The sequence below is a fragment of the Lynx rufus genome, unplaced genomic scaffold, assembly GCF_022079265.1.
Source record: "Lynx rufus isolate CCGP_SWC_20201006 ecotype Redwood Valley unplaced genomic scaffold, mLynRuf1.p SCAF_10, whole genome shotgun sequence".
Classification (NCBI taxonomy): Eukaryota; Metazoa; Chordata; class Mammalia; order Carnivora; family Felidae; genus Lynx; species Lynx rufus.
The window spans coordinates 59,111,048-59,182,560 of NW_025814824.1; the positions used below are offsets into that span (position 1 = coordinate 59,111,048).

General features: G+C 44.8%; 2 protein-coding genes across 3 annotated transcripts; both read right to left on the bottom strand.

Moving 5' to 3' along the window:
• Positions 1–888: 888 nt before the first annotated feature.
• FBXO10 (F-box protein 10) lies at positions 889–52,222 on the bottom strand. The gene is made up of 11 exons (XM_047098928.1): positions 52,148–52,222; positions 25,887–26,477; positions 22,025–22,858; positions 16,901–17,050; positions 14,200–14,336; positions 9,568–9,638; positions 7,648–7,800; positions 6,485–6,754; positions 4,524–4,837; positions 3,221–3,402; positions 889–1,063 (listed from the first exon to the last, which is right to left on the bottom strand). Exons 1-11 carry the CDS (start codon positions 52,220–52,222, stop codon positions 889–891), a joined length of 2,952 nt encoding a protein of 983 aa, XP_046954884.1.
• An 8,857-nt stretch (positions 52,223–61,079) lies between these two features.
• TOMM5 (translocase of outer mitochondrial membrane 5) lies at positions 61,080–71,242 on the bottom strand. 2 transcript variants are annotated; one of them, XR_006959821.1, is made up of 3 exons: positions 71,061–71,242; positions 66,994–67,289; positions 61,080–61,736 (listed from the first exon to the last, which is right to left on the bottom strand). XR_006959821.1 is itself a non-coding variant. In XM_047066405.1 (2 exons), the coding sequence occupies exons 1-2, from the start codon at positions 71,179–71,181 to the stop codon at positions 67,255–67,257; spliced, it is 156 nt and encodes a 51-aa protein (XP_046922361.1). In that variant the 5' UTR covers positions 71,182–71,242; the 3' UTR covers positions 66,757–67,254. The 2 variants fall into 2 exon arrangements, 1 of the variants encoding a protein (XP_046922361.1); XM_047066405.1 differs by lacking the exon at positions 61,080–61,736 and having other exon boundaries at positions 66,757–67,289.
• Positions 71,243–71,513: the final 271 nt, after the last annotated feature.

Here is a 71,513-nt window from a genome sequence, read left to right on the forward strand (position 1 = left end):
AGGCACAGAGTGGGGAACCGTGGTAGGGTCAGTAAAGGCAGGCAGTCATCCATGAGAGAACATGGACACAGACAAGGGGCCCTGGGCACCTCCATCTCCACCAGTCCGGTGCCCAGGAGGGCGGCTGGTGTGGGTACACGCAGGGCCTCGAGCCAGTATCCTCCTGAGTTTGGGAGCTCCCTGAGGGCAGAGTGGGGTCTCGTGCATCCCTGCCCCACCCAGCCGGGCACCTGGGCCGCTGAAAGGAGGACTTCTCCACACGGCCTTCCTCTTTTCAGCAAGTCCCTTGTCATCGTAGGGCAGCCTTTCCAGAGGGCTCCCTGTCCCCCTCACAGTTCATGTTCAAGTTGAAGGGAACCAAGCTCAACTCCTCCAGCCTCTGCAGATAGCCAGGAGCGTGTGGCCATGTGCTTGTAGGGATCGAGAGAGGTCCAGGAAAGGGGAAAATTCTGGGGCAGCTATCTCTTTCCACCTTACTAGAATCACCTCCTCCCTCAGGAGTAAATGCTCTTCCCTGACAAGAGTCTGGGTTTGGTGTGTGTAAAACAACACTTCCCTGTCATTCAGAGAGACCTGACCAAAGCTTTAGTATCGTTTTTCCCCAACTCTTCAAAACTTCTATAAGAGCTTGAGTGACAGGAAACCCACCACTCTGTTTCTTTTCTTAGTCCCCAGGAAGCCCGGAAGCCTGTTTTCTCCAGGGTGCAGTGAGTAGGGGGACTGAGAGAGGCCCGGAGCCCCTCAGCTGCTGCTTTCATCCCGATGCTGCCTTGACCTCCTAGCTCGGCTGAACACCCATCAGAGCCCGAGCCTGAGCTTGGGTATGGGGTTGTTGCTCCTGGAGTCTTTGCACCGCCTTCAGCCGCCCCACGCCGCGGCTCCCCTTCCTTACAGAATGGTGCAGAAGACGCTACGATTGCTGTGGTAACCACCTTCCACGCGGGCAGTGATCCTGGTCGCCATGGCCGTCACCTTCTGTCCACTGTGGGCTGTAGAGGGGCCTCGGAGAGAACTTTCAAGGTGAGGCCGTGCTGGTGGGTTCACCAGGCGCCACGTATCAGACCTAGAGGTGCAAAACGACAGTCCGTGAACTGTGAGAGTCTGGAGCATTTGCTGAATGCCCCACACCATCTCACCTTAGGCTCGAGATCCAGGTGTTCAAAATCTGGGTGTCGGTTCTGCCTCCAAATCAGTGATAGCTCAAGGAGGTGGGATGTGTGGGAAGCTAGGGGGCAAAAGTCCTGCATTCTAGTTCCAGCTCTGCATGTAACCTTGGACAAGTAAGCCTCAACTTCCCCATCTCTATAAGGCTCTGGAGAAGGTCGGTGACTTTTTCTATTTCCCTCCTAGGTGTATGACCTGCGTGTATACAGAAGCTTTAGTCATAATCACCTAAAATTAGGAACTACATACCCTTCAGCTGACAAATGGATAAACAGTGTGGTCCATCCATACAACGGAATGCCACTTGGCAACAAAAAGAATGAACAACATGTGACACCACGGACAAATCTCAGGTGCATTAGGCTAAGTGAGAGCAGCCAGGCTCCAAAGACTACATACTGTGCGATTTCCTTAAATGACATTTTGGAAACTGCTATAGGGGACAGGAATGGGTAGGTTTCCAGTTCCTCAGGCTCTTACAGAGATTTTGAAGGGTCAGGGAAAGCTTTGGTCGGGGCTTTCTGTCATTTGAGTTACAAGGGACCACCTCTTACCCCAAATCCTAAATTGCTTAAGCCAGTAACCATATGTTCTGTGCATTTTTATGGTGATTCTGTAACAATGAGTAGGACTGTAAAGGTGTGGATGGTGAGGAGCTAGCTACTGTGTTCAAAGATTTGCCAGCATTCGAGTCTGGCAGCAGATAGCAAGCTTGGACAGGAAAATCAGGACGCAACAGTGCATGGTGGATGATGCAGGCTGCCAGGTCTGTGCTATCTGTATCCTGGGGTCTCCAAAGGGACAGGAGGAAGCAGACCCCAGGGAATCTACGATATGATCTGCTGGGATCATATCTGCTTTTCTGTCCAGAAAAGATTAGAATTCCTACTTTTTTTTATAAGTTATGACTGTATAAAACATATATGAGGTTTCCTCAATATTTTTGCTGAGCGTGTGTAGAATTAAAAAAGGAATAGAGGGGCGCCTGGGTGGCGCAGTCAGTTAAGCATCCGACTTCAGCCAGGTCACGATCTCGCGGTCCATGAGTTTGAGCCCCGCGTCAGGCTCTGGGCTGATGGCTCAGAGCCTGGAGCCTGTTTCCGATTCTGTGTCTCCCTCTGTCCCAAAAATAAATAAAAACGTTGGGGAAAAAAAAAAAAAGGAATAGAGATCATTACTACAGGAAAAGGGGACCCATCAAAGGTTTCTGACCAGGGCTGTGACATGAGCAGAGCCGATTTAGACGGATGCATCTGGCAGCCAGGGCTGTCACCAGTGTGAGAGGAATGTGGCAGCGGTGGTATAACAGTTATTACCTGTATAACCAGTGTAGCAAAGCACCAACCAAGCAGAACAGAGTCCATCCATTCACCAGCAGAACAGCACCTTGGCAACAGGGGCCAGAGGTCAGGGTGAAGGGTGCTGAGATGTGAGCAGGGGTGATGGCAGTTGGGGAGAAAAGGTGCCAGATACAGGCACATTTCAGAAGTGGAATCAAGAGGACCTAGTAATGACTGACTGAACTCTGATGTTAGGGAGAAATCGGTCACAGAGGTTTTGCTGCCAGAATAGATCAGAGAGTGAGGTCACTGAAATGGGGAGCAGGGAGGTTCAGGGAAGATAAGTGTGAAGCAGTTGTACACAGAGGCAGAGGTATCATAAATAAGTGACAGCAGCAGCAATGAACGTCTTTGTAATACCTCAGATCTTGTGCTAGGTCACATGATTTGACTGTATCTTAAATTGGTGCTACAAAGCAGACGTTAACTGGATTTTACTAAGACTCAAGGTGTTGAGTGCCTTGCGCAAGAAACTGGCAGAGCTGAGATTTAAAATCACACCCCCCTGACTCTTAAAGCCTGTTCTCTCCCAAGGAGGCAGATGCAGGTCCTCAGCACCGGCCTGACTAAAGTCCAAGCACGGGCCTTTATCTGACCAGAGCCAGAAGCTGGCAGGACTGCAGGGAGCAAGGACAGCCAGCATCACTGGGCCTGGCTTCTCTAGTCACCTCCCTGTGGTTCTAGAAGATTGGTTTAGGCAGATCCCAGACACTTACTTTTTCTTGAACACCAAGAACTTGTTGTTTTGCATGATACATTCTCGGTTGTTTGAGATCTGCTGAAAGATCGTCTTGCTGGTCTTGCCCTGGAAGATGATGTTCTCCTGCACCAGGGCCTTGGCGCGGCCCCGCACTGCAATGCCGTAGGCCCGGAATGAATGGATCCGGTTCTTTATCACCTGGGAGAGACAGCCAGAGTTTGTCACACCCTGGGGACTCCCAGACTGGTTGGGTATTTCACTGGAAGTGAAATACCAGTTATAAACCTGAGGGGTAAGACACTGCTAAGGTAGGTCAGCATTGAGCCATGGGAGCTCAGGGAAGGGATATTGAGATCAGGTAGGAGAACCAGGGAAGGCTTCCCGAAGGAGGTGATGGGTAAGTGGTAGAAGTTTACCAGGTGCAGAGCAGGGAATGGCTGCTCTAGGAAGAAGGAACAACGTACAAAGGCCTGGCAGAGAGGAGAGACTGTACCAGTGGCAAGGACCACTGGCACCTCGACTGAGGCAGGAGCGTGTCCCTGCTCCCTTCCTCTGCTTCCACAGTGCCCAGATGCAGAGCCCAGGAAATTCTTTACTCCTTGCCGGAGTCACTACGCATGAAGCTGCAGAGCCAAAAAGAGGCCTCGGGATGGTAATTTCTCAAGTGTGGGGACTGGGTCAGTTTGGCACCCAGTGCAGTGCTTTGCATAAAAAGGGAGCTCAGAGCTCATCTCTGGGGGGGGGGGGCACAAAGAGGCAGAGGAGCATACAGGAAGTGCTGTGTGAGGTGGGGGTGGGGGGGAGGTGGGAAACAATAGCACCTCTGGTGTCCAGACAAGGGGTACCTCAGACAGGCTGGGGGGTCAGGGAAGGCTTCCTGAGAAAGTGACAGCCCAGCTGTGGGACTGAGGCAGACAAGGGGGAGGCTACCGCAGGGACGCAGGGAATAGTGTGCACGCAGGCCCCCTCATGAAGCACCCAGCGCATACTAGGTCCTGTGGGAGATTGTTCTGTTAGGGGGAGGGGCTGAAATAGCCCTGAGCTGGACCTGGAGACCACAAAGATACCCCTGGACACAACCCCATCCTAGTTCTCTGCTGGTTATCTCCTGTCCATCCTTCAGGGCTCAGTTCACGTTGTCCCCCTTCCTGTGTGAAGCCCCACCTGTGTCTACCAGGCTGGGTTTGCACAGGAGGAATGATGTCCCTTGCAGTGCCAGGTGCCTCGGGCTTCTCAGTAGAGAGGGTGCAAGGGCTGTCCTAGGGCTGGGCCCTGTGCTGGCACATGCAGTGCGCGCGCACACACACACACACACACACCTTCGTGTCGGACCTGGGCAACAGCTGCAGCCCACTGCCCCGGTTGCCAATGATGTCATTTTCGATGACCACGGTGCTGTCGCCCTTGGTGATGATGCCATGGCCTCTGTTGTCATAGATACCGTTGCCCCGGAGCTCCACCTTGCACTGGGCCTCGACCTTGACCCCACTCTGCCGGTTGCAGGAGATGCTGTTGCTGGCCACGCGGGTGAGCTGGCTGCTCTGGGCTATAGTGATGCCTCTGTCTCCGTTAGCATGGATCACGTTGGTGAGGACGTGCAGCGGCTCGCTGCTCTGGACGTACAGTCCTGAGGCTGCGGGTGGAGGGGTTAGGGAGCAGGGTCAGTCCTGACAACGGCAGTCAGGAAAAACCCTGGTGGAATTGTGCATCCCGGGAGAGAGGTGGGGCAGAAGAGGCAGCAACACTTGGAACCAGCCCTTGGGAGTCACATCTTTCAGGATGGATGACAAACCCAGCAGGAAGAAACCCTGGAGCATCAGGGAAATTCTGTTCCTTCTGAACTAAGTCCTCAGTAAACAGGAAAAGGTGATGAAGGCTGCTTTGGCTCAGCTGCCCATGCGGCTCTCCTGTGCTCGCCTGCTCCTACGATATTGTCATCTGTGATGGGGCGCTCACTCCCTGCTTAAGGCTGCCTGTTCCCCCTCCAGACAGGTCCACCTGCTGGACAGCTGTTCTGCATGTTTCTCTTCTTGTACTGAGATGGCATCTGCCTCCCTATTGTTTTGGGAAATTTTCTTTACAAGGGAAATTCTGTAATTTTATTAAGCTAAGTATCTAAAATGTTCAAAATTTGGGAAAGAAAATGATGTTTGGGGTTGTATATGCTTAGAGACACTACATGGTTATAGAAAAAAAAAAACCCACAAAATCAGCAGGCTTAGAGCCGCGTGGCTTGGTCAAAAAGAGACAGCATGGCAGGGGGACCTGGAGGTGAAGAGGAGGAGGACTCCCCAGTGGTGATATCCACCCACAAGAGCAAGAGGCATCGGGAGGAGGTTGTGGGGAGGACGACACCAGGGCTCACATGGGAGTCTGCAAATTCCAACCTCTCATGCCACCTGCCTGTTGCTTCTGCCTGGTGGAGAAGAGCAAATATAAATCAAATATCCGTGAATTTATGTGGCTTTGCCTGTCCTACTGGACAGCATAGCCATGTGGAGAAAGCCCTGAACTAGGAGTGGACAGAACTCATCTTCTGCTGGCTCCCACTCTCCCTGCCCTCTGCCTTCCCCAGGACAAGAGCTCGCTAGTGTCCAAGAGCCTTCTTTTAACAAGACTTCCTTCATCAGCCCTCTACAGTGGCTCTAATCATCCTTCAGGTTTGGGAGCCCTGGAGTTAGATCAACTCTGTAAGTTGTTTTTTTTTTTTTTTCTTTCCAAATTTAAGATAACCTGTGGATTTAAAACCCACTCTTACTCTCTGTACAAGAAAGAAAAATTGTCAATTAAACCACGATATGCCATCAATTGGAAATGCACATTATTAGATGCTAAGATGTGGGGAACGTGTCTCAGATTGGAAATATATATGCCAGGTGTGGGATGTGGGATCTGCTGGGGCAGGGGTGCCGACAGACTGGGATTCAGCTCCGTGCCTCAAGTTCATAGCCTGTCAGAGTTGACAAAACAGCCACAGAAACATATCCAGTCCCAGGCCCCCAGGAAGTGCCAGTGGGGTGAGAGGGTAAGGGTGCATTCATAGTGGGCCTTGAACTTCAAGTTGTTTGGGATGTGTGGATGGGGGAAAGGAGATTTCAGGGAAGAGAAACAGCATGAGCAAGGTGAGATAGGGGGGCAGGAAAGATGGATTTAAGTTCAGGGAAGGTGATGGCCAGAGGTCCGGGGTACTGGGTAAGCGGCCAAAAGCAGTAGCCAACAAAGCGGGAAGGGTCCTTAAGACAGTGTGAGGACGGAAGGCTCTGGAGCAGGGGATACTCACCTCCGTTGTGATTAATACTGTTGGACTCCACGAGAGCTATGGCAATGGGCCGGCGCAGTGGGTCATCGTCCTTCTCCAGCTCTGTCTCCCAAAGGATGGCGTCCCCATCCTCGCTGAAGTTCTCCTGGGCCCCGTGACCTCCAGGGAACTCACCAGAACCCTCCTTCTGACTAAACACTGCCACTCCATACAGGCCATTGTAGCTGACGTGGTTGCTGGTGACGTGGGGCAGGCTGGACGACATCATCCACACACCACAGCCCTTATTAGCTGGGATGGTGAAAGGGGCTGGTCATGGACACTGAGCAGCGGGTGAGGCAGCACCCAGTGTCTTCCCAAGAGGTGAAGCAAAGATGGCACTGGCCTGGGAGACAAGAGTCCCTGGCGTGCTAATGGCCTTGGACAAATCACTTTATGGCTGGAGGCTTCACCTTCATACAAGAGGGTAACAACCAGGTCAGTCTCACAACCAGGATACTTCCATGGGGTGTAAAAGTGCTCTGAGAACTGTCAAGGCCACAGTTCCAGAGCACAGAAGCCCAGAGTGACACTGCCAGAGGGTCCTCAGAGTTCACCCAGCCCAACCCCTTCCTGCATAGAGATGGCGGTGGCCTCAGTTTGAATGCCAGCCCTATCACTTCCTAGCTGTGTGACCTTCAGCAGGTTATTGAACCTCTCTGTGTCTCAGTTTCCTTATCTTTAAAATGGGGTAAATAACAATAATTAGAGATATGGTCCAGAGAGTAAGGCTCTGCTCAAAGTCACAGCATGAGTGAGAACAGTTTCTTTTTTAGGACTATCCTATTTCTCCCATTCTATTTCTAGTTCTCTAGATCAAAAGAAAGGGGTAAGAGGAGTCAGATGCCCACATCAGTGCCTAAATGGCTCCATCCTTACACAACTCCTGACTTTTGTGATTTTAGATGGGGATGAAGCTGTTTCACCGATCCCGTGGGTTACAAGGTGATTTATGAGAGGCTCTTGTACTCTGAGAGGGACTGTGTGGCTGTGGCCTGAGATCAACCTGTTCTTCAGGACGTCTTTGAGGCCCAGGGAAGACTGTAACTTTCTCAGGACCCACAAGCTAAGGATGGATTCTGGGCTTCCTGCCTCCCTGGCTGGGCTAGACCCAAGATCCGTTCCCCCAGGAACATGCGCCTCACCATAGATGGTGTTTCCTTCTATCAGTCCTTTGCCTTCATCTCCCACGACCACACCATCTGAGTAGCCGAAGCAGATGAGGTTGCTCCTGAGGACGGGGACTCCTCCTCGACGGATGTCTACACCTCCCCACTGATTCTCACGGATGACATTTTCTATGGAGAGGCAGAAGAGAGGGTCAAGACCCAAGGACCACCCACACTGGCCATGAGGACTTGGACAGCTGAGAGAAAGGACCTTCTGGACCAGGACACCAGGCCTTGCCTTGCCAACAATCAGCATCCTGAATCTTGCTTGGTATTTGGCTTTTCAGGGACTTGAGTGCTGTCTTCTTTCCTCAAGGGCAAGGTTTGTATCTTTCTTGTGCTCTCTTATATTCCTAATACCCGCTGTACTCAGTGGCCTTAAGGAACAACAACTAAGAATAAACTGGCTTTAGAGTCTCTGGACCAAGGCCAGGCAGGGCTGCCTGTTTTGGGGCTGTTTCTAGGAGGGCTGAGGCAGAATGCAGCCATTCCCCCACCAGCCTGGGGAGGCACAAGCTGGTCCTTCTCAGGCTTAGCTCTGGACTGACCACAGCCTTCCTCTCCTCATCCACTACCTCTCTGGGAGTGGGCCGAAGAGTCACAAGTCAGGGGGTTGGTGCTGGGATACTGATATTCCCAATACTACGGCTGGGCAGACTCTCAGTCTCCTGAGACTGGAGTGCAATGGCCCAGGAGACCCTGTGTGACTGGCCCCTTCCCGCCTCTGTGACCCTGTCTGACTTGTGACTCCCTGCTCCTCCTTCACCCACCCAGTCACACCAGTAACCTCCCTGCTCCCCAGGCATGCCAACTGTGTTTCACAGGTGGCCCTGCTTAGAATTCCAGTTCTTTTCTCAGGCTTTGTCCTGTCACCCAGGTCTGGCCTTCTCAGAAATGCCTGCCCTGACCACACAATCCTAAATACCCATATAGTCCCTCTATCACTATATTTTAATTAATTTCAATAAATTATTTCAATTATTGCATATAAACATAACATTTTACATATTATATATTTACATATAATATACATTTATGTAAATATATCAGTTAATAATATATAATTATCTCTAGAGCACTTATCACTCACAGATACGCCTCTTGTGTGTGTGTGTGTGTGTGTACATGTTTATTTTCCCCTAAAATGTCAGGAACCCAAGGGTTACTGTTCACAGAACTGTTCTGTTCACTGATGTATCCCCATCTCCTGCATACCTCGTGTGTTCAATAAACATCTGATGAATGAAGGCAGGATTCAGTCAGAGGGATTTACTGGATCAACCTCTTTTTATGTCCCAGGTATGGCTATGCTCCGTGCTGAGGCTATAGTGAGGCTATAATGATGTACCACACCGACTTGATCCTTGTCTTAGCGAACTTACCGCCTTATATTAAAGGAGACTGACCTTACACAGATCCCTAAGAAATTAAGTAAGACATCCCACAGAGCATGCCTGCTGGGTACAGCGAGTGTTTATGTGTACAGTGGGAGGTCCGGGCAGGCTTCCCTGAGGAAGTGACATTTAGGCTGAGACCCAAAGGATCTGCTCGGCAGGTGTTGGCCAGGTGGAGGGGAAATGGGGATGGGTTTCCTGAGCAGGCATAAGCCCATACAAAAGCCAAGAGGAAGGATTCAGTTTGTGTACCATAAATGTTTCTGACAGTGTTATGTGAGCCTTCCAGTGAGATTCTGTAAGCAGCGGGCCTGGCAAAGAGCAGACATTCCCTCCCTGTTAGCCCTCCTTGAGGCTGGCATGGCCAGTGTACAGAACAGCAACGAAGACAGAAGGTGGCCAGGCTGTCGAGGTAAAGAACTGGGCAGGGGCAAGGCTGGGGATGTTGGCTCAGCTGCTGGTTGCCTGGTTGGCCACGGCTCTAGGCATTTCCCACCCTTACCTGTGATGAGGCCTTTGCCATTCTCGTTCACTGCTATGCCAGCTGCACGGCCCTTAAAAATGTGGTTCCCACTAAAATGCAAGGAAAAAGAGTAAGATGAAACCACTATCATATGTCAAAGCCAATGCCTGCTCAAGGTGACTACCTTCTTTTGTGGCCTTCCCCAAACAACACAAGTCCACAGGGGCATAAAGCATTTCTGCAGTCCTAGAAGCCATTTATAAATCTTTAGTGAACTTGCAGACAACTTGATCCAGAACTAAATCAATAACTATGCCATACAATCACAATGCTACTCGAGTTTCTGTGACCTCTCTTGACTGTCGCTCACATGCAAGCTGTTTGAAACACATGCCATCGTGGTGCACAGGTGACAAGTCCACAACTGGTCATGTCAAGAATTCCTAGGAAGCTGTGTTAAGCTGCTTTGGGCATGATTTGTGCCCAAAGCTGAGTCAGAGTCTCTGCCTGTAATGAGCCTACAATCCCTGTTCATATCCAACAGCTACTCTTTATCTTATTTTCTGTTAATCACCTATCCCCTGAAAGACAACATAAAATAATGACATGCCTTAAAAAAAGAAAACCAGGGCGCCTGGGTGGCGCAGTCGGTTGAGCGTCCGACTTCAGCCAGGTCACGATCTCGCGGTCTGTGAGTTCGAGCCCCGCGTCGGGCTCTGGGCTGATGGCTCAGAGCCTGGAGCCTGTTTCCGATTCTGTGTCTCCCTCTCTCTCTGCCCCTCCCCCGTTCATGCTCTGTCTCTCTCTGTCTTAAAAATAAATAAACGTTGAAAAAAAAATTAAAAAAAAAATAAAAATAAAAAAAGAAAACCAGATTTTTTAAAAGGGGGTTTTGAGAGTATCAGAGGATGTGTATGTGAGACCTCATGGGCTGGCTGAGCCACATGTGGACGATACAGGAAAACATGCTCCTGCTCAGAGAAATACGCAGCCCTCACTGCCATGGAAAGGCCTTGCGAATTAAACACCAGACACCTGAACATGTTAAGGACATGCATTGTCTCTGCACCGCAGTTTCCTGCCTGTTAAAACAAAGCCAGTCACACCTGGACATTAGCACACTTGGGTTATCCCTGGAGGACACACATTTGCTGTTTGTTATTTTTACTAACAGGAATGCTGTGACCTCCTTTCTTCTTAGAAGGGCACCCGCCTCCTCTCTTAGGAGACAACCCTCCTACTTCCTTCCATGTGGCTGAGGGATTTAGGTCCAGTATTCAACCGGCTCTTTAGAGCCTAACTCAGGGCCTGACATCCAACAGAACATTACTGAGTAGGAGTTGGCTAAGTTTTCCCATCTCCTAGGGCAGGGTCCAAATGGTTTACATCTTTGGGGAAAAAACCCGGCAAAGTATGTTGATGCTGGGGAAGCCAAATGTCAACTGCACCTACCTATGCATTTGAGTGGAACAAGAGAAATCATTTGTTAAAGACATCCCCATTTTTGCCCTCAGATCTAAAGAGTCTGTTTTGATCTGGTTACAATTCAGTCAGCAGATGGTTACTGTGGGTTTCTAGAATTCACGGTCGGACATAGTCCCTGGGCTAGGGCATCCATATTTCTGAGAGCTGTGCCATAGCAGCAAATGCATGGCTGGTATAGTTTAATACAAATCTCACCTCCAGAAGAGACCCGTGGGCACTTGGAGAGTGTATGTACGCAGGGAGAGCAAAACAAAGATAAAAGAGGGATCAGAAAACATTTAGGAAAAGGGGACAGATCATTGTTCCAAGAACCAATGGTAGGATGTTTATGGCAGATGAGACAGTTTGAACCCTGTGCTTCCTTGAAGCCAAGGCAAAAAGAGAAACACAAAGGGTTATAAAACTCTCACTGGCAAAAAGACTGCCATGGCCTTATCCAGGCTACTTCGGGGATTTCAAAATTCATTCTGTACCCTCCCCCAGATACCTACCTTCCATCACAAAGAAACATAAAGGGAAAAAACACAACCTATTCTCTCAAAGAAGTTCTGGTTTTTCGTTTTTAAAGATTTTAAGTAATCTCTACACCCAGCATGGGGCTTCAACTCACAACCCCGAGATCAAGAGTCGCACATTCCACTGACTGAGCCAGCCAGGAGGAGCCCCTCAAAGAGATTCTGTTTTAAAAACCAAGACACTGATCTGACTGTAACAGTCCTTGCTCAGAGCTCTTCAACAGTTCCCTAGCACCCACAGGGTAAAGTCCAAACTTCGCAGATTTGGTGTGTGACTGCTATGCCAAATTACCATACACACAGTGCCTTAACACAATACAAATTTACTACCTTCTTGTTTAGGAGGTCTGAAGTCCAAAATGGGTCCTACAGGACTAAATCAAGGTGGCAGCAGATTTATGTTCCTTCTGGAAGGTCTATGGGGAATCTATTTCTTGTCCTTTCCAGCTTCTACAGGTCGCCCATACTTCTTGGCCTACAGTCTCATCACTCTGACCTCTGCTTACTACTGTCACATTTCTTCCTCCTGATTGATTCTCTTGCTTCCCTCTAAGGATCTTTATGATTTATAGAAGAGCCTACCTGGATAATCCATGATGGTCTCCCCATTTTAAGGTTATTAATTTAATCACATCTTCAACATCTCTTTTGCCATGAAAGATAACATATTTGCACGTGCCAAGGATTAGGAAGTGGATTGATCTGGAGAGTCATTATTTTGCAGATCATACTCGGTATCAGAGGTTCTGTGTTCCAGCATCAACCCGCCTTCATAGGCTGCTCTTCTACTCAATCTTCTGGGCCTCTTGTGGCAGACGCACCACATTTAATACCATTTTTCCAAGACACATCCTGGAATTTCACTGCCCCTGAGCCCAGAATGCCATCTCCCTGGCCACAAAATCCTACCTATCCTTTACACACAACTCGTGCCTTCTTCCCCTGACTCGCTCAGCTGAAACTATGGCTGGCTCCTCTGTCATTCTGTCACTTACACAAAGACCTATTAAAGCACTTGTTTTGATGAGTCTCCCTCATGGTTGTGTGTCCATCTCCAGCATGAGACCGTAAACACCATGGAGCAGAGACTGTTCTTACACACTTTTTATATCACTGTCCCCTTACATAGACAGTAAACACTTACATGTGTGTTAAATCTATAGCAAGCATATGTATAAACACATACTCTTAAGGTAATAATGCAAAAGATGGAGAAAGAACTCTGTGACCACTAACTGTTTTCAGTAAGATGTCTGTAACAGTAAAAAATAGATGCCTAACTAGGGCGCCTGGGTGGCTCAGTCAGTTGAGCCTCTGACTTCGGCTCAGGTCATGATCTTATGGTTCGTGAGAGCCGCGTTGGGCTCTGTGCTGACAGCTCAGAGCCTGGAGCCTGCTTCAGATTCTTGGAAGAATGTCTCCCTCTCCGAAGAGGGATGTCTCCCTCTCTCTGCCCTTTCCCCGCTCATGCTCTCTGTCTCTCAAAGATGAATAAACGTTAAAAAAAAAAAAAAATAGATGCCTAACAGTAATAGGACTGGTTCAAAAATTATGGAATACCAAAAAGATGGAATGTTCTGAAACTTTCCAAAACTGATAAACGCCATGCAACAATATGGAAAAGCACATCTGGAATAATCAAGGGGAAAAAACACTTCAGAATATATTTGCTGCACATTTGTTCCAGTTATTTTCCTAAAGCAAGACATAACTGTGTGAGTCTTCTGTTTAAAAATTTTTAAACGCCACCTTCCTCAGCTGGGTCCACATAAGGCTTCCTCCTCCGGCCCTGAGCTTTCTTCTCATCACCCCTTCCACTCTGCCACAGAGATATAGATCATGCTGCAGCAGCCACAGGACCCACAATTTTCTGGGATAGTCCCAATTTAAAACATTTTATACCAACATCACAACTTGTGTCAGACATGTTCTCAAGCCACAGTGGACTATTAGCCAACCCCTGAATCTGCCGTGTTCTGCTGCCTTTGTTCATGCTGTTTCTTTTACTAGGAATGCCCACTCCCATATCCATGACAGTCCATGTTCTACCCACAGTTCAAAGTCCAACTCTAACGCCCCTTTGTAAGGAGGCCTTCCCACATCCCCCCAGTAGAATGGTTGTCTCCCTTGGGAGCACTTCAGTAGCATTTATCAGCCTGCCCCATTCGAGAGCTGGGATGGCAGCCCCATGCTCCTGGCAATGCCACTGCCCCTTCTCGCCTAACAGCTCACATGGCTGATCCATCACAGCACGCTTTTGTGCTGAGGCCAGATGCAGCCCCTGGATCTTAACACAGCATCTTAGGTAGCTGCTTTCAACCGAACAGAGTTGTCAGGTAAGTGGAAATCTTTATGCCGTCTCTGTCTTAGAGTTATTTCTGGTCACGTATGTCTTCCATGCTAGAGTGAGCTCTGGGGGAGCAGAGTGCTCCTCTGTTATCATTAGAGGTGCTCAGTAACGTCTGCTGAGGAGAACTGGTAGGAAATGCAAACAAAAGCACTGTGTTACTACAGTGGGATCGGGGTGGAGTCTCCTTTGCTTGCTTTGCTATACTGTTGTTTCAGTAAACAAAAATGTTTTCAAATGGAGGACAATCACAGTGTAGGAAGCAGAGATCAGGGAGGAAAGAAGGGACCATGGCTGAGGATGGTCTGGGTACAGCACACATACCTCACGACTGGATTTCCGTGGTACAGGATATAAATACCAGCCTCCTTATTTGAAAAGATTTGATTGTTCCGGATGACGCCTTTCCCATTGCCAAGGACAACAATGCCAGAACGAAGGCCGTGGTGGATCTGGTTACACTACAAGGGAACAGGAGACACCACAGAAGACAGATCAGACCTGCCAGCAAGAAACCGAGTGCTCAACTGCCAGCCCACAGCAGGGCCGGGGTGAACACAGTGGAGAAGGCGCCCCTGAAGCCCCCTGCCTAGCACATGACGAAGTGAATGGGCCACGCTGCTGCCCTGGTGCACACATGCAAAGCTGTAAGTGAGAATCCAGAGAGAGGAGTCTTCAGTGCCCCGCCTCTTGCTCTCCATCCGCAAGGCATGCTACTGAACACTGCTGAGCCTCCAGAGTCCTCCAAACACAATACTCCAGCCAGGCCACACGGTCCAGGGTCCAGGGAGCTCAGCACCCCACTACATGACAACGTTGGCCACGTGCAGTCCCAAGCGGGCCACCTCCAGGGAAGAGTGAGAGCCATTTGGCTCCTACTCCCCACTTCCCATTCAGGGAAGGCCTGTGGAAAGGTGTGGCTCTGGGGAGCCTGATTGTTCCATGGGGCATGAGATCACAGAAGCTGTATGTGCTACAAACAAAGACCCTTAGATTTATTTCGAATATCTCTTTGTACGCATGGGGATGCTGGCCGAAGGCCATACAGTATGCAGCAGAGCCAGATCTGAAACCTAGTTCTCCTGCTTCCCAGTTAGCTGCTTTTGTGCAGCGACATTTTCAGGTCATAATAAATGATAATAAAATTGTTTCACTCTGTTAATTTAGAGCCTAAATACATTCCTATACTTAAACCAGGAAGTTAGCTGTTTCTCTTCCAAAACGATTTCACAGAAGCAAAGTTCTAGTTTGCTTTAAAACGTTCCACGCTGTAAGCAATCCTATTCTTACTCACTTTCCAGATTTTCTCCTGAAGGATTTGGCAGACTCACCAGGGCAACCACTGCCTAACACAAGTCCCTCACACGGTTGTGAAAAGCGAAGAGCTTGGAGAGAGAAGCGTAAGCAGTGGCATTTCCATCCCCACACCCTTTCACGAAGCCAGGACAGAAACATAACGCCCCCTTCCCCTCCACCTGCTAAACTGGCCTGTCCCCTCTGTCCCTGGGAAGGCAAACTCCTCTCATCTCTCTGGCAACAGTGGCATTCATTTCCTCAGGCAAGGCCCGTGCATCAGACGCCAGCTGCATGGCAGAAATACAGTGAGAGGAAGGGGCTGAAAGAGGACGCTGGCTAGGCGTGTCTTTTTAAATATAGTTAGGAACTTTCCTTCATCTGCATAGTTAGGAACTTTCCTTCATCTGCATTGGCGAGGGTGGATTTTTTTTTTTTTAATGTTTATTTAGTTTTGAGAGAGAGAGATAAGGAGCACATGGGGGGTGGTGGGGTAGAAAGAGAAGGCGACAGAGGATCCGAAGCAGGCTCTGTGCTGACAGTAGTGAGCCCAACGTGGGTTTATTTTTTTATTTTTATTTTTATTTTTATTTTTTTTTAATTTTTTTTAATGTTTTTATTTATTTTTGAGACAGAGAGAGGCAGGGCATGAGCAGGGGAGGGGCAGAGAGAGAGGGAGACACAGATCTGAAGCAGGCTCCAGGCTCTGCGCTGTCAGCACAGAGCCCGACGCGGGGCTTGAACTCACGGACTGTGAGATCATGACCTGAGCCGAAGCCGGACGCTTAACCGACTGAGCCACCCAGGCGCCCCCCAACGTGGGTTTAGAACTTACAAACTGTGAGATCGTGACCTGAGCCGAAGTTGGATGCTCAACCGACTGAGCCACCCAGGCACCCCAAGGGCAGTCTAATATAATGGGTTAAGAACATCGATCCTGAGTCAGGACGGCCTGGATTCAAATCCCAGCTCTGTCACTAGTTGTATGATTTGGGGAGGCATCTTTAGTGTCTCTTTATGCCTCAATGTCTTTATCCATAAAATGGAATATTAATTCTACCACACAGGGTGTGGTAAAGATTAAACCACAAATAAATACATACATACAAAGTGATAAGCACTAGGCATAAAGGCAGATATTACTTTTTCAAGGCCATAAGAAGTCTGGGCCATTCCTTAGTTCCTGGAATATGTGTGTCTAAGGGAAGGCCTGAGCAGAAAAAGGCCTCTCATGTCACTGGTCCTATCTTCTACCATTTCAAGTGGCTTTCACATTGGTGTAAAATCAAATCCACATGGCTTCACAACATTCATGAGACAAATAATCTTCAGAACTAAACATCATAAATGTCCTTTTTATAGTGAAGAATGATCTAACGTTTTAGTTAGATCCAGGTATCTTGCAGGGCAGATACAATATCTTTATTCTTCTCAAACTCAAAGCCAACCAGAACCTATCAGAGCTGAGGAAGTGCTCTGTGACATTTCCCTGTCTATCTGGTCCTCTTTTTTCCTGACAAGGAGACTGTAGGGAGGTGATTTATTCAAAGCCATTCCTATTACGTGAAGAAAGAAGACAGAGAGTCACAAGCACACACAGAGAAAAGGCCAGGGACCACTTGCAAACAGGAAGCAATATAAATTCAAGGTGGCAACACTTATTTAAATAATCTCAGAAAAGGCTTCTGAAAAGAAGCTACTCTGAAAAGAGCATGAAGACAGAGAAAAGTACCAGTATGAGTGGGTTGGACTTTTTCCGGATGTCTACTCCTGCCTCCGCATTGTGGTAAATGTTGTTGCCAGCGATCAAGCCTCCGCCCTCCAAGCGAAGAAAGATGCCTGACGCTCTGCAGCGGTGAATGTCATTCCTGAGCATGACGATCTAGGCAGAAAAGAGAAAGCCATTTGTTTTCTTGTCACAGGTTTTTTTAAAAAACCTTTTTTTAAAAGAACACCTGAGTCCTTTCTTTACCATCTGCTCCCTCCCTGCTATTCCACCACCAGACAAGGATGGCCTCTTCCCACCTGGTGTGCTCCCAGGAGCTGAGGAGCTCTGTGCCCTGCCTGCCTCTGCCCTGTAGGCTCCTTACCAGCCACAGTGGTTCGTTAATAAAACCTGGACCTAAGCTCAGCCCCGTGCCCCGTGTTCACAACTTGTGAACAGAACAAATGGCTCAGGGAATGGAAAGGACCCTCAGAGAAGATGGGATTTAGTGGTCTTCAAACTCTACATGCACTGGGGTTACATGGAGATCTCCCCAGGTTCCAAGGGCACAGCTAACAACGAATGGAACCAAGGTCCACATGTGCCTTTGCTAAAGTCACTTGTCTGAGGGGTGTCTAGGTGGCTCAGTTAAGTGTCCGACTCTTGATTTCTGCTCAGGTCATGATCTCACGGTTCATGAGATCGAGCCCTGTGTCTGGCTCTGCATTGACAGCCCGGGAGCCTGTTAGAATTCTCTCTCTCTGCCCATGCCCCACTCACACTTGCTCTCTCTCAAAATAAAGTTTAATAACATAAAAAAAAAATAACAATAAAATAAAATTCACCTGCTTGAGAAAGCACCTGAGGATAACCTCCCCACTTTCCCTTTCACTTTATGAGACAAAGGCCTATTCTTGTCCATTCTGAATCTTTCTTGGGTGTATTATCCTGGGGTGCTCCTTAGTTTGGAGTTCTAAGGGAAACAATTAGAAGCACTGGTACAAGGAAGCATTTAAACAAGGTACTACAACCCAGCACAGAGCTTATTTAAGGGAATGATTGCCATTTACATTTTCTTTTTATACTTAATAGGTATAAAGATTCAGAATATATTTGTATTGTTCTAAGCAATTGCGGATTAATAATAAAAACATATATCAGGATAAACTGTACACTACTAGTAAATAATAGACTACATTAAAATAAAAGTCTAGGGGTGCCTGGGTGGCTCAGTTGGTTAAGTGTCTGACTTCGGCTCAGGTCGTGATCTCATAGTTTGTGAGTTCAAGCCCCACGTCGGGCTCAGTGCTGGCGGCTCAGAGCCTGGAGCCTGCTTCAGATCTGTGTCTCCTTCTTTCTCTGCCCCTCCCCTGCTTGCACTCTGTCTCTGTCTCTCTCAAAAATAAATAAACATAAAATAAAATAAAATAAAATAAAATAAAATAAAATAAAATAAAATAAAATAAAATAAAATAAAATAAAATAAAATAAAAGTCTAGGAGGGTAAGGTACAATGGAAGTCCAGTTTCAAAGGGAAGCTGTTTAGGACAGAGAACGCTGACCAGAGCAGTCACTGCTCCCCCACTTACAAGAACAGAATCAGATAATGCACAAAAATACAGCCTTTCTTGAACGTGTCAGAAAACTGAGGTTGCAGGGCAGCCAACAAGCCTGAAATCCAAGGAAAACAGGCACCTCCCAGGAGACAAGATGGGAGCACTTGCCTGCACAGCTGCATATGGAGCCACATGAACCGGTAAGGATTCAGCTACAGGGTTCAGTGCATTGTTGAAGGCCAAGTGTGAACCAGTGTGAGAGTGCAGAAGCCCTGGGAGTAGGTGTATCCACTTCTCCAGAGACCTTGTGAAATGCTCACAAGGAAAGACCGGGGGACAGGACAAGAGACTGAGGACAGATAGCCTCCCACATGGTGGAGGCGTGGGGGAAAAGAAGAGCAGCTACTACTGTAGGAAAGTACTAAGCCCCTCTTTGAATTTTCTCTCCAACTTCCCTATAGAACAAGTCTTCAGCAGTGGGGGGAAGGGCAGCAAACCCTGTCATGGAAGGGAAAGAGAAAACCCCATCTTGGGCCCAGATATTTAGAACCTCCCTAATGCTGGGGGTGAGGCAGGACCATTGGAAAGTGCCTACTTCCAAGACCCATAGACACAGCACCTGCCTAAGACTAAGGACAAACTGGGACACAGGAGAAAACCTCCCACCAGCCCAGAGCCACAAGTGAACACAATCTGCTGGGAGGGGTGAGACCATGGAGACAGTCCCCCCAACCCCCTGAGAAACAAAGAGAAGACCCTAAAAGCAGAGGAAAAAACCAGCATACAGTAAAGAAGAACATGAAAAATGCTGAGGATAATCATAACAACAAAACCTGAACTAGCTTAATCCTGACTAGACTGACCCCAAACCTGGCCCTCTAAAGGCCTAGCATGAGAAGAGGTGTGCCCATTTCCACACATAAATGTGATTGACCTCAATTTCTACTTTCCCAGATACTTGACTTTCAACTAAAAATGGTAAGATACACAAAACAGCAAGAAAAACATCACAGTTTTCTTTGTGGAGTCCCAAGCAACTGGGCTTTCTGCCAGCCTTACTCTCTGGAGATGTTCTAGAAGGCAGGGAAGGGTGGCTGCCCTCTGGCCACTGGATCAAGGCTTTGCTTCTAGGCATGGGACTAGCTCAGCAGGTCCTGCACTCCCTGCACGCCCACAGCTCCTGCTTGTATGAACGCCACTTAGCATATAATTGTACCTGATGCTGGGTACTCATGAGAAACCATGGATTTTTTTTTTTTTAAGTCAAAAATCAGGAATATCAGTTTCTCAGGTTCCTTGCTAGAGACTCACAAGGAACTACAGGCTGCACAATTTCTTCCCAAAGCCTCTGGAAGCAACAGTTCAAAAGGGCTCCAAGTAAGGCTGTGTAACTTTTCATTTCTCCTTTTCGATGACTCTCAGCTACCATCTGCTCCCAAGTCTGCATGGCAGGGTGCATCTCTCCAAAGCTCCAGAACCCAGGAAACCAGACAGCACCTCTGCTAGATGTCAGAAATGCTCCAAACTCAGCATGCCCGGAACTGAACTCAGCATCTCTCTCCATGTCCTAATCTCCCATGTTCCTGCTATTGTCTCAGCCACTCAGGCCAGAAATCTAGGCCTCAGGGCTTTGACTACTCCCTCCTAAAGCCCTCCTTCCTACCTCTCCAGACTGCCCTGTCCCCTCCAGTTTCTGAATCACAATTCTCCACTGCCCCTCATTGATCTTGCCTCTTGCCTAGTTCCCCTCCATTCCATTCTCCAGAAAGCTGACAGCATGAACTCTTCACATACAGATCTGACCATAGTTTTCTGCTTAAAATCTGTCGGCGAGTTCCCATTGCCTCATGGCAAACTCCAATCTCTATGGCAAGACCTCTGTGCCTCAGCTAGCTGACTCCCTTATCGCACAGCCTCCCCTGAACCTCTGGCCGTCTGAGTTACTTGTAACTCCCTAAATGCGTGGTGTCCTTTCTCACATCTGGGCCTTCACACACACACCTCCACGGTCTCATAGCCTCCCCTTGCCAACTTCTACTCCTCCTGGGAAGCTCAGCCTGGGCACTGCTTCTCCAAGAGACCTTTCCCTGAGGCTGGGCTCCTATGCCACCCATGGTACCTCCATCATAGCATCTCTCACACCGGACTTTAAAAAAATAAACAAAAAACATTTGTTGAGCACTTGCTATGTGCCAGACATACTACTAAGCACTTTATATATATGACCTTAGTTCATCCTTACTGCACCTTGGAGACAGGTAGTATCTATTAGTCGAAAGGACACATTGCTAATAAGGGGCAGAGCCAGAATTTGACTCAGAAGCCATACCCCTGGTAAGTATACTAGGTGGGAGGGTGGGGGGAGACCCTCCTGGAGGGCTCGGACCAGATCCTATCATCGCGGTACCTGAGAGCAAAACTATCACCCACCCTTTTTATCTGACCATTATCTCTTATTTTCTATAGGCTGATATTGTGCTTTCCTGGTAACATCATCTAAAATCCTCTTTGGAAGTGGACTGGGCAAAATGCAATTCAATGCGATTGCTGCTAACTGTTCTAGAGGGCTGCAGAGATCTGCAAGACTCCCAGGTGACACATGTGCAGTGCCCCTCAGCTTACTAGGTGCTTTGGCAATATTAAGGTACTGGATCCTCACAAACCCCAGTGAGGGAGGCAAGTCAGGGAAGCTTGTTTCCATTTTACAGAAGAGGACAGTAATGCTCATGGTGGATCAGAGGAGAGGCAAGATTCAAACTCAGGAGCTAGGCCATGCTTTCTTCCAAAAGGCCATGTCTTTCCTCTGAGAGGCTGTTCCTGTGCTCAGTGGCTTGCAGGATCTGTAGACTGTCCTGCGGCACCCTGAAGAGCCTGCAGGGTGATGACTGTATCAGGGGCAGGATGGACTTAGCATAAAGTCCAAATATCTCATAGGGGCTTTTCAGGCCCTGGGCAAGGTGGCTTCTGCTCGTCTCCCCTGCCTCATTTCCAACCACTCCTCCCTCCCCAGAACACTGTTGAATTCAGCCCCACACCCAGGCCCCAGTGCAGAATGTTCTGGCTGCCTAGAATGCCCTCACTCTGTACCCCCTTTTCACCACATGCACACTATTTTGCTTGGCTGTCCACTACTCGTCCTACAGCTTAGACACCTCTTCTGGGGAGCCTTCTCTGGTTTGGATCAAAGCCAGTAATCATATGTCCCTCAATTTTCTCTCATCCAGCTAAAGAGCCCTTGTTCCTTCTTCTAGGACTAGGGGGACATGGTTGAAAGCAGCATGACATAGCAAAAGGAGTTGGAAGACCTGGGTTCTAGTCTCAGTTCTGCCACTAACTTGCTGTGTGACCCTGAGTAAGTCACATTCCCCTTCTGGGCCCTGTTTCCTCTTCTGTAAAATGGGAACAATAGTTTCTGCTCTATCCAAACCAGATGATGGAACATAAGATAAGGGTGTGTTAGAAGCTTGTATAAAGATGCTTTAAAAAAATAGCCTTCCTATGTATAGCCACAGGAGCCTATCTCATCAATCAAAATCATGTTCCCAGTGACCCAGGAAGGCCTCATGAATTTGCAGAGTGAGCCTTATGACAGCACCTTGCTGTTATGTATACACCGCACTGCATAAGTCAGGTTCCGGAAGATGTTTCCTTCCATCTTGGCTCGGCCATAGGAGCAAACGAAGACGCCTCCCTTTCCGTCCCGGAAGAGGCACTTGCGGATGAGGCAGCCCTGCACGGAGCTGGCCAGTGCCATGGCCTCCTTGTCCTTCTGCAGCTCCTGCTGCAGAGAGTTCAGCACTAGGCAACTGGGCAGCTGAATGGATGCTCCTGGAAGTGGTGGGCCTAGAAAGGAGCCCCCCAGTACAGGGCGTGGGCCTTGCACTTGGTAGGACAGTCTGTATGTGAGCTGGTCCTCGTCCTCATCCTCACCACTAGGACTCAGGCCTCCATCGCTGCTGTCTGGGGTCTGGGCCACCCTTTCCCCATCACTGCCCACCTCTGCCTCCTGTGAGCCAGCCTTGGAGCCTGGCTTTGGGGAGGTAGAAGCTGGGCTGGTAGGGCTTTGGCTGCCTTCAATGACAATGTCACAGGTCCTTGGGCTCCAAGCCTGGTCCCTGCTCTCCAGGTCCAGGGACATTAAAGAGTCAGAATCCTCCGTGGGTAGCACACTGGGGGAGGACTTGATAAGCCCTAGTAGATACTTGTAGGCCCAGTTTTTGTCTGCAGATGGGTGGCCCTCCACAGTCACAGAGTTGTTTTCACTGCCCACAAATTCACAGTTTTCCAGGACACACAGGGGCACATTGTGCAGGAAAACATGGGTGTTTTTGAAGGTGCAAAACTTCACTTGGCAGGTGCCTGGGCCATGGACCTGGATATGCCCATTCTCAAAGTTGCAGTTGTCAAATTGGACATGACCCGATGTTGTCTGAGGAATAAAAAAGAGAGAGTGGATAAAACAGGGATGAGAATTACTTTGTTAGGCAGTACTCTAACTGCTCTTTAAGGAGGGTGGAGCACGGAGAGGCCATTTGTCCTGCTGATCCTATCCTCCATCCCCCCAAACCCCCCCCCCCACCAGGGCATGTGTCAGGCCCCCGGACAGGAAGCTGCACTGTATCAGAGCGGTGAAAATTTGGAGTTGCCTGCCTTTCCCTCCTTCTAATCCCAAAGGGAGGGGGATGAAAGTAGAAACGGATAATGGCAGGAAAAAGTTCACACCGTGCAGCAGGGCCCTTCCTAAAGACCTCAAATATGAAGTAAATTCTCCCAATACTCAAGAAATGCTTAGTGAGAACATAAACTTTGAGGGGTAAGGATGGGGAAGAGGGAAGAAGCTGAATGCTCAGAAGGATGCTGTGTGAAATGGATCAATGGTAACCAGGAGAAGGAATGTCACTATAGAGATGATACGGAATAACAGGGACAGCTTTGAACTGTGAGAAACACAAGAACTGGTTGGGATTTGAGCATGACTTTACTGTGACCCCTGAAGGGGGAGGGAATCCTAAAGTGGTATCTCGGTTATGTGAAGGAAGTGTGAGGTCACGAGGTGCTGTGCTAGGTCTCAACCCTTCAGCCCACTTTCCATTCACCATCTTCTCTCAGCCCTGCAGCACCCCACAGAGCATCAGCTTGGTGTCTGAACTTAGGACAGAGCCAGGCAGAACCCTGAGGGCTAACAGAAGACAGGCCAGGAGGGGCTGAGCCCTGCCTGGGCTGGGGCAGGCAGTACGGGATGCCCAGCCACAGGTACTGGGAAAGAATCCAGCCTGTCTGGCAACTGGAACATAGCAGGGACTACAGCAAAGGACAGCAGGCTACGTCCCTAAAGAGGGGGATGAGGTATGCTGCCACAGCTGGGCAGCACTGAGCAGTGGTTAAGATGGGCTCTGGAGTCTGACTGCATGGGGCACTCCCATCTCTGCCTCTTTCAAGTATGTTACCTTGGATAGGACTTCACCTCTCTGAGGCTCAGTTTCTTTGTCTGCAATAGGGGGCTTACCAGCTAACGAAGCAAAAGGCGGAGAGCCAGATACAAAGTTGGCACCTAATAAAAATTAGCTATCGTTACCTGGGGTCAGGGACACAAAGGACAGAGACTCCTCTCGGGGAGGGAAGTGCTGAACCCCACAGCACCACTACCCTGAGCCCCTCAGCTCCCAGGCCTGACTGAGAAGCCCAGCCACTCTGTATTCCTGAAAAGTAACTGTTTCTGGATTTCATGCTAAATGCCACCAGATGGATTTGAACTGTAAAATGAGGGAATGTTCCATGATTCCACTGAGTGATCCAGACACATCCACCCCATGAACAGTTTCTACATTCTCTAGCAGTGACCACCCTTGAAAGCCTGGCCTGGACCTTACTTGCCTTAACCTCTGTAAATTCTTCCTTATGGCTAAGTTAATTTTTTCTAGCTAGAATTTAAGTCTATTTTCTTTTACTTGGTCCTCTCTGTAGATGAACACCAGCTCTCTGGAGATGCACAGCTGTTGTTAGGGTTCTCCTCAGAAGTCACTGAAAACTGCTGTGAAATCACTCTGGCCTTTGCATTTTTCAGGCAAGGTCATCCTAGCCCCTGTCCTGTTTTCAGTTAAAAGACAATCACGAGTGGAGCACTGATACATGCCAAGCATTAAGCCAGATGGTGGGCTGGGCTACAGAGAAGTGTTAAGGCCAGGCCCCCACCCTATGAGGGTCTGCAGCTGCACTTCTAAGGGGGAAGGAGAGGCTGAAACCAACATTTTACCCTCAGAGTAAATGGAAACATCGAAGGTCTGGAATCAAACTTTCTTCTGGGTCTACAGACCCACATAGGAATCATTCATCAGTCCTTCTGAAACAATCTAGGCCTAAAAAGTAGGCTTTTAGGTTTCCAAGGAATCCAACACAATGTAACTTCAAAGGGGCTTACAATTTGAGTTCTGGATTTCAGTTCTAACTTCACTAATTATGCATTTGAGAAAGTTACTTAGCAGCATCTCTGAGCTTTTTAGTGCCCCTCATCTGCAAAATGGGGATCCCACGTGTACTACCTACCACGAATGTTTGTTGTGGGGATCAAATGAAGTCACCGATGCAAAGTCACCTAGATTATCAATATAGGCTTTGGATCCTAGCTCTGTCTCTTACTATGTCACTTAATCTTGCTGAGCCTCAGTTTGCTCATCTATAAAACCGGAGGACACTACACATCTTACTAATGGCGGTAAAGCATACGCCAGGCACACAGTCAGTGCACCATAAACGACTGGTAGTATAGCGATCATTACAAACTTGAGGGACAATTTGTTGTTACTGGTAGAATAGTGGCAACATAATTATTATTGATTAGGTACAAAGTTTACATATTACAATGTTTCTATGCAAGGTAAAGCTGTAAACCGCTCTGCCAGGACCTACCAACGCGTCAATACATACGTTGCTTTGAATACAGCCTGTGTGCTCTGTGTTACCAGAGGATATGTGTTGGGCTGGTATTTCCTGAGCCTCTCTCAAGTCACTCTTGGTGAAAGCCTGACCTTCCTTGATCCTCCTTCACAGGGTGGGGCTGACATGCTAAAGGTCATTGGTCCTGCATAGCCTCCCCTGGCTTTGCCTATCTCTGAGCATGAAGTGTTGTTCTCTGCTTCCTGCAACCATGTGGCATACTCCCAGATTTGGCTTTCCCACCTAGCTACTCCCCTGTGGTTCAAGTGCGTCCAGTGGGGAAGAGGAATACAAAGCAGTTCGGGCTCTGAGTCCTTGGCTTATTTTTTAATACAGTTTTGCCAGGAATAAAGCAGAATGTTGATTGTTACTGTGTCCATTTCTTAACTGGTGCAGAGGAGCGTGTTACAGGAATAACGACAAAACTCTTAATTCCAACAAAAAGGGGTTGCAAACCCACTAAAAAGAGGCCAAAGCCCAGGGTCAGGACTGGAGAGGCCACCTATCTGGATATGGACACCCACCTTAAACATGAAAGGGGAGAACCAGGCCGGCATGAAGACAAGGTTGCACAGGCGTGTGGTGGAGCAGTGCTGATCAATGCTGGCTAGCAGGGCCACTTCACCCAACTTCCCGTGGCCTACAATCTCCACAGGTACCTTCAGGATGATTTCACCTTGCTCTTCATACACACCTGGGAATAGCACAATTCGGTCATACAGGCTAGCCATGGCCAAGGCACTGCCCAGGCTGTCAAACTCATGGCCTGGCCCAACACTCAGGGTACGGCGTTCCCTCCTCCGGCGAAATAGAGAAAAGCAGACAGAGGACTCCAAGTCCAGGGCATTCTTGGTCCATGTCTTAGAGGCAAGGTAATGTTGCTTGAAGGCCTCCCTCCAAGACTCAGGCTCCACATCGGGCTGGTTGGGCCAGTTTGGGTGGCGGCATTCGGTGCATCCCAGACACAGCTGCCGCCAGCGGGTGCTGTCGAGACTGAGGATCAGGTCATACCAGGCTCTGCACACCAGGCTGCAACGGCCCAGGTCGGGAAGGTGCAGATAGGCTAAGATCATGCGCCACAGCTCCAAGGGGAGACCACCGGCCTCCATGGTCACCTGGGAGCAAACACAAAACCAAAGAGGTTTTTGTTGACCCCTCTTACAGTTCCTCTTTTTTTTTTTTTTTAACGTTTATTTATTTTTGAGACAGAGAGAGACAGAGCATGAACGGGGGAGGGTCAGAGAGAGGGAGACACAGAATCTGAAACAGGCTCCAGGCTCTGAGCCGTCAGCACAGAGCCTGACGCGGGGCTCGAACTCACGGACTGCGAGATCATGACCTGAGCCGAAGTCGGCGGCTTAACCGACCGAGCCACCCAGGTGCCCCCAGTTCCTCTTCTTAAAATATTCCCTGCCTTCTCATGACCCCAAGGGTGTGCAAGAGAACAGGGCCCAGCCAATCATAGAGCTCCATCCCCTCAATCAGGATCCTCCTCTGGGATTGTTCCACCTGGAATCAGCAGGCAAGACTTTCTTTTCTCTTGGTCAGAAACTAAGGATATAACCCCCAAACTGCTGTTCAGCCATTTTCCCCACTTGTGGAAAGAACCTTGTGGGTACCAGAGCCAGGCAGAGATGAGGAGATGAAAGATGAAAATTGAGAAAGAAAGAAAAAAAGCGATCACACGTATATGTGTCCTGGTGGTACTGACTCCACACTCCTGAAGCTGCTCTGGAATATGCAGTTCTTTCCTCACTTCCAGGAGGTACCTCAATGGCCTTCTAATAAATTCCCTTTTTTGCTCAAGTTAGTTTGATTTGGGTTTCTATGACTTGTAACAAGGTTTTGGACTAATACAGAAGGGAACCCACCTTTCACTGTTTCAGTCCTAGAGCTCTGGACTTCCCAGACTCCCAGGGAAGGGACCTCTATTTCTTCACAGCAAGAGGAATGAGAACTGAGGCAGTGAGTGTCCGTCTGTCTGCCTCTCTTCATTACCAGATCACATAATTACACTGTACTCCCATGTGAGGCAGCCTCAGGAAAGACTGATGCTGGGTCAGGCTGTGAGTTTTGGTCCTGGCTCTGTGGCTGGTTACTGATGCAACCCTGTGTCCTAAACACCTACCATGCTGGCTGCCCAGCCATCTGCACCCTTGCTTTCTGCCCCACCAACAATTTACCCCACATGTTTAGAGATTCAGAGCTCCCTGGTAGTTCTGTCTGTGGAACACTACTCCCCAGGCCCTTAGCAGCATATAGTTGGGATGCTGGATGGCTCCAACTGGACCACTGAAATCTCCACTGGAATAGGATTTGCAATTCTAGAATCAGGTTGACTTCTTTCCTGAATGGAGAAGAACGAAAGGCTTCTTTCCTGAGCCATAAACTCAGGAAGAGTTGCTAATGACCATTTTCTTTGGGGCGGGGAGGGGGGGAAGAAGGGCAGAAGAAGCTAGTCTATATTGAGAGAAGAACAAATTGGAGACAAAGAAATGAGCAGAGAAAAGGGCAGAAACCATGCCAGTTCCTCTATGGCACTCCAGGTCACGGCTCCAACCTATGCTTAAGGCTCAGCTTTATCCTTGCCTTTTGAATTCCATCAGCTAGCTCTGTGCTCTTGTGATAAATTCTCCTTTTTGGTTAAGTTGGCTTCATTGAATTTCTGTCATTTATACCTAGCTAAAGCCCTCTCATTTATGAGTGTCAATTTCCCCACCTAAAAAACAAGAGGACTGTGTTAGATGACCTAGAGCAACTTCCAAGTCTGAAACCCTATAAAGGCTCTAGACAACTAGAAACTCAAACTGGAAATAGGGCAGACTTCACAGCCAACTGTAATCCAGTTGTTAACCTCTTCAGGGCCTTGGTTTTCCTCCCCATTTTATGAAAATGATGATCATACCCGTCACCTACCTAGGCCCAGGAAGGCTAGAAGCACAAATGTGTGATTATGTCTGCAAGATTTCTGAGAGTCATTATGACAGGTGTGACTTTACCTTTACAGATTGGTATGAGGGCCTGGGTAGGTAGGTTTTTCTATAACGATCACCCAGTGACACTTTACTAAGTCCTCAGCAGCAATGGAGAAAAGCTGGGCTCTCGACTGGTAAGCATTACAGAGCAAAGACTGGGCTCCTGATAGCTGTCACTCTCTCAAATGAACACTGCTTTATTCACAGTGTGAATGGGTCTCTGTGACACCCGTGTCCTGTTCCTCACCTCCTTCTTTAGCCATACCTCTTAGGCTTTTTAAGACAAAAGTGGTTTTTTTGTTTTTTTTTTTTAATTTATTCATTTCAAGAGAGCAAGAGTGAGAGAGAGAGAGAACTAGAGGGGGAGGGGTAGAGAGAGAAGGGACAGAGGATCTGAAGCAGGCTCCAAGCTGACAGCAGAGAGCCCAATGTGGGGCTTGACTCACAAACCATGAGATCATGAACTGAGCCGAAGCCAAATGCTTTAAGCTAAGACTGAGCCACCCAGGCACCCCCAGAAAATTGGTCTTCCCTCCTTCTCTAACTATTGTAAGAAAGTACGTATAGCTAGGTGATCATATCCCTTGGCTTCAACTACAAAATCTGAATCTCTAGCCCCAATAGTCTCTCTCAGGCCTTCCATACATGGGTACCCAATTGCCTGCTGAGCATTTCTATCTGTATGTTCCACAGATACTAAAAATTCAGCATTGTACCAGAACCTCAACTTCCACTTCTGGCCATGACAAAATAACTGGAACTAGATTCTCCCTCCTGCCATGAAAAACTATAAAGTTGCTCTGGGGGCACCTGGGTGGCTCAGTTGATTAAACACCTGACTCTTGAATTTGGCTCAGGTCATGATCTCAAAGTCATGAGATCAAGCCCTGTGCCAGGCTCCATGCTGAGTGTGGAGACTGCTTGGGATCCTCTCTCTCCATCTCTGCCCCTCCCCCCAACTCTCTCTCCCAAAATACATAAACTTAAAAAAAAAAAAACCTATAAAGTTGCTCTGAATATATGCTTTCAGGCACTGAACAGCAAGCTGTGCAGGGCTGTAATCTTGGAGAGAAGGGAAACACAGGAGGGGAGCGTGTGACTGTTCTAGCTTTCACTCAGGGCACCTTCTCATAGTGGGGTAGAGAGACGATGCCCAAGCAGAGTGGCAGTCTCACTGAGCAGGAAGATCTGAGTTCTGTGATGCTTGAGTGCCTGGAATCTGTGAGGCAGGGTGAGGTGGGTGGGCAGTTTCTTGGTTCAAGGCTGAACTGCACAAGCACAGGGCAAGTCTTCATGGGACCTAGTAGAGATCACCTGCTACAGGGTAAATGGGGGTATTAGAGATCACACAGAGCTGGGAGCCAATGGAAGTCCAATCCAGAATATGGAGTCTCACACCGAGACTCAGAAAGTACATACCACAGGGACATATTCAAATTGGAAGAATAAAAGCAAGCCTGATAGGATCAAAGGGTTCTGCCAGTAACTGAACTGTTAGAATACAATTTAACACTCAACAAAAACAAAAAGACAACATAATCTAGACTCCCTCAACACGTCAGCCACAAGACAGTGTGGTATGGGCATGAGGAAAATAGAGTTCAGAACAAATATGTGTACTGAGCAACTAACTTTTGACAAAATATCAATGCAATTCAATGGATAAACAAAAGTCTTCATCAATTGGTGTTGGGAAACTTGACCTACATATGAAAAAAATGAACTTTTGACACATACCATGTACAAAAACTTAAGACTGATTTTAGACCTCAGCACAAAAAACAAATCTATAAAGCTTCTAGAAGAAAACATAAGAAAATATGCAACCTTGGGATAGGCAAAGATTTCTGAGAGCACAAAAGGTACTGATCATAAAAAGACAAAAATCAATAAATTAAAATTTATCTCAAAATTAAAATTTTCTGCTCATCAAAAAGCATTATTGGGGTGCCTGGGTGGCTCAGTCGGTTAAGCATCCGACTTCGGCTCAGGTCATGATCTCACGGTCCGTGAGTTCGAGCCCCGCGTCGGGCTCTGTGCCGGCCGCTCAGAGCCTGGAGCCTGTTTCGGATTCTGTGTCTCCCTCTCTCTCTGACCCTTCCCCATTCATGCTCTGTCTCTCTCTGTCTCAAAAATAAATAAACGTTAAAAAAAAAGAATTTCAAAAGGCATTATTAAGAAAATGAAAAGACTGTGGCACCAGGGTGGCTCAGTCAGTTGAGTGTCCAACTAAGGTTGTGATTCTCAGTTCATGGGATCAAGCCCAGTGTCAGGCTCTGCACTGACAGTGCAGATCCTGCTTGGGATTCTCTCTCTCCGTGCCACCCTCCCCCATCCGTGAACGTGCACACATTCTCTCTCTCAAAAAAAAAAAAAAAAAAAAAGTTAAGAAATGAAAAAAAAATGAAAAGACAAATGAAAGAACAGGAGAGAATATTTGCAGTGCATGTATAGGACAAAGGGCTTGTATCCAGAAAAGATCAAGAAATCCTACAGCTCGACAACAACAACAATCCAACAAAAAACAGGCAAAGATTTGAACAGAAACTTCACAAAAGAAAAACTAATGGCCAAAAAGTTCAAGAAGAGCTGTTCAACATCATTAGTATTCATTACTTGATTTATATTAAAACCATAATGACAGAGATGTGTGTGTTACACTCACTACATTGGCTGAAACTGAAAACCCTAAAGGCATCAAAGCACCAAGATGTGAAGCAACCAGAATTCTCACACATTGCTGGTAGGAGCATAAAATGCTATAATCACTTTAGAAAGCTAGTAGTCTCTTCTGTCATTAAACATACACCTATGCTATGACCTAGATATTTACTGGAGATAAATGAAAATGTACACCTATGAAAAGACTTATATCAGAATGTTTACAGAGGCTTTATTCATAATAGTAAAATAACCAAACAAAAAACTGGAAAACAACCCAAATGACCATCACCAGAAGAGTAGATAAACAAATTGTGGTGTATTCATGCAACGCAATACTATTCAGCAGGTAAGGAGATGAATTACTGACATATACAATAGACAGGTGAGCCACAAAAATATGTTAAGCAAAAGAAACCAGTCACAAAAGACAACATATTGTATGATTCCACACAGGTAAAGTTCAAAAACAGCCAAAATAATCTATAGTGATAAAAATCAGAACAGTGCTTGGGGTGCCTAGGTGGCTCAGTTGGTTGACCGGCTGCCTCTTGATCGCCTCAGGTCATAATCTCAATGCAGGTCATAATCTGCATTGACAGAGTGGGGCCTGCTTGAGATTCTCTCCCTCCCCACCCCCCCCCTACAAAATAAAAATAAACTTAAAAAAAAAATCAGAACAGTGCTTGAAGGGGTCACAAAGAAACTTCAGGAGTGAAGGAAATATTTACATCTTCACTGGTACATGAGTCACATGGGTGCAGACATCTGAAAAAACTCACTGCATTGTATGCTTCTGTTTTGTGCATTTTATTGTATGCAAACTATCTCAATTTAAAAAATAGTATAGATTATCATCTCTCCACCCCTGTTCTACCACTTTATTCCATGTCCCAATTAATGGCACCATCATCTTCCACTGCTCCTGTTGGTAACTGATTTCTCTACTTCTGTCCCAGATAGTCTCTCGAGTCTGGTATTTCCACCTCCTTTAGCACTCTCAAATCAGTCCTTTCCTCTCTCCACTTTCTGTCACCATGTTGTTTCTGGCTTCACCATCTTTAGTTTGGATTACCACAGGTGATTCTCAACTGGTCTCCCTGGAACCATCCCTGCCTCCTCCATTCAATCCACTTCACATTCAGCCACGAATGGAATCTTCTTAAAATATAAACCTGGTCATGCCACTTGTCAGCTTAGAATTCCTCAATGGCTCCCCATGGCTTCCAGGATAAAACCTAGTACAGATGACAGGTCATGAGCTTATCTATTTCTCGAGCCTCACCACTGACATTTGTCCCATCTATGCTACTCTCCCAACACCACCTTGTTCAGAGGGCCTTTCTTCATCCTCTCTCCTCAGACATTTAGTGGCTCCTCTGGCACCCCACAGCCATCTGAGAACTGTTCTATCACAGCCTTTTTAAAGTGTAAATCAAGGGGTGCCTGCATGGCTCACTTGGTTAAGCTTCTGACTCTTGGTTTCCTCTCAGGTCATGATCTCATGGTTTGTGAGTATGGTCCCTGCATTGACAGCATGGAGCTGTTTAGGAATCAATCAATCAATCTCTCTCTCTCTCTCTCTCTCTCTCTCTCCCCCCCCCCCTCCCTGCCCTTTACTTCTCGTGCAAGTGTGCTCTCTCTCAAAATAAATAAACTTAAAAAAAAAGTGTAAATCAAAATGGATTACACAGAGCAAATGTAGAGTTTAGTGAATTGTTTTACAAGGCAAACATCCTACTAACCTACATCACAAAAACAGAATTTTGGAGAGCCTGGCTCACTCAGTAAGTGGAGCATGTGACTCTTGCTCTCAGGGCTGTGAATTCAAGATTACTTAAAAAAAAATGTTAAAAACAAACCAGAATTTTGTCAGCCACTCTAGAAGCCTCCCCATGTGCCCCATTGCAATCCTCCCCACAAAGATACACATATTCTTGATTCTGTAATAATCACTTCCTTAGGTCTTTGTGCTTTTACCACCTAAGTATGTCTCCTTAGATACTAGAATCTGTTTTGTCCTCAGGTTTTTAGGTCGATGTGTGTTTGATTCTCGTTCCACCCACAGGTTCTCCATCCATCCTCCTGCCCCCCCCCCTTTTTTTTACAAGTTGCCTGTCGAAGAACCTCAACCATCTGACCAATTTCTCAGTCTGAATTTTGCTGACTATATGCTTTCTCAAGAGTTCAATTTGTTACCCTACCGTCTGGATTTCCTGCATATTGGCAGCTGGATCCAGAGGCTTCAGCAGGCTCAGGTTTGATCTCTTTAGCAAGCCTACCAGTGGCATTGTGTCTTTTTATCATAAAGTATCCACAATCCTGGCTGTCTCTTTTTTGATGTTCGTATTCACCAATGCCCAATGCTTAGCTACATAAATTTATTGGAGGTAACAAAATGGTGATGCTCTACTAACTGTATCACTGGGTTCATTTCTTTGCTGAAGTAATTGCATTAGGAGATGCTGCTCCTCATCTAACATTTGGTTATCCAATTTTACTGTACACTTAGGAAAGGCCTCTTTCCTTTTATTTTCCAGGTTTCAAGACAAAGAACTAGTTCCCTGTTATTCTTTGAAGGTAACTAGCGTGTGTGTGTGTAAACCATTAGTACAAACTCATGGCTTTAAACCTATTTTAAAGGGTTCAAGTCTGAAATTACTATTCTTACTGAAGCTCAAATTGAGCCATCTTTGGCCTCAATTTGGTTCCTCAGTCATTTTGATACAACTTCAGTCATCTTTGATAGCTTCCTTGCTATGTGGTGTCAAGATGTCCCTGACTCATTTTTTACATTTACTGCCCAGACATGGCATCAGACATTTCTCTAAGAATTTGTGCTTTTTTTTTTAATGTTTATTTATTTTGAGGGAGAGAGAGCACAGGTGGGGCAGGGGTAGAGAGAGAGAGAGAATCCCTCTATGCTCTCAGCGCAGAGCCTGCCATGGGGTTCGATCCCATGAACCTGAGCCGAAATCAAGAGTTGGATGGTTAACTGACCGAGCCACCCGGGGTGCCCCGATTTTTTTTTTGAAGTTTTATTGAGATAATTGTAGATAATTGTAGGTCCACATGCACTTGTAAGAAATAAGAGACAGCTCTTGCATACATTCCTAGTTTCCCTCAGTGGTAACATTGTGCAAGACTATGATCACAGCCAGCATAGTGACACTGGCACAATCTACCACCTTAATCAGATCTCCCGTTTCACTTGTACTCATTTTTGTGTCTGTATTACGTTCTATGCAATCTTACCACCTGTGTAGGTTCCTGTATCCACTCCCACAGTCAAGACACCGAAAAATTCTGACACAAGATCCCTCGTGTTACTCTTTTATGATCACACCTACCACCCTGCTGACTCCTCTTCCCTGTTCTTAATCCCTGACAACCATTCATCTGTCTTCCATTTCTAAAACTGTGTCACTTCAAAGATATGTGTAAATGGAATTATACAATACCTAATCTCTTGGGATTGGCTTTTTTGCACTCTGCATAATTCCCTGGAGATTCATTCAAGTTGTGTGCATCAGTACTTTGTTCCTCTGTAAAGCTGAGGAACATTTCAGGGTGTGGATGTGCCACAGTGCACATCTGCAGAATCTTGACAAGTGCATTCACGCATATAATCTCAAACCGTATCAAAAATAGAATATTCCCTCACGACTCTTCTGTCAATTCCTACCCCAAATCCCAAGAGGCAACCATTGTTGTGACTTTTCTACTATAGATTAGTTTTGTCTGTTCTAGAATTTCATATAAATGGAAACACGCCATATGTATTCTTTTGTGTTAAGACTTCTTTTGCTTAGCATAACATTTTTGATACTTACTCATTTTGTTGCATGCATCAGTAGCTCGTCCCTTTTTATTGCTCAGTAGTTATTTCATTGTACATTAATGTATCACAGTTTTAAAAAATCAGTTCTCCTATAGATGGAAAACTGAACTGTTTCCAATTTGGGGCGATTATGAATAATGCTGTTAGTATTCTTAGGCAAGTGCTTTGTGGACATATGTTTTAATTTCTCTTGAGTAAATACCTACAAATGGAATTGCTGGGTCTTTTTTCCAAAGAAGTCGCACATTTTACACTCTCACCGAGAATGTGTAAGAAATACTGTTGCTTTACAACTTCACTACCATTTATGGTTGTTGGTCTATCATTCTGGGGGGATGTAATGGCATCTCATTTTGGTTTTAATTCTCACTTCCCTCATGACTAATGATGTTGAGCACTTTTTCATGTACTTACTGCCATTCATAAATCTCCTTTTAGAAGGGTGTTAACATTTATTTTTTTCTAGTTGGGTTTTTTTTATTATTATTCAATTATAGGACTTTTTAATGTAATCTTTGCCAGACAGATGTTCTGTGAATATTTTCTCCCAGTCTGTAGCTTATCTTTTCATTTTCTTAATGGTATCATTTGATGAGAAGTTTTAAATTTTGATGAAGTCTAATTCACCTTTTTTATTTTATTTTTTAATTATTTGAAAGAGAGAAAGACAGAATGTGAGCATGAGTTGGGGAGGGGGCAGAGGGAGAGAGAGACAATCCTAAGCAGGCTCCACCCCCAGTGCAGAGCTTGATGTGGGGCTCAATCCCACGACCCTGGGATCATGACCTGAGCTGAAACCAAGAGTTGGATGCTCAACCAACTGAGCCACCCAGGCACTCCTCACCTTTTTAAAATGATTCCTTTTAACTGAGAAGCCTTTGCTAATTCCCATGTCATGAAGATATTCCCCCATATTCTAAAAGTTTTGTGGTTTTAATTTTTACATTTTGATCTATGATCCATCATGAATTTTTGCTATGGTACGAGGTAGTGATTGAAATTAATTTTTTATGTGAGTATTCAGTTATTCCAACACCATTTGCTGAAAAGAACCTCCTCTCCCCAGTTGGTTTGTTTTGGTGCCTTTGTCAAAAATCAAATGACAACAGTGTGGGTCTATTTCTGGGTGATTTATTGTTTCATGGATCTATTTGTTAATCCTTATGACAGCACCACACTAGCACTATGCTTCTGACACTTTTCCTTTTATGAAATGTGCTTCTGGTGTCAAGTCTAAGAACACTTCACCTAGCTCTGAATCCTGAAGACTTTCTCCTGTGCTTTTCCTAAATGTTTTATAATATTAGTTTTTACATTTAGGTCTGTGATCCATTTTGATTTAATTTTCGATTAAAGTGTAAGGCTTAGGTTGAAGGTTTGGGTTTTTTGTTTTTGTTTTTTTTGTGTTTTGGCCTATGGTTGTCCAACTGTTCCAGCACTGTTTGTGGAAAAGACTATCCTTTCTCCATTGAATTGCTTTTGCACTTTTGACAAAAATCAGTTGAGTTTATTTCTGTCCTGGTATCTTTATTTTTTTAATATTTTTAAAATGTTTATTTATTCTTGAGAGAGAGTGAGACAGAGAGACAGAGAGGAGGGGCAGTGAGAGGGAGACACAGAATCTGAAGCAGGCTTCAGGCTCTGAGCTGTCAGCACAGAGCCTGACACGGGCTCAAACCCATGAACTGCGACGCGAGATCATGATCAGATGCTTAACCAACTGAGTCACCCAGGTACTCGTATCCTGGTATCTTTAAATGGAAGCACTATTTCAAGACCACAACCAGGGTATTAAAGATGTTTACTTCCACCCTGTTTCTAAGGCCTCTCAGTAGACTTCTATTTCCTCTGTTAGATTGAAGGGTTCTTTGGGGATAGGGACTGGATACTTTGACCTCAGAAGGCTCAATACCTGGTCTGACCCCCTTTTCTACTCCAACTATTCAGGGCAACAGAACAGACAAGAAAATCATTCTAAGCAACGGGATACCTAGTTTAGAATACTAGACAGGATATTAGACAGGATACTCTAAAACCAGGTCCACTCTCCCCAGATACGACGAGAGTGAGACTGGTTTTTCCCAGGTTCTGGGTTCTTACAGGAAATGATGACAATAAGTAAACCAGAGGAGATAACTACATGATTTATTATTACCCATAACTGACTTGACCAGAGTCAATGGGAAAAGAAACAGGTCAGCAGAACTTTTGATAAGATTAAGTTAACCCTTCTATATATATTTAACTCTCACAGAACTCCTTCTTTCCCTCACGACTTCCTATCTTTGCACTCCACATCCCTCTCAAACTTCTTCCCAGACCTTAGGTGGCTCTGCCTCTAATTACTCATTTCCCAATTTGAATGTTGCTCTTCTCATTATGATGTCATTTGCATGAAGAAGGAGCTCTGATGCCAGGGCCACTCTGAGTGGGTTAGATGTAGTTCAGTCTCAATTAGGCCCTCTCTTCCAACTGTTTTTGGCTCACTTCACTCATAAGATAACAACAATATGGGTGTCTGGGTGGCTTAGTTGGTTAAACGTCCCATTTTGGCTCAGGCATGATCTCATGGTTCATGGGTTCAAGCCCTGTGTTGGGCTCTGTGCTGACAGCTCAGAGCCTGAAGCCTGCTTCCCATTCTGTGTCTCCCTCTCTCTCGGCCCCTCCTCCATTCATGCTCTCTGTCTCAGAAATAAATAAACATTAAAAAAAAAAAAAAGATAACAACAACAAAATTATTTTGCTGTTTTCCCATTAGGTCTTGGTGACCTGTACAGGGTTCTCTGAATTCAGTGACTTCATCTATCACATTGCTTCTAGCTGGTCTTGACCCTTCACACAGTCCCTTTCTTGTGACTAGCTCAGATACAGCCTCCTTCTCCCAAATACTAGATGCCCCTCTAATCGTCTGTGTCCCATATGGTTTACATTTATCTTTTTCAATTTTTTAGCTCCCTATTAAAAGGAGCTCATTTATAATACTTTTTAAGCTGTCTTTGCTTCACCTGTTTTTTCTTTATTATTTTGCACTTCAATGTAAAATCATCAGAAGAACACTATTATCCTCATTTTAACAAGTTCCTATATGAAAGCATGTAAATTATTAACCACCCAAGCATTTCTTCCCAAAGGGTTATCTTCTTCTTTTTTTTAAAGTTTATCTACTTTGAGAGGAGGGGGGGTGCAGAGAGACGGAGAGAGAGAATCCCAAGCAGGTTCCGCACTGTCGGAGCAGAGTCCAATACAGGGCTCGAACTCACAAACCGTGAGATCATGACCTGAGCAGAAAACCAAGAGTTTTGCCTTGTGGTGCACAGGAGAGAGGGGCACAAAAGAGAAAGAGAATCCTGCACCATCAGCGTGGAGCCCAGTATAGGCTCGATCTCACGAACCATGATATCATGACCTGAGTTGAAATCAAGAGTCCGACACTCAACCAATTGAGCCACCCAGGCGCCCCTTGAAGGAGTATCTTTTGATCATTAAGAGCTTTGACTTATCTCTTATGCTCCTTGTTCTTTGTCTCTACCTCCCACTTCCCAAGTTATTAGCTTCTCTGATTAGAACTGTATGGTGTTCTTCCTGGAAGCACCATACACTGTGTACTTTCTGACATACCTTATCCATGATGTTCTTTCCTTCCACTAGGGACAACTCTGATAGCTGTTTGAGAGTGGATCAGCTAACCTTAAGGGACCTAACCTGTATAGCCTTCCAGGTGAGAGACTCCTATATGGCCTTTTGTAGGTCTGCCCGGTAGGGCCTCCTCTGGGACCTATTGCTAATGGTCACTATACCCAAATTACAACTACTCACCCTGATAACCACATCTTACCTCACTGCTGACTTGAACCTTGTTCATTATATAACAGCCAACCTACCATATGTATGCCCCATGTGACATCTCACAGCACCCAGCACTGTCAACTTCTATCCCAGATGAGTTTTCCCAGTTACCATAGCAGTCCATCAATAAGCAATACACTGGGTCACCACAACTGCATTATAGAGACTACAGCAAGAACCAAACATACTATCGAATACCTGCACAAACTACATGCTTAATAATAGTGTTTTTAAGTAAACGAATAAGCAGAGGTCAATTTCCATCATGCCCCCACCCCAATTTTTAGTTAATTTATTTTTGTAAACTTACGTAAGTTTACTATGTAAACCCAGTTTCAAAGACCTTCCCTCTCCATTCAAGTTTCCTGTATCCACACAGAAACTCCCGTGTAGAAATTCTTAAAGTTCCACGGTGAATAAAAAAAATTAAATAATAAAAATCCCTTTTATTCCTTGGTTCCTTTGTTTTGTCAATATAGCCCTTATGGAGTGTGGGGGATACTGGGATGAGAAAAAAGTGATAGAAAATGGACAACCTAGGATAGAAAGAATTGGAGTACTGCAGCTTACAGAGCTCAAAAGGAAAGAACATCTTTTATTTTTTTGAGAGACAAAGAGAGAGCATGAGCCAGGAGAGGGGCAGAGGGAGAGAGAGAATCTTAAGGAGAACATTAACATTAAGAAAGAACATTTTTAAACCAGACTTGGTGAGACTTCCCATAACAGTGGTTCTTAAAGTGACTCTTGACCACCTACCTCAAAATCACCCGGGGCCTGTTCCTAGCTCCACTTCGCATCTTCAAAAGGAGAATCTTTGGAATGGAACCAATTAGCCTGCATGCTCATCAGGCTTCCTGGTGAATGCATAAAAAGGGCCCCTATTCCAAACTTTGGTGCAGCATCCTCAATGAATGGCTCTCCTCAACTTTCAACCTTCTGGGTGATACGGCCCCCCCTGTATCATCTTGAAGTCAGAAGACCTGGACCGTCTTGTATGAAACCTTGAGCAAGTCACTTAATACCCTGGGCTACAGTTTCCTCATATATAAATTGGAGACCTTGATACTACCCCCAAAGGACAGCTGTAACAATGAATAAGATCCAATGCACCTTGTGCTGGTAATCAGTGCTTTTCACCAACTATTCCCAGTTTCCCCTCCTGGGCACTTGATAGGATTGCACTGGTCCTTCCTATGGTTGGGTGGGGCCACATAGCTAGTATCAATCAATGAGGTTTTTTGTTTTTTAGAGAGACAGAGACAGAGACAGAGACAGACAGAGAGAGAGAGAATATATTAGTTGGGGAGTGGGGCAGAGAGAGGAGAGAGAATCCCAAGTAGGCTCCACACTCAGCACAGAGCCCCATGTGGGGCTCGATTCCACAACCCTGGGATCATGTCCTTAGCTGAAATCAAGAGTTGGATGCTCAACCGACTGATCCACCCATGTGTCCCAATCAATGAGTTTTGAGTAGAAGAGGTATGTGCTACTTCTCAACTATGCAAGATCATCCGGAGCTCTGTTTTTCTCTGGCATAGCAACTGGCAACATTTGCGATGATGGCTACTCTGGTAGGATAAGCAGAATCCCCATGCTGACCCAAAATAGACGCATACCATTTATAAAATATAATCCTTTGTTTTGGGTTAAGGCACTAAGAATCTGGGGACTGTTACTACAGTATAACCTAGCCCTTCTCGACTGATAGAGCATGTGAAACTCTAAAGGGCACTAGTATGAAGCCCTTGGACACCATGAGATTGCCCATTCCATGGCTTGTCTGCAGCAACTTCAGTGTATTTCCTACAACTGAGCCAAAATCTAGCTCTTAGTTACTTCCTCAGTTAGTCTCAGTTCTGTTACCCCGCGACCACTGGAATTCTGGTCTCTTTTACATGTTGCATGTTTGGCATAGGCCTTGGATGCCAAACTTGGAAGCTTGTACTCTGTCTAGTGTAGGTTGCTCAGGAGGGGAGTGGCCTGATCAGAGCTATATTTCAAGGAGATTCATCCAGCAGAGGTATGTCAGGAAGAACGGTGAGGGCAGAAACTCACAACTTTGCAAATATAAAATGACAGTTTCTTTCCCTCAGGATGATGTGAGGGTCTCCAGGGGATTTGGGGCAAAGGTGCCTGCCAGAGAAACTATTGGAACTTCAGTTTGCTCAGGATTCCAAGAAGCCTACCCAATAGTGGAAAGCTAAGGGTCTAGTAGCAGGCCTGTCAAGGGAAGGAAGACATGCCAGCAGGGGATTTTCTACCCTTCAGCACTTGCCTTCCTCCAAACTTGGCCATGTCCTCAATGCTAGCAATACCTCACGGGCTGAATCTAGAATGAGGCTGACAATTCTACCCTCAGGACCCCTCTGAACTCAAAGAGTATTTCCTTTTATTCAACCGTCCCATTCCTTGTTGTTCCATTTGGCTTTATTTACTGTATCTTTACACTAATCCATGGGGATTCATGCAGCAATAGGGATTTCCATAACCAGGTAACACTTAAAAAAAAAAAAGGTATTCAAGTTTTGCCCTTCCTTTTTGCCACTGGGGCCTCTGAGCTATGGAATTAAAAGTAACAAGTGTCTCCCAGGGCTCATGCACCTGGAGTGTCAGCCTGTAAGGAGCTGGAGAAACAACAGTGGGCACTTGTTTGGGATAGGAGGGAGCAGGTCCTGTGGTAGGGCTCAAGCTGTTTCCTTTTGTTTGTGTGTTCCCAAGAGTGTGAGAACTTAGGGCTTCTGTGTGGCACCCTCCTAACCCTCTGGGCCACCTGGTGTCCCCAGCCTCAGTGGGTGGGCAGAGGCCGCCCTCCTGGGAGGTGAGTCCCTTAAGACTTGGTTCTCAACAAGCAAGCTCTACTGCTTCCCAGCCCTGTGATTTTGAGACAAATACTTTAACTTCTCTGAGCCTATTTCCTCATCTGTAAACAGGCTAATGATGGCTGTCCTGCAACACCTCATGAGAATTTTGAGAATTTCCAAAGACAAATAATCGTTTATTCAACAAATAGTCATAGATTGTTTACTGTTGTGCTAGACATTATTTTAAGTACTAACAAGCAATAAACAAGACAGAGTCCCTACCTTTAGAGACAGACAATACATTTTAAAAATAATAACACTGGGGAGCCTGGGTGGCTCTGCTCTCAGCACAGAGCCTGCTTTGGATCCTCTGTCCTCTCTCTCTCTGCCCTTCCCTGGCTTGCGCTCTCTCTCTGTCCCTCTCAAAATAAATAAACTTAACAAATAACAAAAGCATAAATGCTATAAGGAGAAATAAAGCAGGCTAAGGGGTATGCGTGCACATGTGCCATTTTAGACAGCATTGTCAAGGAAGGTCTCTGAGGAAGTGACATTTGAACAGAGACCTGAATGACATTTAAAGTCACGGGATGGGATGAGATCACTAGAGAGAAAGAGAGAGAAGTCTGATGACCAAGTCCTCGCCAGCCTAACACCTAAAGGGCATGAAATGGAACAGGAGTCAGTCCAGGAATACTGGCCAGTTTGCTGTGCGTCATGATGGGCAGGCAAGGTGGGGTCAGGACTAAAACCTTTAGTAACATCTATATATTTCACCTAGGCTTCTGTGAGGGGATTTGTGGGGTGGGTGGGAGGGGCACGAGGGAGTGCCGCGTTACACCACAAGGACTACCCGTGTGAAACGCCAGAGGGTGTATGCAGATGTAGACTGGCCAGGTGACTCAGTGTCTGAATACCTACCATGAGGAAATTCACTGTGATGAATTAGACACACTCTCTGCCCTCAAGGAGCTTATCTTTTTCTAAATAATATGCTTTTCTTTATTGTGTACCTCTCCTGAGCAAGTCTTATAAGGGCAGAAACTTTATATCATTGCTTTGTATTATGCCTGGAACTCTGTCTTGCCCGTCATAGGTGCTCAATAAACATTTACCAAATAAATGAGTAATCACCATCATCATTATCTGGTATATTAGAATAGCTGAGACTATTAGCCACAGAATTCCTTCTGTGACATATAGATCCCTATGGAATAAAAAAATAAGTAAATAAAACCCAAGTACATAGTCCACACTTACAATGTATAAGACTGTGTGGTGAACACTGTGAGCAAATCAGGAATAAGACAAAGATCCTATCCTCAAGTCTGGTAGGAGACAAAGGTATCTCTACCCAAAAAAACAACCCCCTAAAAAAACACAAAACCACAGTATATGTGAAAAATTACTCAGCTGCCATAAGAGGGAAAGCCTTTGTTTAAAGACTGTAAATGTGACCTCCAGCTAGGGAAATCAGCCAATAGTAACAGAAAGTAACAAAAGCAGCAACAGCTACCATTTACTAAGCACAAATATTTGAAGGACACCACATTAAGCATTCTTCATGCATTATTTCATTTTATTCTCTCAACATTCCTTCAAAGCCCTACAACTCAGAATGCTGTTCCTAGGACCTAGAAGCTGGTTAGAAATGCCAACTCTTGGGAGTCGGTAGAATGTCCGACTCTTGGTTTTGGCTCAGGCCATGGGCTCACAGTTTCATGAGTTCGAGTCCCATGTCAGGCTCCGTGCTGGCATTCTCTCCTCCCCTCTCTCTCTCTCCTCCCTCTCTCTCCTCCCCTCCCCGACTTGTGCTGTTTCTGGCTCTCTCAAAATAAATAAAAAAGACTTAAAAAAAAAAAAAAGAAATGCCGAATCTTGGGCACTGTCCCGTTACCAATGGATCAGAATTGCCATTTTAACAAGGATCACCAGGGCACTGATGGGCACACTTATGTTTGAGAAGCACTGACCTAAAGTATTACTGTCTTCATTTTACAAATGAAGAAACTAAGTCTGGGAGAAACTAATGTGACAAACGACTTACCCCAAATCACTTTGCTAGAGTCCAGTAGAATCCCCTTGTGAACCAGGTCTGACCCCAAAGACTAGGTTTTTAACAAGAGCGGGCATCTGAGCTGCACTCTGAGATATGGGTAGGGCTGGGGCATCCAGAGAATGCAGAAAAGGGGACCATAGGCAGAGGAAAAGAGTGTCCACAAAGCTGCAGGGTAAGAAAACTCTAGCCAGGCTGAGTACACGGGAAGAAGCTCAGTCTGGCTGCAGCTCCAGAAGCCTGAAAGAGTCAGGAAGAAAGACCAACTGATCGGTTCACAGAGCTTTCGTTAACTTGGAAGTCAGTGGGGAACTGTGCTGAGTTCCAGCACAAAAGAACCTACCCCATAACAAGAGGACTCAAAAGGGACTCAAAAGGCTTCTAGTTTGGGTTCTGCGACTCCCTCACTGGGTAATCTTGAACACAGGGGACTCCACAATTCAGCTTTGCACATTATGCAAACAGCTTTCATGTTCTTCATTGTTTACTGAAGAAAATGCACTTACTTCCTACCCAGAGAAGACCATATCAGTGTCAAAGTGGCAAGAATTTTGCTTTTAATAAAGAAAAAATGCGAGGGGGGGGGAGGATCTAGAACAGCTCAGAACTCTAGTATGCACAAAGGGGGAAAAAAAGATATATCTTCTCACATTACGAAGCATACTAAACACCAGTGTAACTACACACTGTATTAAGCAGTTGTAACAGGTTCATGATTTTAGATCTTTCTTCAAATAAAAGTAAACTTTTCTAGAGTTCTGTGGATTTTAGTCTGAAAGCACACAGAGTAAAATACTGTAAACCAAGAAAGAGCCCTGCATATAATACCTACACATGTACTATTGGAAATGAGACAAAACCTAAAACTTTGAAGATGACAAACATCTCAGCTGGGCTTTTCATCATTTCTTCAAACCTCAGCTCTTCAGCAGCCTGAAAAATAACCAGCTGTTTCTTATTTCAGCTTTGAAATTTGATGGCACAGACCAGAACGCTGTGTTTTGATGTGTGTTTGGTGCTGAGCGTGGCTGGGAGCCCTGAGGGCCCTCTCTCCCTCCTTCAATGCACTGCCCATCCATTGCTGTTCACCTACAGAGTGCACTGGGGTGGGAATCCCAAAACCTGGGTTTTAGTCCTGATTCTAATAAACTAAGTGACCTTGAGGGGGCAGGAAAAGGTGTGTTGAGGACTAAGTACCAGGTGCTTTTTATGTTATCTCAAGGAGCAATTAATACAACTTAAGAGGCAGTGGCTTCTTATCCACAGTTCCAGGAATAAAGTGCCTCTGCTCTTCAGTTAGTAAGCAAGACAGCTGTGGTTCCTAACCTGGACTGAGTCCAAAGTCTCTGTTCTTTCCACTACAACAGCCTGCCTCCTGGTTCCCTTCCTGAGATTCAGGGGTTCTTAACTTGTGAAATCATGGTAGAGGACTTTCTAACCTCACTTTGCAGACACATAAACTCACAGATCATGAAATATGAATGAATTTAATCCTGCAATTGTTATGCAGTGTTAGAGCACTGGGACTCTTGGCAGGCACAGTGTGTAGAGGGAACACCTGACCAGCTCCTTTCTCACCACCTCCTGCCCCCCACTCGACCACACACCCGTTCCCAGCCATTTCTCCTTAATCAATCTCAGCTTGAGGCAATTCCACACCAAGTGATTGTTGCTTTACACCACAAATTACACATTCAATGGAGTCAGACCATCCTATGTCTCAGCTTCCTTATCTATAAAAGTGGGGATAATAATACCTTAGGGAGTTGTTGTGAGGATGAAATGAGGGAATGGATGGAAATCACTTAACATCGTGCCAGACACATAGCAAACACACAATAAATGGTGATGAATTCCTTCTCTCCTAGGACGCTTTTCTTTCCCTAAATGCCTTTCTTTCATTGTAATGCATTTGAACCAACCCTCCGACATCTTAGAAACAAAAATTAATTATAGGCAATAAGTTAGGGTTTTCTGTAGTGAGGTCAGGAACAAGGAGACCATGGAGGGAGGGGAGCTCCCTGGCCAACAATGCAGACATTGACACCAGGCCAAAGAGTGGGTGTGTTCTTTATTATAACGGAGCCAACAAGTTTTGTAGCTGCTGACCATCCAATGACAGAGAGAGTGAGTTTTCTTTTCAGAACAAGTCATCAGCAGCAATGGAAATTCAACCACATGGGCACAGCTCCTAAGTTCTAAATATCTGTTCTAGTGAGTCTTCTGATCACAGCAAGTGCAAATAAGGGGTGGGGGGTGATTTATCATAAGGGTTTGTGTGGACTATTAAGGATAAAGGATTTTATAGAATAGGACCACAGTAGGGCTGGGTCTCCCAGAGTCTAGAATGAAAGGGCTGGATCAGCAGCTAGCCTGTGGGTCTTCGCTCACCACATGGCTCAGCCGCTCCCCAAGGGCTGGCTCCAATCTCCTTTCACCTGGAGTCTCTACACACTTTTCTCTACCTCAGTGCTTCTGCTTCCTCATAGTACCAGCTAGCCAGGACTCCTCAAAGGCCTGACTCTACCTCATGGCTTCTCTCTACATACCATGTCAGCTTCCATTTCTGTAGCTTAAGTGCTCTTCTATAATCCCCAGTTCAAATTTCTAAGAACATGCATCTCTTTTCCACTAGTCATGTCATATCACAGGTCCTTGGTGAGCCTAGGAATTGGCTGTTTTTAGGTCTGACATCCAGCTCTGGCCCAGTAAGTTCTGTCTAGGGAGCAGGGACAGAGCAAGGTCTTATGGTAGAAAACATGGTTATGTGGGGATGACGTGAGCAGAAGTTGTGGATGTAGAAGTTTCTCTTAGAAAGGCCATGGGAATGGCAAGCACCACGGCTGACCTGTTGATTACACCTCCGCATATCAGACAGGCTCACGCTAGCTCTCCCTCGTCTCTGCTGCTGTGGACTACCAAGCTGTCCTCAGCCAACAATGCCAAAACACCGGCTGGCATTGGTTGGTGGTGAAGCAATGGTCTGACCAGACTCCTCCTTCCCTGTCAGTGGGCTCATGAGGAGGTGATGTCCTCCCACTTTTCCTTGTAGAGTTTAATTGAGTTAATTCCGATCACGTCCTCTTTTTTCTGCATGTCACTCTTCCAAGCCACTACTTGGCACAGTGGACTGTGGTGGCTGTCACTTTTGTCTCCCAGCACACCTTCCCTCTTCTGGTTCCTTAGAGGAGCTCCACACACTCCCACTCCATTTAGTCCAGTTAGAGGTGGGGCTGTCATTCATAGTGCCTCTGCCCTCCACCTCATCCTTGACCCAAAGTAGAATCAAAAAGATCCCATCCCTCCTGCCAGGGATGGGGACAACTCAGAAGAGTTCATCTGAGGAATGAAGCCGGATTAAGACAAGCAAGGCTGACTGACTGAGAGAGATGGAGAGGAGATAGTCCTAAAAAGATTTTTTTTGAACTCTTGGATCCAGCTATGCAGTCTTATAAGCAAACAGATTTTCTTTTTAGAGTTCAGGGAGTTCAGAGTCCTGACAAAATCATATCATTTTCTCAAGTAAATTCTTTGCTCTCTCACCTTTTTCCTCCCTCATTACATTTGTTCCATCTGTGGGTCCATATATGTGTCTAGTCAAAGCTGGCACACTGTGTTACAACTAGTCTACCACTAAGCAGGATGGGGATAAATAAGAGATCAAGTGGTCTAAGGTCCCCATACCATCCAAAAAAAGCATAGGGATATTTATCACTCCATAATTTATCAACTTTGGTTAAATTAAAGTTTCAAGGGTAACCATTAAAGAAGAGCAAGTGCAAAATGTCCAAACTAGAAAAAGAGCAAGTGACTAAAACTATCCCAAAAGAAGGGAAGAAAGAGCTAGAACAAAATGGAGTACTTGCAGGACAAATACATTAAAAGCATAAAATACAAAGACAGACGTAAACCTAAATACATCAGTGGTTATATTAAACAAATATAGACTAAATTTTCCAAAGAGACAAAAACAGGTGATAAAAAAAACAAAACCCACATGCTGCTTATAAAAGACAAATCTAAAACAAGCAGCACAGAAAGGATGAAATGAAACGGATGGAAAAAGATATACCTGGCATAGACTAACTAAAAACAGTTGGTGTAGCTACACTGGTATCAGATAAAATAGAATTTAAGGCCTCCCCTCCTCCAAACAAACAAACAGACAAACAAAAAACCACCATTCTTTTACTAGAGATAAAAAAGGCAACCTCATGGGGCGCCTGGGTGGCGCAGTCGGTTAAGCGTCCGACTTCAGCCAGGTCACGATCTCACGGTCCGTGAGTTCGAGCCCCGCGTCAGGCTCTGGGCTGATGGCTCAGAGCCTGGAGCCTGTTTCCGATTCTGTGTCTCCCTCTCTCTCTGCCCCTCCCCCGTTCATGCTGTGTCTCTCTCTGTCCCAAAAATAAATAAACGTTGAAAAAAAAAAAATTAAAAAAAAAAAAAAGGCAACCTCATAATGATAAAAGGTTAATTCACCACGAAGATATAACTTCGTATTTGTGTACACTTGATAATAGGGCTCAAAGATATAATGCAAAAAATGAAAAGGTGAAATAGGCAAATTCATAACCATAGTTGGATATTTTAACACATTTCTCTCTGTAATAGCTAGAATAGATAAAAATAAACTAGTAACAACAAAGAAGATTGGAATATAATTAATAAATTTGAATTCAATAACTGCCGAAGTCATATTACTTTCAAGCACACCTGTAACATTTATAAAAATAGACCACAAAGAGCCCTAACAAAAATCTCAAAGGATTAAAATTATACAGAACTCACTGACCATAATCACTTAAAAAAGATAACTAGAAAATACTTGTATGTTTGAAAATCAAGAAACACATTTCTAAGATACCTATGAGTCAAAGGGGAAATCACAATGGAAATTGGAAAACATCTGGAAATAAATGACTAAAATACCACGTATCAAAACTCTGAGCACATACTAAGTACCATCTGGAGGACAATATGCAGCCTAAAATGGAAAGAATAAAAAGGACAAAAATGAATGAACTTTTCAAGAAGTTTGGGGAAAAAAACCCCAAAATATTTCCAAGGAAAGAATGAAAAAAGAGCAAAACTTAATGAAAGAAAGAGAAAACCAACTTACTATGGAGAATATCAGTGAAGACAAAACTAGTTCTTTGAAAGTAACTTCTACTGAAACTAAAGAATTAAAGGGATAAAATATAAAAATGAACTGTAATGAGAAGGGGGACATCTCTACAGACACTGAAAACATTAAAATAACAAGGAAATATTATGAACAATTTTATATAAATTTGAAACCTTAAAAGGAACCAATTCCTGGAAAAATGTAACTTGATAAAACTAAAGAAGAAAAATTTTTAATTGTGTTGGAATCATTAAAAACATTGAATCTGGGGGCTCCTGGGTGGCTCAGTTGGTTAAGCTTCAGACTTTGGCTCAGGTCATGATCTCACGGTTTGTGAGTTTGAGCCCCGTGTTGGGTTCTGTGCTGACAGCTCAGAGCCTGGAGCCTGCTTCAGATTCTGTGTCTCCCTCTCTGTCTCCCACCCCCACCCCACACTCTGTCTGTCCTTCTCTCAAAAATAAACATTTAAAAGAAAAAAACCAAAGGGATGTCTGAGTGACTCAGTCGGTTCAGCATCTGATTTTTGCTCAGATCATGGTCTCACGGTTCGTGCATTCAGGCCCCACGCTGGGCTCTGCGCTAACAGCTCAAAGCCTGGAGTCTGCTTCAGATTCTGTGTCTCCCTCTCTCTCTGTCCCTCACCTGCTCACTCTCGTTCTCTCTCTTTCAAAAATAAATAAAAATTAAAAAACAAACATTGAATCTGTAGTCGAAAATAACACAACAAAAGAAAATACAGTTCCAGACCCTGATGGCTTCATCACCGAGTTCTCCCCAAAACTCAGGGGACACTGGAAAGGAAACTAGAATGGATGGTGGAGGAGGAAGATAACGGCTTTAGTTACACTTTTGCACTAGCTACAGCAGCAGAGATTGTAATTTGTCCCACTAACTTTCCTCTAGTAAGTTTTCCCAGAAATTGTGACCAACCAGAATCGGGGAGCTGTATCTGGATGGAGTAAATTTAACAAAAGAAAAGAATGTATTTCAATGGAGTGTAGAGAATACTATTAGTAACCTAACCAGTGTCTCTTTACTAGCTAGCATCCTCCAGATGGAGTGTCACATAGGGACTCACAGATGTCCCTTCAGAAAACTGCCACTTCACCTGGTTATACTTCTCCCCCACTCCTGCCCCCCATACTGCTTCCCTCATTCTCCTTTTCCTGAGCACTTTTCCCAATATACCACTTGAACAAGAATCCCCATTTCAGGCCCTGCTTCTAGAAAACAGGATCTAAGATATCACCATTTAAGAGGGTAAAAAGAGAGTCACAGAATAGGAAAAGATACTTTAAAAACACATAACTCGGTGCGCCTGGGTGGCTCAGTCGGTTAAGCACCTGTCTTCGGCTCAGGTCATGATCACGTGGTTTGTGAGTTCAAGCCCCCTGTCGGGCTCTGTGCTGACAGCTTGGAGCTTGGAGCCTGCTTCAGATTCTGTGTCTTCTTCTCTCTCTGGCCCTCCCCCACTTGTGCTCTGTCTCTATCAAAAATAAATAAATGTAAAAAAAAATTAAAAAAAAAAAACACACACATAACTCAGGGCATCTGGGTGCCTCAGTCTGTTAAGCAGCCAACTCTTGATTTTGGCTCAGGTCATGAGCTCACGGTTTGTGAGTTTGGGCCCGGCATCAGGCTCCACGCTGACAGTGCTGGAGCTTGCTTAGGATCCTCTGTCTCCCTCTCCTCTGTCCCTTCCCTGCTTGCTAGTTCTCTCTCAAATACACTTTAAAATTTTTTGGAAAAAAAAAAAAACTTAAAAAAAACCCCATATAACTGACAAGGGACCACTAACCAAAAAAAAAAAAAAAAAAAAAAAAAACCTCCAAAAATTAATAAGAAAAACTGAAAAGCAGGCAAAAGGCTTGAATTAGGCAGTTCACAAAAGAGGCCACCCAATTAATCAATAAAAAAAGTGCTCAACATTAGTTATAACCAAGGAAAAAAAAATTAAAACCACATAGGATATCACTCTAGGCCCACGAGAATAGTTTAAAATTTTTAAATAGACAATACTGAGTATCTGCAAGGATACAAAGCAGCTAGAACTCTGACATGCTGCTGGTAAGAAAGCAAACTGCTACAATCACTTAGAAAACTGGAATTATCTAGCAAAGCAATTCCACTTTGACATATATAACCTAAAGAAGCTTCACAAACACAACAGCAAATGTCTAAGGATATGCTTGGCTGCACTGTTCTTGGTATTCAGAAGCTATAAGCAACACAAGTATCTAAACCAAATGACACAAATTCAATGTGACATATATCATGAAACACTGTTAGCAATGAAAATAAGTGTGGTAACCTCATGGATGCAACACACAAACAAGTATGGCAAAAGAAGCAAACACAAAACACACACTACGGTGGTAGGATTTTCTGTAAGAACTTAAAAAACTAGTAAAATTCAACTATACTGTTTTAGGGATGCAGATATAGGTGACAAAACTACAAAGAAAAACATATGGTTATCACGTAAGTCAAAATAGTGGTTTCTTCTGGGAAGGAGGTTATGATTTGGAAGGGAGACTACTGAGTATTGGCAATGTTCCACTTCTTTTTTTTTTTTAAATTTTTTTTCAACGTTTATTTATTTTTGGGACAGAGAGAGGCAGAGCATGAACGGGGGAGGGGCAGAGAGAGAAGGAGTCACAGAGTCGGAAACAGGCTCCAGGCTCTGAGCCATCAGCCCAGAGCCCGACGCGGGGCTCGAACTCACGGACCGCGAGATCGTGACCTGGCTGAAGTCGGACGCTTAACCGACTGTGCCACCCAGGCGCCCCAACAATGTTCCACTTCTTGACATGGGCTGTGTTTCCCTGTATATTTCCCTTATGCACATTTGAGGGGTTTCCTTGCATGCATTCTTGTTACAGCTAATATTTTTAAAGTTTAAAATAAAGACAATGAAACAAATATATCAATTATTGTTTGATCCTTAGAAAAGTTGAGGGAATTTCATTTTTAAATTAAAACCTTGTCCCCAAATCTTTAACAGGGTATATACCACTTAAATTTTGCAATAATGCCTACTTTTCTCCACTACAGGTGGAGAAACGGTCTCCTGGGAACAGATCGTTTTTGCCAAGAGTTACCAGAGGACCCCTCTTATACATGAAAAGTTGAATAGGCACACAAAGTTCTGGGGTAGCTAACTGCCATTCCTGAGAATCCTTGGTAGGCAGAATCCTGGAGGGAAAGTAGAACCAATTTGCCAAAAAGCCCTGGGTTAGGGTAAGGAAGGGACTGAATCTCCAAACCTTGACAAAAGGTTTGAAAAATAGGGAAATCTAGGTGGTCTGGGATGACCCTGACAAAGCCTGCTAGCACAAAAGGGTCCCATATGCCCCCAAAGGGAACTCACGGGAGGACTGGGGGAACCCAGCCTGGTGACATGCTCAACACACTGCCCAGAGTGAGGTGCTTTGGGGAGAATGGCTAAGCATGTGAGCACAAACTAAAAAAAGCTCTAACCTTGGAATCCAAGCATGGGATCAAGCTGGCGGGAACCTGGTCCAATAAGGGCGTTGAGCAGCAGTGACCACACATCCTTGGACTGTGCAGGACAGCTCTTCAATAGTGATACCATATAGCTGTGTCAGAAATAACAAGGTGGATGGGCTGCTCAGACTCTGCAGTTCTCTCTCCTCTGGAGAGTGGAAGACTGACTTCTTTGGATCGTCTAAGCTCCCAGGAAGTTTGAAAGTAGGAGATATTGGAATTCTCACTAATGAGGGCATTAAAGGACTTAGGAGATGACTTGGAAAGATAAATTTTTGACTGCATTAGAACCCAACAGGTGAAACAAGACACACAGGTTAAACATCTGAAACAAACTCTTAATCAAATGGCTCTATTATCTACCTTTATACATGCAATACCATATGTATGAGTAGGAAACTAATATGTCACTCACTAAGCTAACACAAAGAGGGAAATGAGAGAAATTAGCAGGCATTTCAAACAAAGCCCATGAGAGGTGACTTAAGAGAGGGTTCATTCACTAAGACAAATGGAAAGAACAAGGGCTTCTTGTACCCTGTATTATTACTATGTGGCTGAGGCACATAAAAGGAACTGGTTTCTTTTACATCTTCCTTGAAGAGCATCATTACTATGTGATGTCTTCTTGGTTGCCCAGGACACTCCCTCTCACCTGAGAACTCCTGCTGGCTTCTAATCCACACCTTTATCAGAGCCCCACAGATCTGCCTGCCTCTTGCATGTGGGAATGTCCACAGATTATTCCCCCAAAGATTCTGAGTTCCCCAAACCAGGGTCTATCTTTGTTTTTATCTGTTTCTGCTTATTCCCACTCTTCTTGGGCATAGAACCAATACATATTTGTTAAAGGAAAGAATAAAGGAGGAAGGAATAGTATGAACACACTGCAACTGAAAAAAAAATTGAGGGCCACCACCAGAATACAGACACCCACAGCGAACTGAGGATTGCTTGACCACATTTTACTTAACAGCTACTTGTGCTATCATAAAAACAATTCTTCTGATAACCATGGAAACCAAAACGAAGGCACTGTGGCGAGGGTGGCTCTTTTCAGAAATAATACACAATAAGAGGCCTGAAACCAGAAAGACAAAGAAATCCAAGTGCTCCAGGCCAGAAGGAAATCCTTTCCTAAAAGCCCTGACAAAGCAGCATTTTCTTCAGTTTCCAGAGGCTTCAAGAAAGGCTCAGGGACTGCCTTGACAGATCATGAAATAATTCAGACCTCTCTATGTGCTTCTGTCTCTTGGGGCCAGCTGCTAAGGCAAAAGCTCGCTGGGAGACAGAACTTATTGTTATCATACAATGTATTGAGAACAAGCAAAGGGAGAGAAACATATTTCATCTCTAGCTCCTAGTAGGTGTACAAGCACACAGTACGTGCTCCATAAATACCTGCTGAATAATGAAGAATCAGGTTAGGACTAAGGGGAAGCACAGCATCTGGTTAACAGTGTGTGTTCTTTCTACCACCTAGGGCCAACAACCTGTTGGGTGCTGAGGCCTGAAGTCCTGTCCTCATTCTGGGTCCAGTTTCTCCATGTGCAAGAGGAGACAGCTGGATTAGACAGTTTCCCAGGCATCTTCCTACTCTAACAGTCAATCACTGTACTGTGCTTTTTTTGGTGGCAGCACATGCCTGGCACTTTTCTTTCCCCTCAGAGGGAATCTGATACCCATCTGCTCCAGTACATTAATGTTCCCATCCTGCCTGACTCATTTGGTAGGAACAACAGGTTCACAGGCCAGTGGTAAATGAGAAGGCAAAGGGGGCCCAGAAAGAGAAACAGGGAAAGGATCCCACTTGGCCTCTTTCTTAGGAAACCAAAGCAGCACTCTTTTTAGGACTAACTATTGGGAAACTGAAGTGCGATTATTCTAAACACCTCTCACGCGAAGCACTCTCTAGCTTACTAAATTAATTGAATAATATTTATATGAAAAGGACTATCCATTGAACATTTCTGTGCCGGACACTGTGCTAAGCTCTTTATACTGAACCTCACAGCAACCTCATGAGCTAAGTATTATTATCGTCTTTTAACAGATGAGGGGTCTGTCTGGCTCAAGGTCAACAGCTGGTAACTGATAGAACTAGGACTTGAACCCACGTCTAACTTACTCCAGAGTTCCGGCTCCTCCCATCGCTTTCCCACCCGTGCTCCGCCGTAGTCCTATGAGGGAGGCAGAGCAGGTGTTACCACCTTTACTTTAAAGATGGAGAAACAGACTCTCCGAGAGGCTTGCGATTTGCACAAAACACAGGGGACACTTAATAGTAGCTGCCCGGTCCCAGACCAGTGCCCCAGCATTCCTGGGAGGGGGGCTCTTCCCACCCCAGGAGTCGGCTTCTTCCTCTTGGGCTTCGCGTACACACTCGCAAAACCTCAAGGCTGAAGGCAACCGAGGAGATCCACCTTTCCAGCCGGGTCGTTTTACAGGAGGGGAAAACGAAGCACTAGGCGCGGCTGAGCCTCCAGGTGCCAGCAGAGCGCGGGGCCGCGGGCGGCCTGAGGGCACCCTCTCCTGGTCCCGCCAGGGCCAGGTGCTCAGCTTCTGCCAGGACCGAGCGGCGCCGCCAGGCGCCCGGGCCGCCCCCTGCTCCGGGCCCCGGGCATCCCGGGGACGCGCGCGGAATAACTTCGCCCTCAGCCTCCGCGGGCCGGCCTTCTCTTACCTTGCCGAGAGCTCCCCGGAGCGCTCGCCCACAGCAGTCCGGGCCGCGGGAGCCGAGCCAGAGCCGGAGTCGGAGTCGGAGTCGGAGCCGGAGCCGGAGCCGGAGCCGAGCCGCAGCCGAGCCGCGAGGACTGCGGCGCTCGGCCAGGGGCGGGCGGACGCGGCGCGAGAGCCCCGCCCGGAGGCGGACAGCTGCGGGGCTCGTGCGGGCGGGCGCCGTCACGTGACGCGCGAGGCGGGGGATGCCGGGAGCCGGGCGGGCTGGCGGCCGGAGCTGGGCTCCCCGACCACCGCAGCGGACAAGGAGCCTGGAGTCTCTGCAGGGAGGGGAGCGGGAGGGAGACGCCGGGGGCGGGTGGGTCCTCGGATGCTGCCAAGTCGAGCTTGTGGAAGGACGATTATGGCTTGTACTGCGTGGCCCCAGAGGGGCAGAAATAGAATCAGTGGGAGGAAACTGCAGGGAGGTATGCTGGGGTCAATATAAAGATTCTTCCAATCATCAGAATTATCTGTCAAGATAATGGGCTGTTCCAGGAGGTGGTGAACAACTCGGTGTGCACGCAGGAGCGGAGTTCATCCATTCAACAAACTAACCACTGGCTATGGGCCAGGCGATATATTGGGAGTATGTATTAAATTCTTATATGCATAGCGTTTAACACATGCCTGGCACATAATAAATGTTGCATAGGTGTTGTTGCTGCTGGCATTATCATGGGCACAGAAATGGGCGAAGCTGATATGGCTCCTCTCCTCCTGAAGCTAAATTCTTGAGCGGTAAGGTAGACAATCACATACCATTTAAATAAACATGTATTTAAAATTATAGTTCACCGAAGGAACCCTAATTTTAAATTATGGGTCAAGGGAGGGTGGTCAGGGAAGACTTCTCAGAGGAAGGTAAGGAGATAGCCAGATTGATGAGAGGCAAGGAAAACCTCAAGGAAGGCTTTTGGGTGGGGTGCGGGGGGCAGAGGAGAGGACTGCTCTTTGGGTAAATGTAAGATGTCCAGTTCGTCTGAAGCTTATTGTGTTAAAAGAAAACAGTGTAAGTGAACTTAGGTAGGTTGGTGCCAGATCATGCATCACTTAGTAGGCCATGATAAAGGATTTTAAAATTTTATGTAAAAGGAAGCCACTAAAGTGGAGGGTGTGGGTGGTTTGGTATCTTTTAAAAATAGGATGCTGGCTACTATGTGGATAATAGACAAAAGTAAGAGTGAAAGTAGGGAGCTTGGTTAGGACTTGGACTGCAGTAATGATAGTGAAGACAAAGAGGAATAGATTTGATGGTTTTTGTTTTTGTTTTTTTCAGGTAATCAAACCGGTTTGATGTGGGGTCATTAAGGGGATTCCTAGTCTAGCTTAATCCACTGACTGGGGCCCATGGAGGTGCTATTTATTGAAATGGCTAACTACTGTAAGGGGAACATATTTAGAGGTGGGGGGAGATTAAGAAATCACTTTTGGACTTGTTAAATTTAAGATGCCGTGTCACCAAATGAAGTGATCAAAAAGGCAGTTGGATATAGACCTCTGAATTTTATTAAAAAAAATTTTTTTAAACGTTTATTCATTTTTGAGAGACAGAGTATGAGCGGGGAAGGGGCAGAGAGAGAGAGGAAGACACAGAATCTGAAGTAGGCTCCAGGCTCTGAGCGGTCAGCACAGAGCCCGACGCGGGGCTCAAACTCATGAACTGTGAGATCATGACCTGAGCCGAAGTCGGACGCTCAACCAATGAGCCACCCAGGCGCCCCTAGACCTCTGAATTTTAAAAGAGAATGTCAGCTACCGAAATCTAACTTGAGAATACTGTGAAAAAGAAATTATTGCACCGGACTGAGGTAATAGCTGACCCCTGTGGTCCCATTGACCTCTTTTAGTCCCTGGTTCTATAGAATGTAGTCTATAAAAAATGTATTCCATCTGTTACTACCACATGATGAATTTGGTATTACAGATTCTGGATGAGGCCCAAGTTACCATGCAGCTGCTGTCTTTTACAAATTGAAACAAAACAAAAAACACCCTTAGCCCCAAGCCAACAATTTCTTTTGAGCAAAGACACAAAGCTGTACACACAGTAGCCAGATATAGTAGAAAGACCACTCTGATTTAGGTCAGATCAGAACAGGGGTGGTTCACAATACAATGAGCTTGATGATTTATCTAATTGATGACTGGCAAAGGTGTGACATGTTTAATCCTTTGAAAAGTGTCCCATTGTATGAAACTGGCAGTCTAGATATGTGTCAATAAGCAATCAAAAGCCTGACTTTCTGGATTTGTGCCAGCCAACATTGTTTTGGTGTTTCTATAGAACAGCTAAGCCCTTCAAAAGAGTGCAACAGCAACTCCCTACAAGAGCGTGCTGTCTGCCTTTCCCAATAATGATGCAAGCCTCGGTTGCTCCACGGAAAATGTAACTTTAGGTACTTAAATATAAGAACATTTGCAAACTGCAACTGAGTTCTCCTTTCTGACCACACCTCCTTCATATATGCCTCTATTCTAGCACTTGCTGTCTACTGACTTCTCTCCTCTATTAGACTAGAGAGGACTTGCTCATCTTTGCTCAACTAGCACAGTTGGTATTCATTGCAAAATGAGTAAGTAAACATGCACGATCTCTTCAGCCATGTGAACTTTATTTACCCTGCTTTATAGAAAGTGAGGCTGACTGTGATTTGTTCAGGGTCCACATAATAGATGTGTCATCCCATTGGCTGCCCAGTTATCTGAACTCCCTACATTTGGGAATTCCTCATCATTGAGATCTTTCACTGTAAAAGCCAAAAATCCAGTTATTTCCTCTGCTTCTCCACATGACCCGGACACTACAAATTAGATATTCCTGGACCATCAGTTGGAAGCGAGACAACAAAGTGGAGACTTGGCATAATTCTTTGGTGGCCATGGCAAACAGCAAGATGAAGTTCTTAGAACACTGGCTGTCAGGATAGTGCAGGGCTCTGGGTCTGTGGCTTTGGCAAGTGGTGGCATCTAATCCTCAGCAGAGATCTCTTCACTGCACTGGGTTGTACGCGGTGACCAAGTAACAAGGAGTGATGTTCCAGTTGCCTAGTCTCCAAGCCTGGTTCTCCAGGCCTCCTGGTGTTGCTAAATTACCTATAATCCTTTCAATGAATTACTTTTCTCTTTAAATCTACCCAAACTGGATTTGGGTGTTTCAAGTAAAAAAAATATGACTCATATAGTCACATAATTAAGAGCAGAACTGAAGCTATAACTGAGGACTTTTAACTAATTCTAGTGTTCTTTCCAAACCAATAGACCTCTACCTCCAACAATGCATTTTTTACAGTACATATTTGTGCCTCGAAATCACTCGGTTCACCATTTATCCTTTTAGTGCCAGTTGATTAACGAATATTTCAAACGACTGCATGGTGAGGCAATTGCCAGTACAACAGTGTGAAATGTAGCCGTATCAGTCAGTACAGCTGCTTAGGTAATGTTTGTTTGTTTTGCAATTTTGTCCTTTATAGACAGAAGTGGAAAATGAAGGTACTATGACTAATATGGCTGAGAAAAAGATGAAAATTATCAGGTGTGCTTAAAGCACATCTTTAGCCTCAGTAGAATGCTTACTGGATTAAAGTCAGCTGAGTTTTGTGACGGAAACCATTTAAGAGCGTTTCATGCAACACTTCCGATACTGTGTTTAAATTTTTTTTTTCAACGTTTTTTATTTATTTTTGGGACAGAGAGAGACAAAGCATGAACGGGGGAAGGGCAGAGAGAGAGGGAGACACAGAATCGGAAACAGGCTCCAGGCTCCGAGCCATCAGCCCAGAGCCTGACGCGGGGCTCGAACTCACGGACCGCGAGATCGTGACCTGGCTGAAGTCGGACGCTTAACCGACTGCGCCACCCAGGCGCCCCCCGATACTGTGTTTAAAAGGCAAAGTAAGTGGTTTTGTAATGTTTTCACATCTCAGTAACAAATCAACTTTTCAAAATGCGATTTCTACGTTTTTGTGAACTTGTATAAGCGTAGGCAAGTGGCACCACATAAGCATACCTGTAATACAGCACGCGTTTGGCCCTTCGTGAAGTCCATAACACAGGGCAGGGAAAAGACCTGGTGCTTTATTTGTAATTTCCTACTGCAGCCAAGAAAACAGGTTACTGAGCGTTGTTCTTGTGTAATTTGGAACTGCAGTATATACAGTAGCCAGCAGATGTCAGGATGGGATCTCTTTCGATAAAACAATAAACAGGAGTTTCTGAAAGAACTGAAGGTTTTCTTGTTCTTCTGTGCTCCCCACTCTTCAGTCACACTGGCCTTTTTCTTTAAACACACATGCTTTAACACTTTTTCCAAGGCTTCTCATTCTTTTATCTGGCCAATTGCTATTGATCCAATCTTCATGTAAGGCTTCCTCAGGGAGCCCTCCCCAACCCAATGGGTCAGGACTCCCCTATTTCAAGTTCTCACAGCTGCCTGTACTTCCCCCCCCCCCGAGCAGCTTATATAATAGGATGTGTAACTATTGATGAATTAGGTAATGTTTGCCTCCTCTGCTAGAATATAAGCCTCTTAAGGATAGGTACCATGACTGAATTCCTTTCTGTATCCCTCAGCTACCAGTGCCTGCTACTCTGTAGTTACTGAATAAATACCTGTGAATGTGAACCTCCACCAACCAAAATGGGAATATTTCTCTGAGGCCTGGACAGTGGGGATTGTCTGAAAAGTCACTAATTTTTCCACCTTCAATTCAGTAGTCATTTATTCAGCCCCTACTTTGTAAAGATATTATGTGGGACAGAAAAATATGTGAGATAGCACTTGTATTCAAAGAGTCTTTTGGGGCGCCTGGGTGGCTCAGTCGGTTCAGCGTCCGACTTCGGCTCAGGTCATGATCTCGCGGTCCGTGAGTTCAAGCCCCGCGTTGGGCTCTGTGCTGACAGCTCTGAGCCTGGAGCCTATTTCAGATTCTGTGTCTCCCTCTCTCTCTGACCCTCCCCCGTTCATGTTCTGTCTCTCTCTGTCTCAAAAATAAATAAACGTTAAAAAAAAAAATTTAAAAAACAAAGAGTCTTTCAGTAACAGAAAAAGACGAGAGAAAACTTTGTCCCATAGTGGCAATCCCTACTATACAGTATCCATGTTCAGATTCTTACTCATTTCCATTAAAGAGCCCTGTCTGTAACCCATCCCACCTTGGTCACAGCAGTTGAGTTCAAGAAGGAAATCTTTCTTAGCTTCCAAACCTTTATCCTAATCTGCTAGGATAGTTCCTTGACAATATGCTTTTAGCTTTTAAGAACAGCACTCAGACTCCCATTGTAGGTTTTCTCAAGGCTAAATACTTCTAATTCTTTCAATCATTTCTCTTGTACCATGATTTCCGGATACCTCCAGTGCTCTCTACTCTGGCAAGTTGGCTGCTCTTGAAGTATTTGTCAGATCTGGAGACCTTAATGTTGTAATTTTACAAATGCAACCTAAAATTGCTTTCAGTTTTAGTTTTGACTCTTATTCCTAAACCAGTCCAGAATCTTAGAATTGGAAGAGGCCTTAAGGTAAGCTCACTCACTGCTACCCAAAGCAGATCCTGGACCAATTAAATCACCTGGATGCTTTTAAAAAAAGTGATTTCTGACTCCATACATAGTAGATTTTTTTGTTTAAAAGCTTCCCATGTGATTTGGTGTGTAGCCTGTTTTGGCAAGCACCTGTGCACACGATGCCTGACACTGCCTTATATAACACACTCATTACCAGTGTTCTTTTCCACTGTACTTGAACCTCTCCTGTGGCAGGGGCCCACCATCAAGAGGTACCTGTGTATGAAAATCCTTCCAACCATTCTTAGTATGCATTCTTTGATTCCCAGGTATCCGACACGTAGGGCCCATTTACTCCTAAAATTGTTACGTGAACAGAACATCAGTTCCCCATAAACACGAAGACACATTTATCCTTTTCTACCAAGAAACAAGTATTGGGGCTCCTGGGTGGCTCAGTTGGTTGGGCGACTGACTTCGGCTCAGGTCATGATCTCACAGTTGTGGGTTCGAGCCCCACGTCAGGCTGTGCTGACAGCTCAGAGCCTAGAGCCTTCTTCAGATTCTGTGTCTCCCTCTCTCTCTGCCCCTTCCCCGCTTGCACACTGTCTCTAGCTCTCAAAAATAAACATTTTATATGTATATATACATACATATATGAAATATACTATTTTACCATTTTTAGACATGGATCAGGAAGAAGGAAATAAATGATATTTTGAGTCTGTATTATCTAGGGCAAAGTTTACTACAGTGCTTGCTAGCAAAAGTGAAGGTTAGCTTAAAATGGGAAAAGTAGATGTTAAACTAAATGCCTTTCCCTTCAACCCTTTCCCAGCAATCATTGTTTCACTAAGCTAGTAATATTTTATTAAGGATATTTTATCTTTTGTTTCATTTGCTTGAGACCAATGAAAACAACAGTTATGAAAATTGAGCATTTATAAAACTTTAGTTGACATAAAGATTCAATAGTAAGCCTATTAAATTTTACTCAAAAGTACACTAAAATCAAATAAAAGCTGACTTTTTACTAATGATATTAAGATGAGCAATTCATTTCACCATTTCCTAGTTTTAATTCTTTTCTATCACATTTCTAAAAACTTTTTTGTAATATTTGTTATTTTAAATTACCTATATATTGCTTCTCTGTCATCAGTTCAAATAATCAGAGGCAATGCAATCTGAATTTTGGGAAGAAAAGCATCTTATAAACTCCCATTGCTGTATGACATCCAGCAGTAGTCTCCATGATGTTTCCGCACTGTCCCATAAAAATTAGTCTTCAGTCTCTCGGTATCATGAACATATTTTCAATTAGCGATTTTCTTTCCTCCTAAATGAACGTACAAATTGGGGGAGAATTAAGTCGTGGGAGTAGGTCAAATGTGGTCCTTACCGGACCACACCATACATACTTAGCTGTGAAACCAACAAACTCTTAACATACCATCTCTTGTGCCAACAGCACATTGATGATATTTCTCTCTTCAGAGACAAAACGAATGAAGCCTATTTTGCAGAACAGGAACTTTTATCTCCATGGAAACTGAAGGAAGGATATTTTGGGCATACAAAGAGGTGTTCAGGGCTACTGCTCCACTGTGTTCACTCCTACAGTTGCCCTCAGCAGGACTGACCCCTCTATGTTCTTCCTGTCCACCAGCTACTTCCTGCCTTTCCCTTCTTACCCAGCTTAGATGCCTTGTGCATTATTTCAATCACTCCCGACCCTGTCATTTCACCTCAGCCATGTGACAAGCCCCAGCCCTAGGTGAATCCAACTCTCCACCTTCTCCGAGCCTGCCTGTGGACAGCAGAGCAGTGCTAGAGAAAAAGCCCACAGCCAGGCACTGCAAATTCATAATCCAGGATCTTAACTGGGGTACCAATTTCATCTGACAAGCTTAGCCTTTTGGCCTTTTCTAGTTAGCTTACTTTCACACTTCCCGTAACTAGTTAAAAACTTCTCCACTCTATTATTCAATGAACAATGACTGCCTGTGAGGTACCAGGCAGTCTTCTAGATACTAAGATACTACAGTGAACGTAATAGATGAAATCCCTACTCTCATCAAGCACATACTTAATGGACAGAGACAATTAACAACATAAATAAGGAAAAATATCTTAAATGCCATTAAGGAAAATAAAGAAGGGGGTTATACAGTGCTGGAGAGGTTGTAGTTAAAAAAATGTTTTTGAAATACAATTTAACTATGGAAAAAAGGTCAATAAGCGTACAACTTGCTGGATTTTCACAAGTTGAAAAATCCTATAACTTATAAAAGAGCTGGGAAAGGCCCCACTAAAAAAAATGCCATTTAAGCAGAGACCTGAGAGAAAGGGAGTGAGGCAGTTGAAAATCTAAGGGAAGGGCATTCCAGACAGGGGAAATGGCCAGTGCAAAGGCCCTGAGGTAGCAGCTTGTGAGTTTGGGGAAGCAAGGAGACCAGTGTAGCTGGAATGCAGTGAAGGATGGAAGAGTCATAAAAGACGAGATCAGAGATGTAATGAGGACCAGATTGTATAGAACCTTGTGGGCAACCAGAAGGACTGTGGTTTTTACTGAGTGACATGGAAAACCACTGGAGAATTTTAAGCAGGAGAGTCAGCAGTATCTATGCTGTACATAGAGGAGGTCTGAGGACTGAAGCCTGAGGTATTGCAAGTTTCAGGTCAGAAATGAAGGGAAACCTACTAAAGCATTTAAAGAGTGGATGAGTGAACTAGAAAGGGTGGCAAGAAGGAAAATCAGGAAATTCGTATTATGGAAGGCCCACAAGGTGGTTACAATAATGAAATAGTGTTGAGTGCTGCAGATCGGGTGAGACAAGTCAGTGTTAACCTTGACAAGAGCAGTTTCAGAGGATCACTGGGGATGCATGCCTAACCGGAATGGGTTCAGGAGATCACCAGAGAAAGGATATGAAAATATAGAGCACTTTACTGAGGTGTTTAACTGTGAAAGGGAACAGAGAAATGGCACAGTACATGGGGAGAGTAAGGATTCAAGAGGACTATGGTGGATGTTGTGGTGAACGACTTAGATCTCAACTTTAGGACCAAGGTACTCATTCCCCCAGCACCTTTGAGTGCTGGCTGCTGATGGCTCACAGCTGCAGTGGTGCACACATTGCCTCTGGCTGATTTTTTTTTTTAACGTTTATTTATTTTTGAGACAGAGAGAGACAGAGCATGAACAGGGGAGGGGCAGAGAGAGAGGGAGACACAGAATCTGAAACAGGCTCCAGGCTCTGAGCGGTCAGCACAGAGCCCGACGCGGGGCTCGAACTCACGGACGGTGAGATCATTACCTGAGCCGAAGTCGGACGCTGAACCGACCGAGCCACCCAGGCGCCCCTGCCTCTGGCTGTTTTACACTACTACAAAAGAGCCGACAGCACAGAGCTCACAAAGTCTGGAGTATTTACCATTTGACCTTTAACAGAAAAAGTCTGCCAACTCCTGCTTTAGTGGCTTCTTTGATGACCGAAGCTACATGTAGAATTTATCAAGTCATCAAGTGATAGCAAAATAAAGTAAAATGTCTAGCTCAATTCCTTTCTATACTATCCACAACATTCTCTGGTGCCTGATGTCATAGCTAAAGAGAGATGCTTAGCTCAAGCAAAGGAGGGGAAAAAGAAAAAAGTTCAGATTCCTACACTTGTTCTTCCTTCCAAATCTAGGCCCAATTTTGCCCACCTGTAAACTACAAACACACTGTAACTGAAATGCTAACTTCACAGAAGAATTTCAAAGAGCAGTGATAAAACAGTTTAAAAAGAAAACTTATTGGTACCAGGAAGAACACTAACCTAATTTAGGAGCAAAATTCTCAGTTCATATCCCTTATGAAACTTGTTTGTGGATTAACATTTTCTCTCAATTATCTGCATTTCTTTCTATGCTCCATTTTAAGAGTTTACAAAACTCAAATCTGCTATGGTTCTTTACTATTTCTTATTACACGTTCAAGCCAAATATATACACATGGCCAACTGTTGTCTGCTCTACTGTTTCTGAACTGTTTGTTGTAAGTATTAGTCTGCCCTCCCAAAACCAGGGAGTTTATGGCCTGAATTTTAAAAAGTCAGTCATAAAAAACTGCACCATCACTTTTCCTTTATTCTAGCCTGAACATATGCTGGAATTCAGGGTAGCAATCAACATATTCCAAGAAAAGCACTTAAGGATAGAGTATAATCAACACCCATTAAAAGCCCCTAAACCTACTTATTAGCCATCAAATCTTCCAGAGTCTCAGACTCCATCTGTAAAATGGCATTAACACTGACTGTTGAAGTTTATATACAATTAGAATATAAGCATGCTATCTCACAGCATCTGAAAATATGAATGAAGCCTACTAATGCAGTGAATGCCAGCACAAATCACTTCTAACCACCTTATACCAAACACTAACCATTAACAATAAATAGCACTTACCAAATGTCAGGCATGGTGCTAACTGCTCCTCTTGCATTCTCTTACCTTACGCTTATACACTTTGAAGTGGACAAATGTTCCTACTATGCTAATCTTACAGGTAAAGAGAATGAGATATAGCGGTTTACTTGCTAAAAGGCATCCATCTCCTGACTGTTGGAATCAGGACTCAAAATCAGGTCTGCATGTCTTTAGAGTCAGTGATTGTGACCATGGTGCTAAATACTGCACCTCTTTAGGTCAGGAATGGACATAAATTACTAACATGAAACACAGCATCACAGGGTAGAAATACATGCTGTTCAGGTAAAGATGGTAGATTGAGCACATGCACCTACTTCCATTCCCTCCCCAAATTCCATTTAATGACAGCAAAGATTTTTGTTTTAAGCCATGAACCTAAATGAATGGAAAAAGAGAAGAGGAGATAACATCAAAAAGAAGTTGGAAAGCGGATGGACAAGTAGTAATTAACATGGTAGACCCAAGAAAAGTGAATCGAGTCAGCAGTAGAAAAGCAAAACAAACAACTCAATTCACATCACAGAATCCTTAAAAGGTTCAGAAACTGGTGCCTTCATAGACCTTTGGAAGTAGGAATGAAGGGGTAGGCACTAAAGTAAGAACTGGTTGAAGGTTTAAGTATTCAGAATGCTCTCTGCAACTTACAGTTAAGCAGCCTCTTTTCCCTAGCTCCCTCCCCAAATCAGAAGTTTACTTTCTGAAAAGGGTAAAATAGAGCGTTCTTTGGATTGTGGGATGCCAGGCAGTTATGGGCACAGGTACTGTACTCAATACAGAGACTCAGTGAGCAAATGCATACTGGACAGGAGATAAACAAGATACAAGATACAGAAACAAAAGATCCAACATGGAAAACAAGGAAAAGGAATTCCCAGGATTGTGGCAAAGGGAGATCCCAGAATAGAGCCATCCACCAGGCACAGGCGACTGTAGTCCAGATTGAGACAGGTCAGAAAGCTCCAGGAAAGACTTAATCGGGAAGACGGAACAGCACACTTGATGAAACTGAACACTGTGAACAATGTAGACATATGGCAAAGAGTCTAGCTGATTCAGTTTTTAAGTTCATAGAAAATGAAGCCTCGGAAAACCCGAAAGATGTACAGGAAGGAAAACAAACATGGGTGCCTGGCTCAGTCAGTTAAGCATCTAACTCCTTCCTGGTTTTGGCTAAGGTCATCTCAGGGTCAGTGGGTTTGAGCCCTGAGTCAGGCTCCGTGCTCATGACACAAAGCCTGCTTGGAATTCTGTCTTCCTCTTTATCTGCCCTTCCCCCACATGTGCACGCTCTCTCTCTCAAAAATAAACATTAAAAAAAGAAAACTGGCATTTAAAGCCCTCATGAAATTAATTCAAACCAAAGCACACAAATAAGTACATTGGAAAGAAGAAGAAATGAGAAGAGATAAGAGCGCTGGAGGTAAGGATAGGAAAGAGAAGTCAGTAGGCAATGTCTACAACAGAAAAATCACAAAGTACCAATACTAACATGCTATTCAAAGACAAAAGTAAATATAGTTACCTAAATATACCAATATAGCTACCTAATTTAGTTACCTAAAAAGAGGTGAATGTAAGTTGCCTCTACAAAGAAAGTTAAGGACTGTCCTCTTCCCCTAACAAACTTAGAGAACTATTTGACTTAAATTATAGCAATTTTTTCCTTTGGTGGAACTATATATTCCCAGCATCAAGCAGTAATGTTGCCTTTCACAAAGACTGCTTAATAAAATAATTTCACTCTATCAGCATTAGCAAATCCTCCAGTCCCAAACAAGAGTAACTCAAATTAACGTAGCTTGTAATAAACAATATTAAAGAGGTCTCACCAGTGATTGTTGGTCTGCAGCAAAAAGCAGGTTAAGAGAAATAAAATCCAATTTTTTTCTTAGTTGGTATTTTAATTAAAAATATAGACTAATGGTCCTGGGCTTAAATGTTGTTGTGGCTGTGTGCTGGCTTCTGTAAAATATAACTAATCAAGAGGAACTCTTCAACAAATATACTCCAGACAGAAGTAAAAAGGTAAACAGAAATGACTAACAAGACAGTGCTATTGCAGACATAATTCCCTTATAATTTATACTTGCTAAAAAATGGAGTTTAACATTACTTACAATTAATTATATCAACATTCACAGAGGCTGAACATCACAAGCATATGGGTGTACCATCACCATAAAATGTCTTTACTTCTCAAGCAGTTTTAAATTTTAGCTATGAAGGTCAGTTACCAGAGGCCAAACTTGTTCTTAATTAGTAGAATTTTTATGTCCATTCAGAGTCTCTTACATCTTCCGGGGCCTATTCATTTGCAGATAGAAGTAGATGTTGTAACCGGGTTCCTCTTATCATGCATTCACATGTGATGTTCATCTTCATATGCTATCCAGTTTCTTTAGGATAAAAGGTGCTGAAAGAAAAATAAACATCCAGAATTTCAGATCTATTAGCCCATAAGTTATATTATGAAATTTGTAAGACTGGGTGGAAAATCTTACAGATTTAGATTTAGTTCAATACATTTTTTAAGTGACTCCAAACGATGGCCTGCACAACCCAGTAAGAGACCCCCTGTCTTTCCAGTGTCATGAAGCTCTATTCTAAGTTTTTCTTACACTGTATAAAATCTTTTCTCTAGGAAGTTCTCCCTCATAGGGCCATAAAGAGTAAATTCAATCCTCTTTCAAAGGACATTTTTTTATTCTGGGTAATTTAACTATCAGAGGAACAAAACACTTGAAGAAACAAATTGGCATTTTCCACCTTTTAAAACCCATTTGAAAAAAGGCAGAAAGTGGGAGAAAACACTTAACTAGGTAATGAGGAGAGCCAGACACACATTTAGGTTCTCCCAATGATTAGCTATATATCACTTATGCAATCCAGATCACCTATGATATAGGTGAACTACTTCAGTTCAGAGAGAGAATGTGTGTGCACCCATGGAGTAGGAGCAGAGAGAGACTCTTAAGGAGGCTCCACGCCCAGCACAGAGCCAGAAACCTGAGCTGAAATCAAGAGCCAGATGCTTAACCGACTGAGCCAACCAGGTGCCCCAGTCCTACTTCAGTGCTTATGGGGGTCTGGTAGGATGGTATACACAGAAATGTCTAGAAAAAAAAAATGCTGTCATAGGGAGCTAAAGAAGTGATATTATTGTCCTGTGTAAAAGCGCTGTGGCCAAAATAAGCACACGAAAAGAGGTTTAACATTACTAGTCACTAGGAAAATGCAAATTAAAACTACAGTGACGTACCACCTCACACCTACTAGGATGGCTACAATCAAACTGTCAGCAAGGATGTGGAAAACTTGGAACCCTTGTGCACCGTTTGTGGGAATGGAAAATGGTACAACTGCTTTGGATCAGAGTATGGTGGGTCCTAGGAAATTAAAAATAGGGTTATCTGTAGATCCATGTTAGAGCAGCATTATTCACAGTAGCTAAAATGTAGAAGCAACCCAAATCCAAAAACAGATGACTGGAGAAGCAAAAATGGTATACGACAGAATATTAGTCTTAAAAAGAGATTCTGACATACGCTATGACATGGAGGAACCTTAGGGACCCTAGGTGAAGTGAAATAAGCCATTTACAAAAAGACAAATACTGTAGGATTCCACTTATGAGATCCTTAAAGAGATGTCAAAATCATAGAGACAAAGCTTCAGTTTTACAAGATAAAGAGTTCTAGAGATGGATGGTGATGGTTGTACAACATTATGCATGTATTCAATACCACTAAACTACACACTTAAAAGTATTTAAGATGATAAATTTTACCACAATAAATTAAATTTTTTAAAAAAGGGGAGGAGGCTGTGTGGCCAAAAGAGCTGCCAGAAGTATCTTCTCAATACCCATAACAAAAGTAATAAAACATATTGTTAATATTAAACTGAAGATATTGAGATCTGTTGAAGGCTGACAAAGTTGGCAATATTCCCAGGTATCTCTACTAATTCTTATCAGACAAAACTGTAACATCCATCAGGTGAATGGATAAAAATGTGGCATATCCACACAATGGAATGTTATTTGGCAATAAAAAGGAAGGAAATACTAATACACGCTATAATATGGATGAACTTTGAAAACATCATGGAAAGTGAAATAAGCTAGACACAAAAAGTCACATATTCTACAATTCCATTGGCATGAAATGTCCAGAATAGGCAAATCCATAAACATGGAAAGTAGATTAGTGGCTGCCAAGGGAAAGGGAAAGGGGAAAATAGTGAACAGTTAATGGGCATGGAGTTCACTTTAGAGTTAAAATGTTCTAAAATGGATCGTAGTGATGATTGCAAACTCTGACCATGCTAAGAACCATTCATTATACACTTTATTTTTAAATTACTTTTATTTTAAATTAAAGTATAATTGACATACAGTATCCCTATTAGTTTCAGGTGTACATCAAAGTGATTCACAATAACTCTAGTTACCACAAGAAATTATTATAGTATTATTCTCTATGCTGTACATTGCATCCCTGTGACTTCTTTTATAACTGCAAGTTTGTACCTTTTAATCCCCTCCCCCTATTTTGTCTATTCCCTATCCTATTCCCCACTGGCAACCACCAGTTTGTCTATTTATGAGTCTGTTTCTGTTTTGTTTGTTCATTTGTTTTTTTAAATGCTTATTTGTTTTTGAGAGAGTGAGCGCAAGCAGGGGAAGGGCAGAGAGCCTGATGTGGGTTTGAACAAACTGCGAGACCATGACCTGAGCCAAAGTCAGATGCTTAACTGACTGAGCCGCCCAGGTGCCCTGTTCATTTGTTTTCAAAGATTCCACATATAAGTGGAATCATGGCATTCATCCTTCTCTGATTTCACTTAGCATAATAACCTATAGGTCCATCCATGGTTGTTGCAAATGGCAAGGTTTCATTTTTATGGCTAAGTAATATTCCACTGTATATACACATCTTTATCCATTTATTGGTAGACACTTAGGTTGAACTGTACACTTTAAATGGGTGAACCATATATTATGAAGTACATCTCAATTTTAAAAGTGGCAATATGGAACAGTATTCTGTAAGTTTTAAAAAAAAACCAATTCATATCAGATACAAAGGTGACTGAAAAGAAGCAAGTATTTTACTGGCAGCTAAGTCAACAAAAAAAAGGTAAGAGGAGAAAGTTAAGTTGGGAGTTGCAAAAAGCTGTTGAAGGAGGACGACTTGGGAGTTTCTATTCAGCAGGGCTCCCTCTCCTGGGGAAGCAGAGTAGTAGCATAGTCACTAAAGGGTTACCAGGCTTCAGGAGCTCTGGCCTAGGCCCAACGTGAGCCTTCTACAGGGTGACCTTGGAATGCCTTCATCCCTGCCAGCAATACACAACAAGGTGCAATGAAGAGTACTGAACTGAGAACGGGGTATGTGTGTGTGAGCAAATAACTTTTGAGATGCGTATCAATAAAACTACAGAAGTGACCTACAAAGCCCAGATCTAACATTCAGTGTGCCTTTAACGCTGATGTTTTGCGTTAAGACCCCCTTTGAAGGGTGAGTTCTCACTTGCAAAAGGGATATACAGAATCTCTGGCCCGGCCTCCTTCAAAGCGCTGTCAAACAAGTTTCTGCCAAACATAAATTCAAATAAGCCTTCAGGTATTATTATTAATGCTATAAACTCCTATCCTTTTATTCTCATTCCTTAAAACACAAAACACCGCAATTATTTATTTCACCCTGTGTATTAACAAGCAAAACTTCTTGTATTTCAGAGATCAGCACTGAAGAGAGGAAACCTGGTAGTAGAAGCTCTGGATTCTAGACCAAGATCATTCACTGAATCGCTGAGTGACCTTGAGCCAGCCATTTCTCTGCTCTAGATCTCCGTTTCTGTCGACAAAACGTGGGAGCAGCTAAGGAATGGGGGGGTATAATCCCTTGAAGCTCTTTCAATTCAAGCTCTCCTAAGGAAGGGCGAAGCTGGACGATAACCCTCGCAGTCCGGACCACCGCGTGCACTTCTGTACCCGGACCCCGACCCGCAGACCCTAAGCCACGCATGCGCCCGCCACTCCCGACGCGCAAGTCCCACGCTCCCTGCGACCGCCCAGCTCACTCCACTCAAGGGCCCCCAAGGACTATAGGACCACAGTTAGGTGGGTGGTGTCCGCGAGCTTCCCGCTAGTCTCACGGCCAGAGCCTGGAAGGACACTCACTGACTCGCAGCAGGGCCACGTAGATGAGGAAGTTCCGTATGGAGGAGATCACATCCTCGCGCATCTTCCGTTTCATCTCCTCGGGGTCCAGCTTCGGCGCGAGGCCCTCGATTCGGAACATGCCGGCTTTCCTTTTTCCACTACCAGCTACCACGTTCTGCTTCTCTCAGCGGCTGCCCGGCACCCGGAACTCTGTCCTATCCCATTTCCTGTTCCCGCCCCTTCGTTTTAGCGCGCGGCGACGGGCGGCTGCGAGGGACAATCCTCGTTCGGACCGCGAGGTTCTGCAGGGGGCTGCCTGAAGGGGGCGGTCGCAGTCTTAGCGAGAGGTCCCCCTGGCTGTTTACACCTTCGTCTAGAGCTGGGCGCGCCACAGCGCAAAGTGCTTTTATGTCTCAGATGGGCGAAGCACGTAGATACCACTATAAATAATAATAATTACCGTTCTACGCC

Excerpts from the sequence above, each read along its gene's own strand:
- FBXO10 (XM_047098928.1), bottom strand. The coding sequence starts at position 52,222 with ATGTGTGGTCACTGCTGCTCAACGCCCTTATTGGACCAGGTTCCCGCC. Across the intron at positions 9,639-14,199 it reads CACGGAAATCCAGTCGTGAG|TGGGAACCACATTTTTAAGG; the intron begins GTATGTGTGCTG and ends CTTGCATTTTAG. Across the intron at positions 6,755-7,647 it reads AGAAGGAAACACCATCTATG|CTAATAAGGGCTGTGGTGTG; the intron begins GTGAGGCGCATG and ends TCACCATCCCAG.
- TOMM5 (XM_047066405.1), bottom strand. The coding sequence starts at position 71,181 with ATGTTCCGAATCGAGGGCCTCGCGCCGAAGCTGGACCCCGAGGAGATG. Across the intron at positions 67,290-71,060 it reads CGTGGCCCTGCTGCGAGTCA|CACCTTTTATCCTAAAGAAA; the intron begins GTGAGTGTCCTT and ends TTTTTCTTTCAG.